Genomic DNA, 72089 nt, shown 5'->3' on the forward strand with positions numbered 1-72089 from the left:
CCCTGAGGAGTCCTCTGCTCAAGGAAGGCTTTCGCATTGCAGAGGAAGAAAGCACCTGAATTAAAATAACTCAGTGCTAAATTGGCCAGTTCTCTCTGCTTAGTTTTGAAGAGTTCCTGTTCCTCCCCCTCACTACCTGCAGTTCTTGTCCTCCTTAGAGGGTTTTATAGGAGGAAGACAAATAAAGGGAGAAAAAGCTATGGCAATAGTCTACCATGCTGTCATCCACCTCCTAATGGGTGTATTGGGATTAATCCTTTTGCCTAACAAAGGGCAGAAGAGACAACTCCTATCTGGCTCAGGACTGGAAACACTCAAAACTGCTGGTGCAAACTCACGCTACAGCCAAGAGTGTTTGGTTCCTGTACAAATGCCGTCACTACCCCAGGCAATGAGAGCTTCAGGACCAATCTTTTCATCCAGGGAGCTCTGCTCTGTCATGGCAGCCAGAGCCTGGCAAAAGGAAGGATCTCTTGAGTCAGATTAGACAACATCAAAATTTTGCAGCAGTTATTTTGAGCCCTGATGTTCTCACAGTTAAAAGCTGTGGGTCCAGAAAGTATAGCATACTGAAAGGTGGCATCACCTTTCTTGTGACTCTGACAATCTTATTTCAAAGCAGTGCTAGGAAACTCCATGTAGTTTCAAAGCAAACAATTAAGTTGAGGATTACAGTAATTGTTTTCAAGTGTTCAGTTCCACATACTGCACACTGTAAAGACACTATTCGCTCTCAACAAAGGGCACTTGACTTTTAGTTCATTCTCCCTTTAGCACTCCTCTTACAGTGATATTGGATACAAAGCCATTTTCTTTCATAAGGCAATACATGGCAGAATCTAGGATGTAATTTAAGGGGCTCTATTCATATCATAAATTACAAGAAGCCTGCTGAAGCAGTTTATGAATGGCAGTAAAAACCTGAAACTGAATTACATCATTAGAATCATGCACCACATACATGTATTATTATTTATAATAAAGCCCGAAGTATCCCTGTATTTTATAGACAAGAAAGATACCCTAGGACCTTGTGCTAAATAAGAACAGAACTCCCACAGCCTTCTGCTAGCAGATGTGCTCCAATAATGGAATAGAAAACTGATGTTTATGAAGTTACTTCATAAAGGAAAAAAACCAACCCAGGTCCCTAAGCTTTGGAAAGCACGATGCAACTGCAATGCTTTCTATAAGATCAGTTCCTCATGTCACTCTCTGAGTAACACCTTAGCTCCACATACCAGCAGATTGAATTTGAGGAGGGCACTGAGGATCTCAATTATTTCGGTACATAGAATCTGAGTCCATATTTCAGAGTATTCACATAAATCTGATTTGTGGCAATAGCTGTCAGTTAGATCACTGTCTCTGCTTTTAAATTCTCTGCCTAGTACCAGCAACTAGCACAAGCACTTTAATAGTACAGTTAAGCAAAGACAGAAAGAATAAGGAAGTTATAGTCTCACAGAAACTGTCTGTGAATGGTCCCAAATCACTTGCTCTCCATTCACTTAAGGATTTAGTTCCCCAAAACAAAGCAAAGCATGCCCTATATTCAGACTCTAGACATCCGCTTCAGGAAATGGGCTTTGAAAAGGCCAATTAGGCACATATTTGCAAATATTTTTGTGTGAAATCTACTCTCTTTGCCTTTCTACACTGCCAAAATAGGATATAAGGCTGATAAGTGCAGTAATAACCATATCTTTATTGGCCTATGAAAAGGATAATTTTGGAAGCTCAAGCATAAGCTCCCTTGTTTAGAATAAAGTCATCAGGAAAGCTAACTTGGTTTCACAAGTAAGGTTATCAGGAGCAAGCCACATGCAGCCTCCTGGCAACACTGAAAGTGCTTGGAGACAACAGCCATCTAGTTGTTGGGAGGCCTAAAGACCTAAGGGAACCAAACATCTATTTATTACTGGATTTCAGTACCCTGAGCATCAAACCGAAGTTAGTTCTTCTGAAACTGCAAGGCTTAAAGGGCACGTAAAGTTTATTTTATTCCCACATTAACTAAGTAATAGAGTCAAGATATGTAGAAAACTATTTCTGGCCTTTTAAATAATCACATACTTACTTGTCATCAGTAATGCACTGGCAGTGCCAGTGAGCATAACCAGCCTGTTGAGCCACCAATTGGTCTGCTAGGTTCAGCTGAGGCTGCAGCTGGTTTCTGATAAGCAGGAGGAGCTGATGCTCCTCACACATGCGCCAGCCTCTGGAAGAGGAAGAGCAGTAAGGAAGGAAGAGAAGAATATCTGTGGTTTATGCTCCAGAATATGGCATACTTTAAAAACTAAGACAATTATATGAGGGAGGTGGGTGAGGAGAGGTACTCATGACTTACCCCCCTGGAAGCTGAAAATGTCTTGAAATTAGCTCCTTTTCCTGCAGGAAAGGACAGGGTCTGCCAGAGCCCAGTCTAGTACCCACTACTTTTGCCCTTGAGCAGAGATTTTCCTTTGGATGTGCCAGACCCTATTGGTGACATTTTGAGACGAAAGTGTATGTTCTTTTGTTGTCCATGCTCCTTAAACTCAGTTCTCTCAGACTTTGCTTTCTCTTGCCAAAAGGATGCTCTACCCAGTGCAAAATAGCAAGTCAAATTTAGCATAATTCAGAGTGTAAATTCCCAAGTGAAGACAACGCCCCTTGAGTGTTTATTGCAGAAGTCACTTCTGCTGTCCACACTTATGGCTGACCATGCTTACTTTGCAGGAAGACTAAATTGCTTTGTGTCAGTTTGTTTTTATAGCAAGCTGGCTGTTTATGTTAGCTGTGCTGCAGTAGAAACAGTTTTCCAGTAGAAATGATGGAATGCTATTTCTGCAGTGACTTGGTATTCACTTTACATTCCAAATGGCCTTGTAGCCATGCAGAACTTTTTCTTGGTGAGGTTCTTCCCCTAATGATGAGTAAAGGTATCCATGCCACAGACCAACTAATTGATAGAAGACATTATATAAAGAAATTTTAATGATACCATATTTAAACAAACAAACAAACAAAACACAACATATTTCCTGGGAGAGTATGTAAAGCACTTAGCTAACAGATTTTTTTTCCAAAATCTGTGTATTAAACAAACAAATTGGAATAATTTGGTAACTGAAGGCAAGTCCATTACAAGTAAATACAATGTACAAATGCATGTTTATGTAAAATACTTTAAAAAAAAACAAAACAAAGCTTTTGTTAATCACCATGTACTAAATTAATGTACTAACAGGGTTTAAAGTAATGAGATTGCTTGGCCTGAACTGAGCTTTGGCTGCACTCTTCTTTAAATCCCCTCAGGATCTGTGTGAGGAAGCAGAGGAGGTCAAGCACATTGCCAAATCCTTGCTTGCTAGCGCAGGCAACTGGGTTGTGTAATGTCAGTTTTGTACTTGAAGATTTTGAACCTGTTAGGAGTTATAAAGAGAGCACGCTCTGGATTTGAGGCAGGAAGAGTAGGAGACCTCATCCATCTCTGAGGAAGAAATCCATGTGGAAAGTGTGACTGCGGATAAGTGGAGAGGCTTTGTTATTTTGACTGCTGGTGGTGGGACAGGGTGCAGAAAACAGTGACTGCCATCACTGACATCTGTGTTGCACTGGCACGTGGTCTTGGGACATACCTGGGGTACCATTGGGGGTGACACAGGGCACATAAATGTAGCATGCTTGAATTCCAGAGGCCTAAAAGAGAAGGTAGATTTCTAATTCAGGAAACATTTTTTTTTTTTTTTAATGCAAAAGCACTTTGGGGGAGCCATTACTTTTTGAATGTTTCCTCTTTTGAAAACACACCTGTCTAGGAATGTTTGTATTTTGAATATGCTAGCCGTGATCTTAGCTCTTTGAGTACATATACTTAGGTATAGGGATCTTATGTGGGGGAAAAATGCAGTTTGGAAAGTAACCAATATGACATATCTCAAAGACATTTGAAAAAAATGTAATTTCTTCTGATTTGGGGCATATCCCCTCCTTATACAAAGTGTTGCCTATCAAACTCATAAGCATATGAATTTCTTTGACTATACTATTGTTCAATCTGCCTGTTCATAACTCAGCTTCTTATTCCATTACAATGCTTGAATGATTCACATAGAGTGTTTCCAATCCACTTTTCCTATCTTGTGAAACTTTTTAACGAAATGTTAGCATTTGCAGGCACCAGATGTTTTGACATAAGGAGAAGCAATATGTAAATTTTAATCCATGCTAGGAACAATAGCCTGGAGGCACCTTTTTCTTATTACATGAATCATATACTTAACCACAATGTGGTGGATTATATCAAAATCATCACCACCCTGAATATAGAACACTTGTCTTGTGGTTGCCAATTAATGAAACTGATATATATTTATCTTGATGGGTACCGGTGATTTAACCAATAAGCCTTAGCATACTTCACTGCTGCAGCCTCCTTTATAATTAGACTTTTGGTCTGATTATTATCACAATTTCATACATTTTCCTCTGATCTCCCATTGGTTGACAGTGCAAATGATGCTGACATTAAATCTGTCTGCCGATTGCAAATATCACTACTTTTAATCAAGCAGTGTATCACATAGTGCTTATTTAAATCCCTGAAATAACTTTTGATTTTATTTTCTGATGCTGTTTATTTAATCATTAAGTGAGTCTGCAACAGGCTTAGCATTGCCTTTCTTCAAAGTGAACTGAGGGCCCTTAGTCCCTCACAAAGAAGCTGAGTACCTTTTATGATCAAATCCTAAGTGCATAATAAATATGTAAAAAAGCAAAGCTTCTTTCCATAGTTAATCACTGAACTTTAAATAATATTTATAATAAAATTCTGTTTTAATACTGATAGGGGTGTCTTAATGACTTCATGAAATAAAGAGCCTGGAGAACATCTTTGTTACGAATAGAAAGTTTATCTGATGTACACAAACAATGAGCAATATTTTACATGAAACAATGAACTATTACAAACCTATAGCTGAAAAATATGTATTACTACTCAACTACTTTTGAATTATTTCATGCACAGAAAGCACCAAATGTCTTCTAAAGAAAGCAGCACTTTTTATATTAGGAATTCAAAATTTAATCTGAATCCTTACTTATTTCATTAAGTAAGAGTATCTTTTAATGCCAAATGCTACCTAATTATCGGCTTTAGAAAATGTTTTACATCTCAAAATACAATATTCTGTTTATCCTAGATTGTCTGGGGAACATCTAGTACATTAAAAGGTTTTTGTACAGCATCTTAGTGATTTAACTGATATCATGCCTGCTAGCAATTTTGCAGCATTCTGAAAACACTTTCTATAAATCAAAGCCTTAGCAGCAGGAATAAGCAGATGGCAGGAGACCATATTAAAGAATGTATCAATTATTTTTATTAATGGGAGACTACTGGATCATGATGTATCATAATGGACTAAATGTTTAGCAGTTGTGAAGTGTTTTGCCTGTTAGGTATCTCAGATGTTCTTAGCGGATGTTATTATATTGTCTTGTGATGGCATTCTTTGAGGGATCGAATAGTGAAGTATCACAAGGGACATATAAAGAGATGTTTTAATTTCAGTCCTTTAATTGTATTCATATAATAGATATAAAATACTAGTATGTAGAAAATGTAATTTTAAAAAAGATTGCATGTACAATACATAATAAAGTACATTCTGTCTGCATACAATGACTTAGAAAACAAGATACTATATGGTTAGCAATGAAAAATAGCAATTATTATAAAAATATTCTACGGTCTCATAATAGCAATGTAAATGCATTTACTTATCTAAGAGACTTAACATAATTTTAAATTACAATAATTTTACATCCTCCATTCATATATACAGCCTTATTAAAGTCAAAAGATATTATAATAACAATGTTCTTATTAAGATTAAATGATTGAATTATAGTTATTTTACTATATAAAGCAACTGTGTTCCTGTTTGTTAAAACTGTTTGCACTTACTGTATCTTTTCACACTATTCACACCATGCACAATGAAATAATTTAGTTTTCTGTTCTTAGTATAGCATCTATATCCATTTCATGAATTAAACAGAATGTTAATACTTCAGCTCCCTTTCCTTTTGTATAAGTATCAGTCCGCTGTTTTGTGTATTCTGTAAGAGTATGTCCACCAGCTTTGAAACAGCTGCTACTGAAAACAAGCAAGAACTCCTCATTTAATACATCTTGACAAAAATAGCCTGTTCCCCTCACCCCCTGCCCTTCTTGAGGTCAGACTCTTGTTAAGTCTTTAAATTCTTGTCCAGGCCCAGAGCTACAGACATATATGCATCTCTTTCACGAGATTTCATTAAACAGATATCTGTAGGAAACAGCTAAAAAGTATGTTTTGCATGCACCACATTTCAATAAAGCCCTCATGGACAGCAAAGAAATTCTGCATGAGGAAGGATGTCAGGATTTGGCCCTGTAGCTGTGAAATCACTTTCCTCTGTGCAAACTGACAGGACTGTGCTTTGCTCTGCTCTGCTCTGCTTTCCTCTCACAGTCCTCTCACCTTAACAGCAGCCTCACCAAACCTCGGATGGGAGAGAGAGTGCTTACTCCAAGAAGTCTGGGATACGGTTACCAGCACACATATCTAAATACCTTTAATACCACCTATTCACACCTTGAATGTCATAGATTACTGTTTCTTACACCCTGTACTACCATTTAAAGGATGATGCTGTAATACAGGTTATAGTTTAAATACCAACTTATGATGACTTCCTACTGGAAAAATCATAATGTTAGTGAAACAACATTGCCATAATACACAGCCACAGGTATGAATACATTTAGTGTTTTGGGCAAGGGGGGTGGGGAGCTTTGTATGAATGAAGACAGCTTGAATATGTTTAGATGCAATACATGTTAATACAACATATTGCAAAAGGAGCATTCACTGTCTTCTGTTAAGTTTCTCATGCAGGAAAAAAAAAAGTCTGGTGCTTCAGACTGAAGCAATTGTCAGAAGAATGAAAATCGACTTTAAAAAATTTAGTGGATGTGCTATACTGTTTTTTTTAGAACAGTGCTTATAAAAGTGATGAAATTCAGGATGTTATTTAAAGTCAATATAGTTCAGAAGTATGGTCTAGCTCCCATGTAAAAGTTCAATGGGAAAATCATGTAATACATTCATATTTAATTTCTTTTTCTTCGTTATGAGCAATCCACACTGGTGTATTTAAAACTAATGTAGTAGAAACTGCAGTACAAGGACAAATGGCATTTGATATCAACCAAGTATCCCGTCTTTTCATCAGCTGAAATGGACAACATACATCCTACGGTAGACATAATGTGAGCATAAATGTTACTTTTAACTCATCATATCTTATATTCAAATGTCAATATTAAATAGTCCTTGTTAAAACTAAGCGGTTCCTCTTTTAATGACCTTAATTTACAGAAGCAGCCAATTAAAATGCTGATCAATCTTATGTTTAATTACCTTTGGTTAATACCCATTTGTTTTTCCATCCATTTCCTCCATGCTACTAAAGAAGAGAAAATTAGAAGAACCCTATTTGTTGTTATTATTTTTAACCGTGCAATGGAAGCGTACGGTAGCCTGTTCTGAGGGTCAGGTGTTGGCCTGTCTGGGAAGCAACATAATCATAACAAGAAGATCAGTACTGTTCTGTTCAGTTTACATCTGAGTAATTTGCACAGGCTTATAGAAATCCTTGATTTTCCTAAAAAACATATATTCTTGTGAAACTGCATACTCCGTCATCTTTCATAGCCATCCAGATGTAATTTCTTATCCCACTGCTAAATTGCCAGTTAAGAAACTATCATGACACCAGCATGGTTGGTCACGAACGGGCTGTGGCCTTAGCGTAACACAAGCCTCACAAGGACTGTAAGGAGGAGTTACCAATAACAGAAGAGACAAAAGGAAGAAATAATTGTTCTGTTTTTGGATAATATGCTTAAATACATTTAAAATGTTCATGAAAACAACAATCCACTTTAATCTCTTCTTGCTCTTTCCAGTCATGTGACACTTCAGGGGTGTGAGGCAGGCTCAGCGACAGCAAAATTAATGCACACTTTTGAAACATATTTTGAATTGTTAAAGAACTCCCTAATGTGATCTTTTGGCTTTGGTTGAGGAAGAGATGTGAAGAACCTGTGCCAGCTTATTTTCCCATGTCTTAATATTACAATTAGAATGAACGCACTTAATGTCCTCCAGGAACATGTATCACTCTCCAGAATTTCACTATGCATAGAAATTATATGCTTTCTATCTGCCTCCTAACTGCCAAGCCTTTACTGAGTCATCAAAACACGTTTTCTGAGCACCCCCTCCCAGCAAGCTAGTTACAGGAAGCAGTGCATCACATCAACACTCCTTCAGTTTGAAAAGTCTTCCTTTTCAGCTTTTCTGTAGTGAATCCAAAGTCAAATCTGAAATTAAATTCTCTTTGTCTCAAGTGTATGCAATGGGAATCTTGTAATTTCCTTCCATTTTCAAATGCATAAAAAGCATATGTATGGATAAAGTAGAGTCCCTTTGGATAAACCTTACCGTACTGCCAAAGGACACTGAAAGCATTGCCTAGAAGCACACTGCTGTGTCTCTGAATTCTGATCTCTTCCACACATAAAGGGACACAGTTTTAATATTCTTGGAATAAGCAGCTGACATAGCACTGCGACCAGCAGTGCTTGTTTTAAATTGTGTTAATTGTAACCCAAAGTATCTTTGTGGAGTCTTGTGCATCCATGCAGTCTTTCTGCTGAAATGTCATGTCCTTTGCTGTCTTAGTTCATTTTAGTCTCTGTCATTATGTTAGTTTCCATTTTACTTCTGTATTATTAAAACATATATTACAAGTCTGGGTTTTTTTCTACAAATGAAATTTTAAAAAAAATGGAATTCCATGGAAAGCTTAATAGATTTTCTGCTTTTAAAGAGAAGCCTACACAATTTAAATTTCATGCTCACTTCACTTGTGTGAAAGCATTGCCATCTGTTTCTTTCAGATTTTAAAACCTGTAAAATCTCTACAGTTCCCAGCTTAAATAGTCCCCTGTTGCTTCATGTTTTGCAGAATTTTTAGTTATATAGAAAAAAGAATTAAGCAAATTACTAAAACTCATGTTTATAGCAGAGAAAAGTGAACCCAGATTGAAGAGAGAGTTTGAATACACTTTTGTAACATGGGCAATCCTTTTGTGGCAACCATTTTCATAGTGCTGTAAAACGTCATGGAATGACAGTAAAAACGTTCCCAGTGAAGAAAGATTTGTGCAAATGTCATCTGTGAAGAGAGGGTATAAATTTGGAGCAAAGTGATATGAGTTCATGTCCATCTCATTTTCCTGTGAAGTAAGGGCTGATTTAAAACCCTTGTCATGTAGTAACTTATCTTCACAGTGGCTCTCATTTGTATATAAAATAAGCACAAACACCATGCTTAAGTACAACTCAGTCTTTTAGAGAAGTATGAGGACCTTTCTGATTTTATAAATCATCTCCATCATCTGTGCTAAAGCTGCTTCTCCTGCTGCTCTCTTTTGATGCAGCTGGGGATGTGGAGGACAAGAGTGGGTCTGTTCCAAATGGAGACACCGTATCATCCAGTAAAATTTCTTCTAGTCGTTGCTCTTCTTTTAAAGCTGCACTGAAGGATAAATCTGTGAAGTGTGAAAGCGGATCGGAAAAGGCTGTAGATCCATCACAAACATCAGAATTTTGCTCATGTGCTAGAGGCATTTGTTGAGAGTAGTCTACAGAGTTCTCCTCTGGATAAGACTGTTGCTTGATGACCTGTGCAGCTAAATCAACAGCACTGAGTGAAGATACGACTGGAAGGCCATGTGCACGTGCCTGGATCTCTAGTTCCTAATATTTCAAACAAAAACAATTAGAAAATTAATTTAAGACAAAACAGTGTCTTCAGAACTACTGCAATAAGTATACATATCATACAAACAATTTAATGATACTTTTGTTCCAGTTGTGAGGCTATTTTTAAAATATGAAATTGCTAATCTATGAAAATTTGCTACTAAAAGTGTTTTTATTTCTCCTCTGGTTGTTAAGCAACTGTCCTATGGGAATATTAAAGATAAGACAGCCTCTCTAAAACTATTGCATACTGAGCCCAATAAAGGTGACAGCAAAATGTTGCAACTTTCTAATTAGTTATTCACAGTCGTCCAGAGAAACAGGAGATACTTTACTTGATGATGCTTATTATATACACACATATATGTAAAACATCACATATAAGATGATTGATTTTATGTCTGTCTATCCATCTCATCTTCAAATGTGTCTATAATCAAATCTTGCATTTCAAGCCATGTAAGGCTATATTCTGCTGTTTCATGTCACAGGCAGATATAACATGGCACACTATACCCAAGAAAGTATAACATTTGAAATGATTACAGAGGGAAAATGAAAATATTGAAGGGAATTTTGTGTCCAGTATTGGTTTATTTATTGTATTTTTTGCTGCACGGACATACTTTTTTGCTTCCTTTTTTGTCTTTCTTTGGCTCTAATGCATAAGAAACCAGGACAATAAGGAACTTGTTTCTACAAACACTTTACTAACTTCATTAACTTTCCAGGTATTCATTTATATAAGGTCTAATTATCAAATGAATTTCCTAGAAATCTCAAAACTACTCCCTCCCCAATATACACTGCAATAAATAGGGAAAGTCAATTTATTCTTAATAAATACCATTTGGTGGAAAAGGATATAGGTTAATAAAATTTGATGAGGAATAAGTACTGAGAAAGCTTTGTAGTTCATGGCAACGCTCTTATACAAACCTGAATTCGGAGCAGAAGTCTTCTGTTAGCATGCTCTAATTTCTTTTGCCTGTGTTCTAATTCTCTGGCTCTCTGTTGTTCTTTTTGTAGCCACTTGATGTACTCCACTGATGCTTTTAAAATAGTTCCTTTGTTCCAGCGCATATCACTGCAGAATGTAGAGATAACCTTTTCACAATTGTGCATGTCAGCAGAATTCATAAGAACTTACAAAATCTTTTACATTAATATGAAATAATGATTTACATGACTATTATTCACTCTTAGATATTATTGCTTCTGAATGGAAATTTTAATAGAATAGTTAAGAAGCCCTTATATAGTAAAATTAATCCCAGAATGAAAATAAGTGTCAAAAGAAAGTAATAAAGTGACTTTTTGTGGGAGAGCTAAATGCAATATCATGATTCTACCATTACAGTTTTTATATTTTTAGTGAAAATTGCTTTTATTATTAACTCTAAGATTAAAATCTATGTGCAGTATTTCTGCATTAATGAACTAGGAAATATACATCACTGAGGACTTAAGCCTAAATTTTTAAAGATCATTTTGAATATACTACTCCTTTTACCTGACTTGCTAATGAGGTTGCTTTTATGCTTGTGGAGAAAAAAATGGTCTGTGCTGAATGTGACTCCTCATTGATGACAAATCACACTTGCATAACTATAATGTCTATGGAATGACAGAAATCCCGTTCAAAAATCTTGAAACAATATAAACCAAGTTAAAACCCACAGCTACATGCAGACCCTGACTCCATAGAAAAGCCTTGCAGAAAACAAAAAAAAGATTACACCTGTCCATCATTCAGGAAATCATGGTTTAATTCCACCTTACAAGCAGTCTTACTAACAACAATACACTTGTTCAAATGGATCTGTTTCAAGGACTTTCATGTACACATTTATTAACTTTCCATGTATTCCTTTATGTAAGGTCTTGGACTCCTTGGAACAAGGATGAAATCTGTTGAAAAAGTTTAATTTCTAATATAGTACTTTATGATGGAGGATGAGCCTGCTGTGTTAAATATACAGACAAAAGAGTTTATCCAAGCTATCCACTTCACTGCAAGATAGTTTAGATCGAGTGATACTAGTGATAAAACTTTATGGATCTGATAGCTTTAAAGATGCTCAGAAGAATATGCAAAATTATTTGTGATAAAACATCATAATGTTAAGCCACATCCTAGAATTTCAAACATTTGCTAGAGATTTGGGAGACCCAGCTTTTTGATCAGAGAAGGCTCAAATTTGCACCTCTGTCCTGTTTGGGCAGCACACTGGGACCTCCCCTTGTCTCAGTGATATAAGCCAGGAATGCACAGCTTTTGTGATTAAAAGGTGAGGAGGTCAGAGAGAAAATAATTATTGTCTCAGACCCTGTCTGCAAAGCCAAAACGTCAGAGGCTGCTTGCCAAAGTGGCCTCATGTAGACGTTCCCTGGTCAAAAACCATTAGAGATGAGGTGGGTCTGAGAACCAAGAGCAGAACCTGTCTCCCTCATGACAGCTGCATCATCTCTTGGCAGTCTCTCTGCCTTCTCCCTCTCCCTGTGCTTCTTGCCCAGGTGAGAGGACAGAGCATTTTCCTGACAGCATTCCATGAATTCCCTTCTAGGAGAGGACTTTGTCCTCACATGTGCGATACCTATATTCAAACTGTAAAGGTTAAGGAAGTTTTTAGTACACATGATGTTTATTTTCTGGACAGATCTTTGCCATCACATTATAATCTTGATTTTTTCAGACATCTTTGGAAAGTTAGGTATAATAATGAAAGGTCCATATTTACTCTTTCATTGCAGTGGAGTATGAAGGCAGTGAGGTGCCTGTCTACAACAGTAGTCCCAAACAAATGGGAGCAGCTTAATTTCAGAGAACAACAACATTTCAAACTGGGAATCTCCACTGCCGTCTCAGATATGATCTATATGTGCTATATATAGCTCAGAATTGCAGTAGGATTTTGTTTGATTTCAAGTGAAAATGACTGATTTAGGACATTTATATGGCAACTTTGAAAAGTGCTACAGTAAGAAGAATACCTTTAACATAAACTTCTGAGAAACACTGCTTAGGCAAGGGGGTCAGCTCCTCCTAGCATGTAATTAAGACAAAACTAAGCAAGTTTTGGACTGATTTTCTGAACATAAAAATATATCACTATGAAATTAAAAATTAAGCCATAGCTGGCAAAATGGAAATAATTAAGACATATAACAGCAGGAGAAAAATATGCATATATCTCCTATTTGGCAAATATTTAATAGTTATTTCACAAAAAAAAAGTCATGTCAGTTACAAAATGTTATGAATTCAAAATCAAATTCAAACAAAGATTTTTTGTTAATTGTTCTCATTTACATATGAATAAGCCATATATTCATGAATTTGTATTCATGAATACTCATTCTGTATTTGGAATCTTTTTGTGATGGAATTCATTCATGTTATACATAATTGACAAACTTTCTGATATGGCTTACTTTTAGATCCTGTTACAATGATATTTTTATTCTTTACATGTATGGTAATGGCTTGTTTTTCTCACAGGTTCAAATTAGTCTCCACTGGAGGGCTAATTCATGGATTCAAATTGCCACAGAGATGGATCTCGGCAGCTTCTGCATGAGATATATATGGATAGACATCTCTTGTAGTAATATTTACAAATTTGAGAAGCAATACTATCATGGAGCTCTAGGATGCTGTGGTTACTGTTATAATTTAAGAGACTTATTTTAGGTGTGGGCACATGTGCATATGCATGTATCCTGCATATTTTCTACATCTCTACTTATATATACATATACTGGTTGTTGTCTTATTAAATGAGGAATACTGAAGTTAAGTCTTTCAGTATCTGAAGGCAACACAGCAAAAGATCAGATGGTGACCTTAGAAGTCAACATCTTTTTCACTCTGTGTCTCTCATTTATACAAGGATCAAAAGAAAATACTGAAGATGTCTGTGATGGTTCTGCACTGCAGACACTCTCTATCCATTCTATTCCAGAGCACCTACAGCAGTCACTGAAGAGTGCTGTGGAGAAACAGAGGCTCTGTGCAGATGTGCAGGGTTGGAAGAGTAGCAGTATAACTACTGAGGATGAAGGCAAATAGGGGGAATAGAACAGGGGAGTTGCCTGTATAGCAATAGTCTGCAATGTATACAGCTCTGCTTAGCAAGGAGGCAGACAAGCAGATTCATCTGATGTGGGACGAAATAACTAACTCAGCATCTGAGGATGGATTAAATACAAGCACAGCAAGTGCAGAGGAAGAATTCAAAAATTCCCTGATCAACTGTTGGTTATTTCTCTGAAAATGCTGAATTCTAAATTGGATGTAGATAAAATTATCCAAAAAGTTTTAAAAGTGGCACGATGAAATCATGGGGTTTTATTTTTAAAGATTCATATTTTGTGCTTGCTCAGTATATAATAGAGACAAAATTTGAAATGACAAGGCATACAAACCCATTTGAGAACATTTAAAACCTGAGCAGCCCCTGGCAGTTGCTAGTCTTTTGACTGGAAACTGCATTATAAAACCAGACAAACAGTTGCCTTTATAACTGTTTTGAACCTACAAAGTTAGATATAGATCTCTCTCTTTGGAGACAGAAGGAATCCTTTTTTTCATTTTACTCTTCCACTGCCTATTAATTCCTTTCTTGGTTTGGCGGGGGGGGGGGGGGGGGGGGGAAGGGGTTTGTTTCTTTGCTTGGGGTTTTTTATGTGAGGCTCCATCCTGTAAATACTGAAACACATCAGAAACTCTGCATGAGAAACAATAATATGAGAGCAGTAAGTTTTGCAGGTCTAGTCATCAGCAATGATCTCTGCAAATGAAGACTGTATCTCTGTGTGTGCATGTGAAACAACATTTTTAAATGTTTAGCAACCTATGCATGTGAAATCTGGGTTAATTAGGAGAGGTCTACCACACATAACATGATTTGACATGGAAAAGGAGCAAATAAGTAAAAACCCCAAACACTGTGGTTTATTAGTCTCTGAACCCTAGCTCCTCCAAATTTCATCAGCTAAATCTCTCTACAAATCTCAAATGCCCAGACAAAAACACATAACTCTCACCTAGGAGAGTTTCTCATTTAGGGGAAAAGAAGCATAGCCATGAGACTGATCTTCAACTCATTTCCATTGAGTAACTTTGCTGAAGACAAAGGAACTTCACTGGTTTACACAAGTTGAACTCCAGTAGATACGAGCAGCTGATCATCTAAGACTAAAACTAAACAAAAACAGTTTGAGAAAGGGTGATAGTCACTGAGCTTTCCAGCCACAGAGCAGTTACTGATAACAAATACATTTGTGAAGTTGAAGCGACGTTTGTAGACCATTTCTTTCCCTATTCTTGAGAAGTTAGCTATAAGCTAAGCTTGAAGGACTTTATACTTGTTCTGATGACCTGCACAATAACAAAGTGATTTTCTGGAAAGAGGCATCAAGTTTCCTCTTTTATATACAAGCTTTTCCTCTGCAAGAAATATGGCTTGTGCTGGCCACTAACAGATCTGTCCACAAAAAACAGAGAGAAGGTCAGGCACTGGCAGATGCAGAGAGCAGAGAAGAGAGAGTGAGAGCAACCCACTACTTCTGCCCAAATCCTCAGTGGTTCTCTTAACATCCCCGTTCTGTACAATGATTGGAAATCTTAAAGGAAATATTTTTTCTTCTTAGTATTTCTGACAATTCTAGTCATAAGACAGTTCTTGTGTAGGCATTTCCAGACTCCATCACAACGTGAAGTCCAGTTAACCACTTAAAAGGTGGATTCTGAAAGGCTGAACACAAAGGAACAATGAATGGAAAGGTAGATACATTTAAAGGAGCAGGTTATACGCTTTTCAGCAAAATATGACTGCGTATTTTAAGTCCTTTTTTTATTCTATTTTTGAATTATTCTGTATAGCTGTTTTGCATTTCTGAATCATCTACCACTTGGATATCTAAGCATTGAAAATTAAACAAAAGAGTCAAAGTTCTTTGCAACTTATACTTATCTCCATTTTCTAATGCTGATGAAGTGAACTTGAAACACCCATTCATTTAAGCAATGTAATCCATACTTTTCATCATTAAATTAAAAAAAAAAAAAAGTAAAAAAAAAAAAGTGAGAAGAATAGGGGTTTAAGCCAGTCAAAAGAAAGTCCCTGTGGAAGCTCTGCAGGAGCCAAACAAGTTCACTATATAACTAACAAAACAGAAGTGAAATAAAAACCCCACACACCACTTCTAAGAAATATAAATCATAAAAGGTTTCCAAATAGCATCAAAAATGTCCTTTTCTGTTCCTGAGTCTGAATGTAATCTTCTTGAAGCAAGCCATCTGGGACAGGCATGCTAACCACAATGGCTTAGTTATAGTAGTATTTGCTCTTCAATACAAAAGCTGATTTGCTTCACTGTCATTAGTCCAAGCATCAGTAAGGTTTCTCCTTTTACAGCTAAGTTCCCACTAAAAGAAGAATCTTCTAAAATCAATATATAAGGTGAAAATGCTATGTGTGGTAAAATGTTACAGATAAAGTATTGTAAGAGACGATACATCTCTTTCTTTCAAAGAAGAAGGGGGCAGATTGGGGGCACAGTAAGGTGTTATGAAGGAAAAAGCAAGAGCTGAAAGAGAGGGTAAGGACACTGAGTTATGATTTGGCAACACAGGACCATACCAGAAAGAAATAATAATATTGATCTACTCAGCCAACAAAACAACAAATTAATGTTCTTCAACCTACTAATATATATATTTTTTAAAAGTGTTTACACTTCTTTGGATTAATGTAACCTGACACCAAGATATGGAAAAGTTTGTTATGAACTACTTCTTCAAAAGCATCCTGCACCTTTTGATGCCTCTTTTTTTTTTTATAACACCAACTCAAAAGCTTCTAAATAAACCTATTTTGAAAAGGAGTACTGATTACCAGCCTTTTGAAGACAGCAGTCCTCAGAACATGAGACACTAAAGTTCACCTCTTGCTTTTGTAAACATGAGCCACTTTGGGGCTGTCACACAGATTATTTCAGTCATGGGTTTTCAAACTAAAACAAGAAAGGGCAGTGTTTTCAGGTTCTATAGCTGAAGCTTTTTCATCAATGACACCAACAAAATCCGGGGATAAAATCCATCATACACTTATTGAAACAAAGTTATAGGTCCAGATCATTCATTTTAAAAACTTAAGTGATTGCTGTAGGTATTAATGTTTTGAATAAGTTCACAACCTAAACCTGAATCCAGACCAAAGCCTGTAACAGACACACCTCTGTAGGCAATCATAAATCACAACTGGAATTTATGCCTCATGTCCATTTCTAATTGCAGTATAACTTGCTTTCAGTATTGCTTTATAGCTGCAAACCAACAGTGCCATCCACTGTTTTTCTGAGAAATCTTTCAATCATTTGCCCAAATGGTCTTGAATACTGAAAAATGCACCAGCAAAATTAAAAGTCTTCTACCACTCTGTGTTTGCAATGGATCACATGTGGCCAAAAATTTATTTAGGTACTTAAAGCCCTTTTTATTTTAGCTCAGCAGCAATACCTAATTCTATATTGATAACAAGAACATGCCCATTTATCTAAGCTTGGGTGGATGCTGTAGAAGGAGCCAAATTCGGGAGTTCTCTAAAATGGATTTGTTATGTTAACTTTCTCTCTGATGATTTCACTCCAGTGGCTTGTTATTCCAACCTTGCACTTACGTAAGTCTCACACAGCTTTATATTGTTGTAGAAATCCTTAACACAATCAGAAGTTTCTTAGTCCCAAGAAAAAGAAAAAAAACACACAAAGGTTGAAATATCAATAGATGTTTTCATTTGAAGTATCATGCAAGTCTGCATTGACATGCAAATGATAAAGACAAAATCTGTATAACCAATTTTATTCGAGTTAGAGTCATGCTAGTGCATGGTTTTAAGATTTCCCTGAGTAACATGAGAAATATAAGGCTAAAGATCAGCATTAAATATCACGTTGAATTGTTATTGCTAATCCTGCAATAGGCTTTTTTTCATATTGATGACATATATAAGCTTTAATGGAATGCAGGTATCACTTAAGCAATATGCATTTTGTATTACTGTAAGTATAAGCATTACTATAAAATTACAATATTATAGCAATTATAGCAATTATAATTTTTATCCTCGCATTTTAGGAATGGTGTTTTCCCTGCGCTGAGTGGAGGACTTCTGAAAAATGCTCAATCTACAGACTCAAGCTGATTTTTTTTTGCTTAGGCAAAGGGCATACAGTGACAACATGCATTTTGTTTTACCCCACTAGAGGGCCCATGTCAAGGACTGAAAGCATCACTCCTTCCTTCGGCAGAGACACCACACAATTGCTCCCGGGAACAGAGAGATGGACTCTCTGTTATTTGGCTTATCTTATTTTTTCCCTATTTTTGGTTTTGTTTAGATTTTGTTTTTTCGGGTTTGTTGTTGTTGGTTTTTTTCCTGGTGTGAGAAACACCCTGGAACTACTTTCATTTTTTTATCCTTTCATATAAGTTTTCCCAACAGGCCCCAGAAATCTTGTCAGATTGCTTTAACAGCCTGATCTGAGCCAGTGACCCAGCATGGAAGATTTTGATTCCCATTACTTAGTCCTAAAGTCAGTGTATGCAACTGTCTTTTCCCCATTCTTCCTATTTCCCCTCCTTCCTTCCTTTCCCATCCACCACCCCTATATTTAAACTATAAACATTATTATAGGAAAAGCTGTTGAACTCACGGATCATTAGACTTGGGGATGAGTGTGCCAAGCTCCTTGATTCGGTAATTAATATTATACCTTCTTCTCCTCTCAACTGTTAAAAAGAAACAGTTACTATTTTTATGGTGAAATATTCTTGGAGAAATTGAACATAAAACATTTTAATTAGATAAAAACAAGTCAGTCGATGTACAGAAAAATTCTTCCTTAAATAGAAGTTCCAACATGATCTCTTACCTTCCTCTGACTTACTCACAGGACAAACTCCAGGAATAGTACTATCTTTTTATTTCACCCTACCTAAAGTTTTCTCCCCTATTTACAGCTAGACTCCTAGAGAATGAAATAGTCACATATTGTCTAAACATGAACTAACACTTCTTTTTTTTCCTGATGTTTAGACATCCTTTTTCACTGTTTCCACACAAGGGAGTTTCATCTTAGTGGAATTTGCAGATGACTTCAACAGTACTCATTTTCAATATTTAGACACCGAACTATGAATTCCACTATGTTCTAAGCCTAAAGTACAGGAAACTATTCCTCTAGAACTGCAATGTCTAATATGTGTGCATGGATGCACTGTTCTTCATAAAGGAAAGAGAAGCCCAGCCTACAGCAGCTGGGGGGCTTGTGTATCAGAGCAAAGTCAGAGCACTGCGAGTCCTGCCCTGATCTCCTTTGGTGACATACAATTTCCCCAAGTGTAGGTGCTTAACTCAGTCTCTAGAGATTGTCTGATATCCTCTGCAAATATTTTTGCTTCCCATCACCTAGAGAGATACAGCCTCTCACTTGGGTGCTTCAGCAAATAAGGTGTGAAGACTGGATTTTCACTGTTGTTTTTTTTCATCATCTGCCTCCTTCCTTGTCTGTTTTGCGCTGTAATTCTTAGAGACAACATAGAGTGTGCAGGTTACATGTACAACTTTAGAATAAAAACTAGTAGCAGGAGATGATACATAAAGAAGTTAATCACAATAAGCAAGTATTTTGAAAGTCTAAAGTTGCAAAAATTAATTTCAAGGAAGGAATCTCTGTGGTTGGCTGCGTTTGCAGACAGAGTTCAATTTGATTACCCTGTAAGTTGCTGATCTAGAAGAAGAGCAGAGACAAGGTAGCTAATGTATTTTATTTTTGTATTCCTCATACATTCCATTTAATTAGGTGGAAGATGAACATATACTCACTGAGATTATGGTTATCCTTTTTTTGTCTCTCCTTTGCCATTGCTCGTGTATCTGCTTCTGACAGAAAATAACATTTATTAAAACAGTCCTGAAGCTGCACTTCCAGTATTTTCACATTTTCAAAATGGCCTCTTGTCACAAAGATCAGCTTTCTAGTCTTTTTACTTCATTACTCTTTTTATTATTATACAAGATCATAAGCTAATCTATATTCTACCAGTAGTAAATTTTGAGTAAGTCTGGCAGGTTAAGGATTTTCTACTGCACATTTTTTATTTAAGAATATAGAAATGACATGGTGGGGTATTTTTTTCCAATTTACTGTATTTTTCATCAGGGTAAAACTTACAAAACACTAATGTGAATATGAATTTGTATATCCCATAATGCAAGAGTTAATCAGATTTGTAAGATATTGAACAAACTTACTGTTTCCACTGAGCGACACTAATAAACTGTACATGGTTGTTAGCATTCTTTGGATTAATTGAATGTAACTTTTAAAGTTGTTAATCCATTAATATAGATTTACCTTGAATAGCTTTATTGTAAGGTTTTAAAAGAACCATTTGTTCTACCCTGGAACAAATTTAATGGATGATAATTTATTTATACCATTGATCAGGAGCCAAATATGGAAGAATCCACTATGTTTCCCAAAATAATTAGGTTTATTAGAAGCATGAAGTTCATAACAATCAGGGAACAAACATGTTTTCTGAATTGCTAAAGAGAGCAGAATAAATCGTTTCTCTTCGGTCTTTGTTATTTTCCTTAAACGAAAATACAAACTGCAAAATTCTCAGGAATTCAGTTATGAACATATATTTCGTAGGTAAGATTTATTCAGCTTTTAAGAGACACGCCATCTCTTCTGCGATTATAAAATACTAAAATCTCAGAGCTCTTTTACCTGTGAGTTCCCTTTTTACTGGTAGATTAGCTGGGCAAGCATTTGTGAGACCCATATTAGCTGGTGCCATTCCCTGGTCACTGTTATATATATCCAAAATGCTGCTAGATAGCTTGAGGAGTAAGGGGAGGAAAGAAAAAAATATTACAATAAGTTAAGAACTTGAAAGATTTAAAAAACATAAATACACAGAGCAAACTTCTTTGAATATGAGTCGTGTTATTTAGAAGGAGCTGTGTATATGTGTCAAAAGGGAAAGTTTATCTTTATGTAGTATTAAGTAAAATTGAAAACGAAGGGTCACAGTCTGCCACTGTTACATAAGCAGCTTTCTAAGTGCCATTTCTGTGGGTTTCAGATACAGAGGGATGGCAGGATATGGCCCCTAGTGTCTATCTTTCGATTACTTCTGTACCTTATTTTCCAATAACAGGATTAGCACAAATGCACTTCAAACATTAATTAGGATGAAAGTGAAAATAACCTTGCTGGTTTTGACCTACTCACCAATGAATTTTTAACCACAACACTAAACTCTGAATTGCTACTTCACAGTGCCTGGTTTAGCAGTACGAAGATTCAGTGACCCAGTTAGTTGTAATAGTTAAAATCAGAGTGGACAGAGTATCAAAGAAACTGCTTTAAAGAAAGAAATCGTGCTGTTGTTAGGATAGACCAGATAACCTAATAGTTTTATGATCCATAATATGTAAGATCATGTATACCATTACCTTCCCAAATGTAATATAACATTATTTAAATAAACCTATAGAATGTTCTTAAAGGGAAGTAGGGCTGAAGTATGTGTCAATTGATTCCAGATAATTACCCAAATATTACTTTTACTTGAATAATTTTACATATCTGAAATAACTGTAAAATTCATAAAAGTTCAGTAAAAAACAACAGTTCAGGCTTTGCACAGTTTCTATGACCATATAAACAAACTTTCAGCATTGACCATTGTCTTATATATTTCTGTATTTTCATGTGCAAACAGCTGTATAAAGGAGTCCAAATGAAGATTCACACAAAAAAATTTTGCATTCTTATTGCCTTCTAAGGCAATAAAAGCAACACATCTTTTTCATTTTATCATGCACATAATGTTTGTGCTGAAAAATTTTCTTTTGCAGCCACCACACAAGGGCAGAGAAAGTGAGTTTGGTGACACCTGGCCAAGAAAAAATAAAAAGGAAGAAAAAGTGATAAAAATTGTGGATAAGAATACTGATATGAAACAGCATTTTCTTTAAGAAAATTGTTTTTCGTAGACAAGAAAACATGTTTTTACAGATATGCTCTGCGCCCATGGATCCTGAAATACCTTGGAATTTTTCAGACAGGTCGCTGAAACACCACCCATAGTTCTGCTGGGAATCAGCTTTTTTCAGACTCTGATTATAATTTTACTAAATTATCTGAGAACCCAGATTGTTTTAAATTCTCCCAGTTGTATAAACTACAATGAACTGAAGCAATCATGATTCTTTTTTTAATGCATACAAGTAACATTAATTTTTAAGGTAGAGGTTTATTACCTAAGAGAGCTGTCAATTCTTAAATACCTTTAGAAATCACAACACCAAGTCAGTTTTGAAAACCTGCTTACATATTTGATCTCTCAATGAAAATACTTTTAAAAAGAATGTTTGGAATTCAGTTGAGTATTACTCAAGAACAAGCTATGTTTAATATGTAGGATTTGAATTCTAAGCGCATTCTCACATTAAGCACCTTAGTTTCATTCCAGAGTGGTAAACTGACAAGTAATACTGAATTCACTGCAGCTTTACCTTTGCATTTTCTTTCTTCCAAGCATAGTACAACTACAAGACTGAACTCATATGAGCTCTAGACACATATTTAATTATTTCCTACATTCATGCAAATGAATGGGGCTTATTGAAACGACATGAAAACAGGATAATATAAAAAATGGAGAGTCAATGTGATCCTGCACTTATTCCAGTGGACTTTGGGTAAGGTTGTAATATGGATTAGGCTACTGGTTTTGTGAAATGCCAGGAAATGTCAACCACTGAGAATAATATATCCTACTAAATAATCTAATGAATGTAAAATGCATATCTGCCATATTTTACATATTTTACTCAGCTGTGTACATGATTTTAATAACTTGCATGAAACTGGTGGCAATCTCTTTAATGTATAAGAATTTCAATGCCAATAATGAAAAAAAACTTCAAAATTTTGAACCACCGTTTGACAAGCACAAGATACATCAACGATTACCTCTAATTTTCAAGCAGTAATTCATTCACAGAACATCCACAGAATGGTTAGAGTTGAAAAGGACCTTAAGATCATCTAGTTCCAACCCAAATGCGATGGGCAGGGACACCTCACACTGGACCCTGTCACTCAAGACGCTGTCCAGCCTGGCCTTGAACATTGCCAAGGATGGAGAATTTACCACTTATTTGGGCAACCTGTTCCAGTGCCTCACCACCCTCACAGCACAGAGCTTCTTCCTTATATCTAACTTGAAATTCAACTTTTTCCTTGAAATATTGTTAGATTTCTATCGTCTATTAATGAAGGTGTGAATTCAAATGATAAGGCCCAAATCCAGGAGAAAAGGTCATGAATTAGCTGGCAATGAAAAAATAATACCAACACATCTGAAAGTTCAGAAGTGTATAAGGGCTCGAAGGAGGGTGAGTAAACTCAACTTAAAACCACAATAGACATTTCAGCTGAATTTCTTACATAGCTGATGAATTTACTTCTGTCTAACTCATATGCGATTGTCTGGAGTGATAAGATTTCATAAGCCTCCTTCCATCGCAAAACTGCTGTGGCAGTGTTATCCAGAGCTGCAAGAAAGAGTCTGTCCGTGGTCTATGTCTGACTGCGCTAATACTTCCGTTGAGCATCAAAAATCATGAAATATTTTCCTAAAAGTCCTATATCATTTTTCTTTCACACAGATGTCTCCAGCATTTTTTCCGCTGATCATTTGGCAATTTTTATCAGTCATTAGGAAAGCAGAGTCATAACTCCATGTGGAGATGGTGAAAATGAAACCCAAATCCAAGTCATTAATCTACTGATGTCTACAATCCTACAACCTCACTAATTAAAATATTCACATAAGTGTTAATCCAGAAGGGATAGGCAAGAAAGGAGAGGCAGTGAGGAACCCCGTTATGTGAGGGAGTGTTTTGATTGTCTAGAGCTTAATAGTGGTGACTGTAGTGTTGAGTATTTATGAATGAGAATAACGGAGAAGGCCAACAAGGCAGATATTATGATCGGAATCTGTTACAGACCACGTAATCAGGATGAAAAAGCAGACAAAATATTCCATAAGCAGCTGAAAGAAGTCTCCTGGAGTGTGTGGAAGATAACTTCCTGACAGAGCTATTGATGGAGTCAACTAAGGAAGGACCTGTTATTTATGAACAGAGAAGGAATTGTGAGTGCTGTGGAGTTTGGAGGCTGTCTTGGGCACAGTGATCATGAGATGATAGCTTTTTCAACTCTTGGAGAAGTAAGGAAGAGGGTCAGCAGAACTGTTATCTTGAACTTCTGGAGGGCAGATTTTGGCCTGTTTAGGAGACTGGTTGACAGAGTCCCTTGGGAGGCAATGTTGAAGGGCAGAGGAGCCCAGGATTCTAATCACTAAGAGGATCAAAACCAGCATCATTCTGTCATGCCATTAAGGAGAAATTTGATCTAATGTTAACTGTCCTAAATTATTCTCCAGAACTTGGACATCAGAGAATAACCCTATGCAACAGCTCTGTCACAGACTGACTGCAAAATTCTCGCTCATGTCCCTATCTTGAAAGCATTAATTTCTTAAGTGTCAGAATCACAGGTATGACTAGTAGAACTGGTTTTAATAATCCATAGTTAAGATACTTTTGGGGAATAAAGAATGGTTTGACTCTCCTTAAGCCTTTCATCATCTCAGTCAGAGTGCTAAAGGATTGGAAAACAGAATAAACAAATTTACTCAGCTAGCCATAAAAAGGACACACACACAAAAAGATTCTATTATTGATACCTTTATCCCTTCCAGGTCTAGGTTTGCTGTCTCCCTTCAGCATTTGTCTGCATGATTCTGTTCAAAGAAGTTGTGCTGATCAAGTACTTTCTTCTGTGTATTTAGCAGAAATCTCAGGTATATTGTAGTGGCCACTATGATGGATAAGTGGCTTCCTTATGGGTAGAGCGGACCCACTGGTGATCTCCATTTGACACACTGTCCTCATTCTCAGTTAGCCAGCATAGCATTTTCACACTTACAGTAGGGCAAAGTGGGTATAAAGCACCAATAAATTAGACTACCTTGACAGCCACTTCTTTCCTACAGCTATGGTGACACATTGAAATACCTGCTGTGAATTAGAGCACAAGGAATAACTGTCAATGTCAGGATTCAGGATCAGAAGAAGAAATAGGAGGTGATTAATCTGACCTGTCTTGGACTCTTAGGGTGAAGTGAAGTCAATCACCTGCATCTTCTTAACTCTAAAGAAAGACTGGTGTGACTGTTGCAGCGTTTCTCCTGTATGTACCTCCTCATGACACCTCACTGTGCTCTGAATGTGAAAATTTGCAAATACACTCTTATTTTAAAAATCACATAAGAACAAAGCAAACCAGACTGGATTGTTCTTGGAAAATATTCACATTTCTGATTATGGGAGAGTTTTAAAAATAAAAAAGATATCAAAGTACTTTGTAGAAACTGAATTTGCCCTGCATTGATGTCAAGGATGGAAGATCCCAAGGAATTTCCTTGCTAGTGTTACTGAACACTGAGAACAATCTTAAAATAAAAATTGTCCAATTTTGATACAACATTAGGACAGATACTTTTTTTGTCTGTTATAGCAGGAAGCTTTTTTAGAAATACAGACATCTGGGAAATAAATAATTCTGAAAGTATAAAATTAAACTATATAGCATAATATATTATATAAAGGGTGTATCAAAGTTCATCTAGTTGTTTGGACATGGCATATAGACCATAATGCAATGTATTTCTTACAATGTCATGTAAGCAGGGATAGTTTTTGCAGCATTCAGGCTTCAAATAGCTTCCAGTTCTACATTACAAGATAAATAAGTACACTGACATAATCTTACAAAAGTCTGATGCAATAGTACCAAAAGTACAATTTATTTGCAGTTTGTGATTATATCATATGTGTACAATGATGATATTGCAAGTACACAGAACTGTCATACCTGATGAACCCCAAAGCATATTAAAACTCCAGATGATTGCACTATGTCAAAAGCATGTTCTTGCTTTCAATTTAGAGATATGGAAATATTTAGGTATGAAAAGTTCCAGGAAACAATCTATTTATCCTGCAGGTGTCATGAGCTGTATTAGTTCACACCTGTGTTGTTCTGAGAAGTCCTGGTAAGTCACATAATTTCCAGCCTTTCCGTTCATGATACTCATATTTATGTATGTGTGTCTGAGAATGTAGATGCAACTGGCTCAGAAGGGGTGAGGGCACACATATTAAAAATAGCAGTATAAAATTAGCCTTTTTTTTTTTCTAGTTCTAAAATACAGCTAGCTTTGGACAAAAGATTAACAACCTTTAACAGTGAATGGTTAAATGGGAATAACCAGTGACAATGTGGTACAGGAAGAGAATAATACCATATCTAATTAAAACTGCAAGGAGAATTAAAGAAAGCAGACTGTAATTAACAAAGTTAGCATTTGGCAAGGACACTGGGGTTAACGTCCCTTCTTTTGTATAAACTGTCATGGGATCTTCAATGCCTGTGTGCAGAGACTGGAACATGAGAATTTTCATTCATGGGGCTCAGTCCGGAAAGATGCTCAACTTAGAACTTAGGCCAATTATAAATGACAACTTCAGCTGAAGTACCTGAGCAAGTACCTGGCTTGAGATCAGCAGCATCTCACAAGAGCCTGTGCCCGTGTGCTTGCTGGCAGTTTCCAAGACAAGTACTATAAAGGTCTCATACAGAGAAGCTTATTATATTCAGTACTTGGGTCTGAACTGCTATGCAGGCAGCATTGTTCAGAAAATATTAAGGGTTTGTTACCTGCATGGATGTTTAGCAATGGACAGCTGTGATCACATAGCGTGGCAGCTATTGGTAAATATGTAATTTCAAGGAACACTTAAACCAAACAGCATTTCTATATCTTCCAGGAATGAAAGGGAAAGATTCTTAATATGGTAATAAAATATTTGGATACAGGTTATCTGTGCCTGTTCACCTTTAGTTCCTAGACATCTCTACGTCACAATAGTGTCACTTACATGATCACATACTATATTTTGCCATTTTGGCTAATCTTCTCATGCCATGTTTGTCTTATAGTAACATTCAAGTCTGTAAGGATCATGGCTTTATCCCTGTCAATGTTGCACAGCCAGAAAATAACACCCTACCCCTCTTCCTAAGTCAGCTAGATTTTATTTAATTTAAAAATTTTGCTGAACATGGAAATATGCCCAGTCTGGAAAACAGTTCTTCAATATTGTGTTCATTTAACATGTCATCGCATAATCCACTTCATAAACCAATCGTGCTCTGTCTAAAATCAGTTAGATTTCACATCTCCAATATTTTTATTTGGAGTATGTTCCAAAAGTGGAACAATTGCAACTTATTGTTAAAAAACTTTCTTTTTATTGCCATTCCCAGACAAATTTTATTTTATATAGCTCGTTGTTTAATATCCCCATGTGATTATTTTGAGTGACCATAGCTAGCTTAAGGCCTTGGTTTGCAAGTTGAACTGGCAATGCCTCTTTAGCCAGACTTCCCATGCTATGATGTGTCCTAATGGGCCTTTCTAACTTTCCTGCTTCGAGGTAGTTTTACTGAAGAGTGGACACCTTTATTTGTCTACAGCATTCTAAAAGTTTCGTATCCAGTAAATTCCGTAGTGTATATTTCCTTCTGTCTCTTGGAAATCTCTCTCTTGATGGATCCTAAGATGATATTTCTCTCCTTTTTGTAGTCCCATCATTTTGACGGCTTATAGTCATCCTCTGAGCAACTAATGTAACCAGATCTTTCTCTGTCATTTCCAGTTAATGAGCTCTCAGCTTACTGCAGACATTCCTGTTATTACTATTTAAATGAATGACCTTGCACTCAGTACTATTACATTCCTTCCATTTATACTATTCTGTCATCACATTCATCCTTCCTCTATGGTATCCTCCTTTGTATTGGCAATAGTTTCTACTTTTGCTACCTCTGTAAATTTCATGAGCATAAACGTTTTTTGTTGGGTTTTCTTTTGTATCAAGGTCACTAATGAAAATGTTAAACAAACTGAGGCTGATTGATTCTTGGAGCATTTCATTAATAACTTCTCTTTTAACAAAATCTTTATCATCTCTTTAGCTTACCCCTTAACCTGAAAAAGAGCCTTCTTCAGATCTTTCTATGTAATCTGCATTGCATTTTACTAATACACATTCATAAAAGAAGGCTACAACCAACAAACCCTGGATATGCAGGACTAGCTCAAAAGACTAATTCCAGTAGCAAACAGCTCTCCATACATCCAAAAGGATATCATTCATTATGGAATTGATGGAGGGTATGTACTTTTTTAAAGATCAGACACCTGGCATGTTCTAGTTGCCTAAAATGGTTAAACCCTAGACCAGCAAGAGGTTTTTACCAAAGGCATCTGGACTGTCCTGACAGATCAAAATAATTCATCAGCTAGTCTGCTTTCCCTTGAGGGACCTGGGACAGGCAGCAGGATGGACTGTCATAGAATCATAGATTAGTTAGGGCTGGAAAGAACCTTAAGATCATCTAGTTCCAATTGCCCTGCCGTAGGCAGGGACACCTCACACTAAACCATGTCACCCAAGGCTCTGTCCAATCTGGCCTTTAACATTGTCAGGGATGGGGCAGCCACAACTTCATAGGGTAACCTGTTCCAGTGCCTCACCACCCTCAAGGTAAAGAACTCCTTCCTTATATCTAACCTGAACTTCCCCTGTTTAATTTTAAACCCATTACCCCTTTTCCTATCTGCTAGCTGTCTTGTTAGTGGAGGCTTATTTCCAGCTATCATTTGTCCCAGAGTCTTGTTTCCTCACAGTCACATTCACAAACCTTAGTGTTTGTATTCACAAACCTCAGTGATCAGAAGGATCAAGACACGCCCCTCCCTGAAAATACACAGGTCAGGACCAGGTTGATGCTAGCAGAGATTTACATTCTGCCCAGGTCAGAAAAGCCAATGAAGAAGGCAAGTGGGAAGCAAACTGCAGGAATAGTCCAGCTAACAGAAACTTCCTTTGCTACCATCTTTTCCAGGGTTAGTAACTGCAAACATGCAACTCACCAAGGCGTCTACATGCTTATATTTCCTGCAGTAATAGAAGTAAGGCATATATCCAGAGCAGTTTTGCAGAACAGACAGTTCTGAGAATCACTTGCACTATTACACATGATCAGATTGCCTGGACTGCACCTACAGACTTGGCAAACTGAAATGGCAGGGAAGCATAGCACATGCTGCTCTATTTATCACAAGAAGAAACTATGTAGTTACCTAACTTGAAAGGTTGAGCACTCTATCTGCAAGAGAAAATTTGTTTCAGTGCTTTGTAAAAATTAGTACTTGTTCAGACTGCATCTGGAATGAAGTGTTCTCGTGTGAATTTTTAAACAATACTTTATCCTTTCTCACTCGTAAATATATCCCACTTAAATCATGTTCTCATGAGCCTAACTGATAGTATCACTTCCAACAACAGTTTTGTAAAATTAGGGTGCTTTTCCTTCTTAGCCACAAAAAGTGTTAGCACCCATCCATTTCAATATAGTTCTTGCTTATTTGTTTTAGTTAAAAATTCAAAGCAGGGGTTTTACAAAGTTTTCACACTATTATTGCACAGATTTCCAAAGGTAGAAAACTAAACTTGTAACTGTGTCCACAGTTCCTTTTAAAAATCAAATACAGAACATAGAAACCACATACTTCATTTCTTGTCATTCCTTTCCTGCTTGTTCATGACAGGCTAAAAAAAAACCACTTCTTTTAGTCTCTGAAGTTTGCAAATTAACTTCAAAACGGGAACCAAATCTGGCCAAATAGTAATTTCATCAATAAGTGTATGATATCCCAGTCACTGTAAATCCATTTTCTAAACAGTAATATCTGATATGCTGGGTGTTTCTATTTTTTGACAATGGGAAAACAGGCATAATTCTTGTATCTTCAATGTGTGCTTCAATAAACTGGTGACTTTTCATCTAATTCAAAGGTATTGCAGACAGGATCTTGTGGCTCAATACTAGTCGTACTCAGAAGACAGGTTCAATCTCTGGCTTTGCTTTGCAACTTGCTTGAAGAAAGTTAAACGTAAGTGATGATATCCTTTTTCTTTGTAAGTGTGTGTTTACACTGTCAACTGCCAAAAACGTTGTAGCATACTGGTTTTAGAGAACAGGAATAACCCATTCACAGCTAAATGTTTTAGGTCCTTTTCTAGTTGCAATACAAAATGCTTCTATTTGAAAATAAGTGTTCTATAGTAATAACCAATACCCAAATGTTCCAGTTCCTTTTTTTATTATCTAAAGAGAGCGGCAGAAAAGCAAATGCTTCCCTTTTCAGACTTGTTTTCCTTTGAAAAAATTGTATCTCTTTCTATATTTATCTTTAACATGGTTCATAACTACGCATTCCTCAACCAAAGACTTAATGTTCAAATATATTATATTACATATTATATATTATGCATGAAAATGGTTCATTTTTTATCTTCAAATAATGATCATCAAGCTGGTTCATTATTCATCAGAGAAAAATGAACTCTGTTCATATTCCCAGTAAAAGTACATTCCTGCCCTGATCATATACACAGAATTCCATTGTCCAGATAAATGTCTGATCAAATATGACCAAGCAAAGGAATTTTCTGGAGAATCAGCCTTTTGCAGGCCAGTTCTGTTCCTTCAGTTGTCTTCTCTTAATTGTGTATTTTAACTGTTCTTGGCTTTGCTGGCTACAACACTAACAACAGGCACAAACCAGAAGTGATGCTGTGATACTGTCATCCAGCTTGCAGATGGAAATCAAACATCACAAGAGTACTGCCCTACTAACCTTCAGGGTCTGAAACCCAAAGATGACAATTAAACCACAGCTCTGATAGCTGTTTTACTAAGATTATTTCACTAGTAGCACCAGCTAATGCACTAATTTGTGGTTCCATCCAACTTCTATTTCTCTGGCTACCATATGTAAATGCATATATCAAATCATTCAAATTCTTCCTGTAAAAACAATGAACAAACATCAGCAAAAAAAAACACAAGAAAAATCAAAAATAGAGGCTGAGGGGCAAATGAAAACCAGGGGGATTTGCAAGATTAGAATATGGGTCATTTTCTGTGAAATATAGATGATAACATCTCTATTACCAGTATTTATATCATATCTTCATACATTTCACATATCACCTAAGCATCTGAATACGCTGTAGTGTACTGATTTCTGTGATGTACTGTGTTCAGGTAGATTAACTTGCACCATGCAGAGTTTCATTTTGGTTGGAATTCCTTCTCTAATGATTGATTTTAGATATATTCCCAAGTGTTTATTTCTAGTGTAAATATAAATGCATAGTTAACTACTCCATAAACTATGTACACATATAACGAAGGTCATAAATGGCCTTGGTTAATGGAGAAGGAGGGGTTAAAAAAAAAAAAAAAAGTCTTTTTATTTTTCAGGAGGTTTTTTTTTTTTTCTCAAAACGGTCATTAAGAAATCTTTGTATTTTCTGCAAGTTAGCTTTATGTCGGAGTAAGAATCTTGACTGTGCCTGGAGAATGATGTAAGTGCCACTGTTGTTGCCCTGAGCAAAGAAGTCTTCTATTTACCCTATGTAAATGCCATTGATAGAAATTAATCAAGTTTAGCTCCAGAAGCAACCATAACCTGTACTCTACAGACCCCAAGGAGTTTAATGTAGCCTTCTTTATTATCTGTCATCTACTAAGGACTTCAGGTCTTGTATTGCGTTATTGTATGCAGACAACAGGAGACATGAAGTAAAGGCTGTGCAGCAGGGCTTTATGTTAAGACTGTCTGATGGCCACAAACAGCAGGAATGTGCTTGCAGATCCTGCTGCACAGGGACTTAGAATTAACGAGAAGTACATATTAGGAGAATTAGAAACTTCTTTTATGTATCTTTTTCTCTTATCTCTATTCAATGTGTGTTAAGCTCTAAGATAAAGACCTTGTTTGCAAGAGGTGCTTACATACAAACAACTGTAAAGTAATACTTCCATTTAGGTCTATTTACTTTTCTAAAAGGGAAAACTGAAGTGGAATAAGGAACTTTTCCTTCATTTCATAGTTAAGAAAAAATTTACTCCAGTTGCTTGAAGCTTGAATCTTAGGCTCCCTTCAGCCACAGAGGTTTAACCCCAAAACAGAGAAAAGTCATAAGACATAGTGATTTTGCAGTGTTAGAGACAGAGCTGAGCTAGTTGAGCATTTTGCACAGCTTTTGAGTGCTGCAGCAATGTAAAAGTGGACCACAGTTATTCTGACCCAAAGTATTGTATTCTCTATGCTGTAAAGACCTTTTCTACAGAAGGAGGTAAATCACAAACACACCCAATCTATTTGGAGTACTTAGAGCACACAAGATAGCTGTACTCTGCCCCTTTCATCCTCAAACTATTGTATTGTGCGAAATACTGAAAACAAACACTCATCTGACATCTGCATGACATTCAAAACAGCAGTGGCAGTGATAGCAAAAGACACCTCCAGCTGCAGAAAACAAGCCTGAGAAGTTCTCAGTTTGTGCATTTCATTTTTAGTTCTCTGTAACTAGAAGACACAATCTCCTATCTAGCACCTTTATACTATTGAAGAAAGACAAAGAAAATTTTTGCTCACCAGTTTTATTTTTGAGGAGTCTATTATTTCCTCAATAGCTACCGACTGTTCCTTCTCCTTCATTTTTCTTTTTCATTAAACTTAGAAAGGATATCAGGGAGTGCTAGGCAGAAGTTATATACTTAGGTGAACTTTGATTCTTCGTTGGACTTTAAGACTAATCTAGTGTAGAATGTGATTGACAAAGCATTTTCACTGATGTTGTGCAGTCTTTTCCAGTTACCCAACCTAAGCAAATGAGGTTGTTAATGTTTACTCTAGCCGTTTCTCTAAAATGGTTTTGAACTTTAGCAGATTTTATAAACTTTAAAGCTTGCCAAATGACATCGGTATTCACTAAATAAAAAATACTCATGTTTATGCAGTAGTGGGCTACCCAGATCAGCAGTGCTATATCCACCTCTAATAGAAACCTGGTTTTACTTCATGACTGAATAATTACAGCAATTATTGAACAAAATACATTGAAGGATACCTACTTAAATTTCTTTTTTCTGTATGATTTCTGGGAATGGGTCAGACAGCAGTTTTTGTCATGCACCAGATACTAATCATCAGTATTTGACAAATAATTAATACAAATGCAAATTATTAATCCCATGATGAGAAACTGTGACCTCAAAGACCTTGTAATAGCAGTGAGACTTCACAGGCAGAGTGCACTGTGCTTTTATCAATAAACAGCTTCTCCATAAAATCAAATTTGGAGTTAACAGGTTTAATCAGGACTTTATACCAGCTGTAGTTAACAAAATCAAATCATGAAATTTAGAGAAGGAAAGCATCTACCCTGTCCCGTCCTGATCTAACCTCACATTCATTCCTGTACAACACAAGATTTCTCCAAATGCCAAAGGAGCTCAGCAAATACAAGTGAGCCACAGGGCAAGTGAGGATTTTCTCCATAAGCTGTTTTCCTGAAAGAGTGACAGAAGTGGAGCAATCCCAACTGACAAGACTCCAAAGCAGACTGGAAGCAGACCATAGCTCCCAATTTAATGAAATAGGGAGCTATGAATGAAAAAAATGAAGTAATGAAAATGCAGCAGTGACGCCTCACAGGATCCTTTAACAGGTGACTTACTGAAGGCAATGCCTTCACACAGCACTGCTTTACCCACTCTGCCACCATTCCTCATGCCTGGCTGCAACCCCAGCTCAGCCCTGCTGCCTAAAGGCTAGAATAAAACCCCACCTTTCAGCATGCCCAGGTGCTTTTGCTTCTTCTCCCTGTTAGCAATGTAATTCTTCTTTTCCCAGGATATAAATACTACGTACATCAAGTCAGATTCAAAGGAGGACTGAAGAAATTTGGTTAGCTCCACAGATAGGAGAAGTTCTCAACAACAGATTCATTGCCTGTGGCAGCTCTGAGTCTCTGAGGTGATGTGAACTTCAAAACACCAATGATACCGCAATGATTTCAGTATGCAGTTTGAGCTGGAACCATTGGAGGAATTTATGGTTTCAAATTTTTAGGTATTTTTTACTCTTAAAGGAAAGAATCATTTTGGAAATTATTCTGGGGAATTTTTCTAAAATTAATTTGCTTTAACAGATATTTGCTCCAGCTTTGTCTAGGACTACCAAGGCTATTCTATTCCCTGAGTAAGAATTATTCATATATAAAAATAAAATCTGTGTTTTCTATTGGACAGAAGCCACTGCTTTCAGGAAACATTCCCATTGTCAAGCTCATTGAATGGGATAATCAAATCAAATATTTCTCAAATATAACAAATAAATCAACATAGAAACATTCTTTCCTGAGCTCTGTTTAGGGCTTCACACATTAAAAACTCAGTGAAAAGGTTCTCCTTGGAGAAGCTTTCCATTTTCTCCCAAGCAATCTGGAAGGAAATGCTCCATTTTGTTTAGTCATTCCGTATGAAGACAGGCTGAGGAAGTTGGGGCTGTTCAGCCTGGAGAAGAGAAGGCTGTGTGGAGACCTCATAGCAGCCTTCCAGTACCTGAAGGGGGCCTATAGGGATGCTGGGGAGGGTCTCTTCGTCAGGGACTGTAGTGACAGGACAAGCGGTAACGGGTTAAAACTTAAACAGGGGAAGTTTAAATTGGATATAAGGAGGAAATTCTTTCCTGTTAGGGTGGTGAGACACTGGAATGGGTTGCCCAGGGAGGTTGTGAGTGCTCCATCCCTGGCGGTGTTCAAGGCCAGGTTGGATGAAGCCTTGTGTGGGATGGTTTAGTGTGAGGTGTCCCTGCCCATGGCAGGGGGGTTGGAACTAGATGATCTTGAGGTCCTTTCCAACCCTAACTATTCTATGATTCTATCTAGTATTCCAGCAACAGTGAGCCCAACTGACTCACCAGTTGTACCACTGTTGGTGACCTGAAGTCCAGTTTTATGGTAGTGCTCTGCCACAAGCACCACCAGCCGTCTAATTGCTACAGAGCAATCTCCCCAGGCTTCTTCAAGAATACTTCGGAAAGCTCTTGTTTTCTGGTGAACTAGGGAAAAGAAAAAGCCCCCAAAAACTTAGGATCCTTGGAAATGTTCACAAAATTAGATCATTTTCTTTCTGGTCCTGCCCAGCATGGTTCCAGAGAAGCCCCTGCCCTTGCAGAACATTAATATCTTCTCATGTTATTCTCATTCCAAGCCAGTCAATCTCCTAATCCTTTTGATGTTTCAGTGGACTGCATGTCAAGTAGAGGACATTATCCCAGCAGCTGTACAGTGATTATCTGGGTTACCACAGTTATTTCTGAATGAATGTACTGGTAAAATGCCAAAAGTTTTCATAGAGATCACTGTTGTTTTTGCAAAATTACTAGGTTTTCTGGTGACTCCTAGGGCTGTATACGTATATTAGCAAAACACACCGTTTAGTAACAAGTAAATGTTCAGTAGGTCACACACTGTCAAATCACATCCTGAAAACCACAGAGAACCTATTTTTGAATTCTGCTCTTTTCTGGCTCTCTTCACTGTGACTAATGCTTTCCATATCTGCCTTAACACAACATTTCTTAAAATTTCCTTTTTCAGATACTAAAAAGAACGTAGACCATAGCTTTTTAGAACTTGCTTTTAACTTTTAATGATGGCGTCATATATGCTTTACATTAACAGACCTGTACATCTATATTTCCTATGTTTTGAACATTGGGAAGTTAATAAACTTTAAATTCACTACAGAATGTTGAATAGACTGTTAGGATCTTGAGTAAGAATGAAAATCTGATAAAAATTAAAAATATTTACTTTTCAAATGTCTGTCACATACATGACATTAACTCACTTCTAAAACTCACTCATGTCGTCTTTGTTTCATTTTTTTAATTATTTCTAAGAGTTCAGGAAGAAACCTGACCTCATATATGATAATATAGAAAAAAAAACATTGCTGTCTGTTAGTAAACAGTTTTATAAAACTAAATTATTATAACAAGGAAAAGTGACTTTAAATTGGTGTAATCTTCAAGAAGGCTTTTTTATTAATCTTGCCTTTTCCATGGTGAACAAACTGTTGTCATCAAATGATAGCTCATAAGAATATTTACGATTTTATTTCAGCTACATTTTTCTGGACGAAGATATAACTGGGATTATAAACATTTTCAGAAGAATTAAGACATCTTGTATATAGGGAGGACCAACTCATATTTTAACTGAACTTCTAAAAAATTATTATAAAAAGTAGGTTTCTACTACTAGAGTGCTGTTAAAAGCAATAGAAACACAGCCAGATACCTCCCTACTTTGAGCAATTTTAAAATTGCCAATCCATAGCCAGAAAGTTTTATGAAATTATGAATTTGGGTCTAAACACAATAAAAGCCAGGTAATCTACTCTTCAGAGGCTGTAATTATTTTAATGAGAGATGGAGGAATGTTCTGGCTTTCACTTCTCTGTTTCTACCAATACATGACTGTAATTCATTAATACAGGGTCAGACAATGAACCTCTGAGCAATTATTCACATGAGTGGTCTCACAGAATTCAATGTCTTCATTTAATGTGCCGTTAAAATGGTATATGGATGCATCTAGCTAAAGAAAACATTAATTCACTGCAAGACACAACAGGTAACAGTGCAAAGTCCCTTACTTCGGCCACTATCTATTGAGAAAAGAAAATGTCTTCATGAGTTTGGTTTGTTGAAGAAAAGATTTTGCTGAAAAAAGCACCCAAACCTTGTACCACGTTCTGAAAGAGAAGGGAATCAGATTTTTTGCAGAGTTTGTTTGTTTGTTTGTTTTGCACAGATTTTTTGCACTTTGGCAAATCCAAGACAATGCCGAGGAGAGAAAAATCAGTGGAGAAGTGTGAAGAGAATGCAAACACTGAATCAGCCAGGTACACAAGCAGCTCAGTCTCACTTGTAATTTCGGTCTCACTATGCTGACGGTAACCATCATAGCCTTGTGCAGAAGTATTTAAGAGGTATTATGAGTCTTTGTTTGGGTACAGCACAAACCCAGTTCCTCTTCTCTCTCATTCCTGATAATGTTTCCTCATCTAACACTGTTGCAACATGCACATTTTTAACTCAAATAAAGAAAATGTCATTACACTTAGTGTGATAATGAAAAACTGGATCTAAAAAGCTTATTTTCTACCTGCCTCTCTATCTTTCTCTATAGCACAGATTATGATCAAAATTTTACAGGCAGATTGAGGATGTTGCCTGAAAGATGCCATAAAGCTGTGAGTCATGACCTAAATGCTAAACATTACCTCCTTATGCCCATTTCTTTCATATATTTTTGAATACGTATTGCCAAAAGAGAAGACAGAAGAGGCAAAGACACTTCTTGATTGTTTCCACACTGGTGCAGTTCGCATGATTTTTTGAAGGCTGGCTTTAGTTTGCATAATATTGCTCAGAGAGAGTTGGAAATACGCACCCTGTCTTACCTAACAGCCTGGTGATTTCCTCAGCACAAACAAAAATATAAACATCTGGCCCACAGGCATTGCAGGAGGGTCAAATCTTTGCAAATAAGATACCAGCTAGGCCTAAAAGTCCTTGCATATTTCCTTGCTTGTCAAGAATAGGCTATTCAATACGTTTCAGAGAGATATGTCCTTCACGGCTGAAGATAAAGGCTAATGAGGCTGGAATTAGCATAGATTAACATCATCCAGTTTTAAAGGGTGTTGAGGGAGTATGAGTCCAATCCAAAACCCAGAATTCATGCCTCTCATCACCATCCCACAGTAGCCCACCTGAAAGGATCCTCCCCTGCCTCATGTTAATTCGAGCCAAAATATTAATTCACTCCCCAGGGACCATTTCTTTGCTATGTTCTGTACTGAGATACATATAAATCAGTCCGACTGTATTAGTTCTGTAACTGACATGCAAATGCCGGGCATTCATGGGATTATTAATTATCATTAATACTAGACTGTGTAGTGGGCAACACAAAGGTGTAGAGATCTTATCTCCTAAGGTACTTTTGTAGCCAGTGATGTTCTGTAGTCAGAAAAAGATGTTCCTCCAGAGGGTGATTAAGAGCAAGCATCTGACTCTGTATTCTGAAATTAATTTTGTAGGCTGGCAAAGCCTTTGAAAATCCTTCTGCCTTCACCAGAGTGAAGTTTGCCTTTATCAGTAACCATTTTAAGCCCCGAGTACAAAATTTGTGGAAAAATAGTTCCGATGATAAATAAGGGTTGAGAGGACTAAAATCATCCCTTTTATAAAGTTCATTACAGTGTTATTTTCACAAACAATAAGCTCAATGTGTTGAGTCCAGAAAAGGTCCATTCTTCCTCTGTAAATGTGTAACATATATGGAAATGTAAGTAATCTTTGTAATAATTATGTAATGTCTTTTTGTAATGACAGAGGATTAACAATTTGTTATTGCTATAAAGCATTGAATCTGAAAAGTTACATTTCTCTTCTTTGTCCCTGAAATTGTTCACCTAAGTGCGATTTGCCTTTATGAAATCAAGAAATAGAGCCCACCCTTGCTTCAGCGTAGGGCACTGGAAAAACTACTGTACTGTAAGAACTATTACATGGGGAAGCTTTGATTTTTTTTAGGTAAGGTAGAAAGATGTTTAAGCAAGAATTTAAACAACCTTCTAGGGTTCAGAGGCTTCTCTTACCCATAGTCCTGAATGGGAATTAGTACTTCCAATGGGTTATGCACCACACCTGGAACTGTGCTAGAAACCCAAATGCTAATCAGATCACTTAAAACAGTTGTGTCCCACCACACTTGAACCCTTTCCTGTAATATTTCTTGAAGACAAGCAACCGAAGAGAAAGGAGGAAAGTCCACTGACAATACTGCTTTAGCTTCTGAAGTGTGGCATGTGCTTAAATCACTCAATGCAATTCTCTGTCATAAATAGCAAGAGGAAATTTCACTGAATACTTACAGTTCTTTGCATTAGTAGAGGAGTTTCAGAACAACCTATCCCTTCATCATTAAAACTTGATTCCATATTGATTATGTCTTCAATCACCTCTTCCATCTGATAAAATAAAATGTTAAGACCAATCATTACAAATAGTAATGGAAAAAATGTTACTTTGAAAATGAAGAATAATTAATCTTGATTATTTATTACATCAGTATACTGAATTTCAGTAGTTTATATCTTAAAATTCAAATATTTCAGGTACTTTTACACAATATTCACATTTTCTACTTCTTGTGGAAACAGTTCTTGTGGTTTAGCAAATCACTTCTTTCCTCCCAAACACCAGCCCATTCCCCCTTTTTAAGCCTTTATTACAACACCGGGATCAGATGACAAGGAGGGCATTGCTAAGTTGTAGCTGTGATATGTCACCTTCATCAAATGTGTCAAACCCACAGGGTTTGTTGCACTGGTGCAGGAAGGCTGAAAGGAACCTGTGGTTCTGCAACAGCATGAGTCACCCAAGATGTGGTGTTACACACCTCTCTCAAGATTCAGCAGGCAGAGGTTTGTGTTGGTTTGGCAATACACTGGATACTTCTCCAGGGAGCCTTCTGGTCCCACTTTTGTTCTAAGCTGAATCAAAAACTACTGAAGCAGATAGAACGGGTGGGATGAAACAGTGAATAATTTGCAGACACGTAGGTTTGGACAAGGTACAGCATGAGTTTTCAGTGATAATTTTAGTCTGGTTTCATTCATGGAGTAACTTTGGGAAACAACCCTCTATGAATGTGTCACTGTTAATTCTACCATGTGCAGGAGCAGTTGGCTTGTGCTCTGAGGCTTTTCAAGAGGGTCCTATGCAATGAAAGACTTTTCAACACAGGCTCTTATGCCACATGGCCCAGCACAGCTTATGCATGCACTCCTCTCCCTCTCTAAAAACAAGACATGTGCTGTCCTAGCAATTGTGCCCAGACTTACCCAGCAGAGTGTTGTCAGGACTAAAAAGGTGCCAAGAAATTCCCAGCAATTAGACAGTGTGAATTACTACAGTTCACTGCACTAACTTGTGTGTTGGCTCTACATTATTTACTAATATAACTGTAGCCTACACTGAGCCAGAGGACACATCTGCCCTAGGAAATGACAGTGTGTCAGATATTTCCTGAGGCTCTGGGATGGGATTATTCAAATCATTGGTAAAATGCCTGTGCGGATTTTGGCCAGTGCCAACTATAACTCTCCCAGTCATCACCAGGCACAGTTCAGGAGGATGGTTTACAAGCAGCCGTCTTGCTCTCCAGGTGATAGAATGGTACAAGGGCAGGCACCAGTTATTCCTGGCATGATTTCCAAAATCAGCCTCAGAATGGTTCCAGCACGGTGCACAGAGCTGATCACAGAGGCCTCCGCAAAGGCCATCTATTATAATAATCTGTGCAGACTAGTGCCTTCAGTAATCCATAAACCTGACATAAAATGTCAGTTGTCAATGCAGAAGGAATGGAGGAGCCCCAGATGAGCTCTCCAGGAAATATCAGGTTTATTTTTTCCAGTTCCCTCATGCTTAGCTGCATAACATCCAAATGTTCAAGTGAGTCACAGTGTATTTGCAAGATTTTTCTGTTCTGTTAAAGCCCAAGGTGTGATACAGCATAACCATTTCTCATTTCTATGAATTGAGGAATTCCCCTTTTACCTAATAAGCAGTCTCTTTTGAAATCTATTGAAGTATTAAAGGCCATAATGATCTACATCTCACACTGACTGAGAATCTGACATCGTATAATAGCTCTATCTCTATTAAAATCAATGGTGGTACTAAAGTTAGCATATCTATGTCAAGTTACCCAAGGTAACCCATATATAAATGTATCAGCTAACTGAAAAATGAATGAGTGATTCTTTCAGTTACATGTTTAAGGTAATTAGCATTTAACTTTGTTCTGCAGCTAGGATAATACTTTCAGACAGAAATAACTCTCATTTGAAAAAAAAAAAAAAAAGAAAGTTTTGCATTGCAAAGTACATATTCAAAAAATGTACAGCAATATATGACACATAGATAAAAAGATGCAATAGTACATTTTAACTGGCAGAAATTCAGAAGCCTGATCATGTAAAAAGCTATTAACAGGGATTCAGGGGAATCATTCGTGTAATCCAAAAGGATTAAGGGAACATGTGCTGCAACCAAAGGCCTTATGAAAGTAAAGAAACTCAGCCCTATCCCTGGCAGTGTTCAAGACCAGGTTGGATGGGGCTTTGAGCAACCTGGTCTACTGAAAGTTGTCCCTGCCCATGATAGGAGGGGTGAAAGTAGATGGTCTTTAAGGTTGCTCCCAATCCAAACCATTTCATGATTCCACTATCTCTTGCCCACTGCCAATGCAAGGTGGTCATGTAACGTTTTTGTAGAAGAACCCAAAACCCATTTCCCCATTCCTTTCACCAGCCCTGCCCTACCGCATTTTCATGTTCTCCTCCAAGGGCCAGCAGCTTGGTAACAGGGCTTTCTGGTGTGCCAATGTCACTGATGGGAGGCATGTGTCCGTTTCTTAAAATGGAGGTCACTCCCACAGGCTGGATTGTGTGGGAGTGTGACAGGGAGAGCGTCTGGCTGGACAGCTTGGTATCGAGGGTTAGGTACTGCTTCACCTGGTGCCTCTGGCTTTGCTGTATGTGGTACCTAGACTGATTTTCCAAGTGTGTTTGTACCTGGGAAGAAACGGAAATTGCTGAAGTTTCAAGTTACTGGTGCCAGTATTTGCCTGTATGATCACTTAAACATCAAAACAATAGATTCAGCTTTAATAACGTTTGAATTATTATTAACCTTTAATCTTTATTTTTCAGGTTTGCAGCTCACGCATTTCTTATATGTGTGTTGTTTACCCCTAACACAGGTGAACAAACCTTCTGAATAATTATCAAGGAAAAACAGAATTAGAAAAGATAAACAATCCTGAGGAAAGACCAGAAGCATGCTACAAATTTTTCTCTTCTTGTTATAGAATGATCTCTGTTAAAATTACTGATCATTATAATCAATCTACAGGCATATATGTACTCAAACATTAATATCACTGTGTAGTAACTCTTTTTTACTTCAAACAGTAAACAAAGGCATAAAGAAAAGCATAATCCAACCAATTTAAGTAATAGCAGCAGCAGCAGACATTCAGTCATACCTAAATCCGCATTTGGCTCACCTTGTAATAAGTACAGTCAGTCAAATGAGGCATTGCTGTACTTTTGGAATAAGCCCCCAAACAATAAAATAAAGAGTCCAAGCTGTAGTCTTGGATGACTGTTCACTATTATCAAACCGCAAAGTCTTCTTGAAGTGCCTCTTGAGGACAGATCACTTTTTGAGTTGGTAGGACTTTATAAACTGAGTGGTCATGCCAAAATGGCTAATTGAGTACGACTCCGGCTATCCTTTGAATACAGACATTGACAGTTGCTACTTCAAACAGCTCCCGTTTCAGATCAATGTCACATTCCTGCAATTTAACTACCAGAGGAGCACTGCATACACAAACCTTACTGTCATTTCAGCCCTGTGGCTTTCTCCTCTTCCTATGGCATGACTGGTCACAAATTTCTCACAATAAATATTTCTCAAGTGGCCTCTGTATAAGCATGATTAATATTAGTTAAATAATAGCAAGACTCGTCTTGCCGGCCTTTTTCTCAAAAAAAAAAAAAAAAAAAAAATCAGTAATTTATACAAACTTCTTTTTAATTCCCCTAACATACATAAGCAGAGATAAATAGCCCATAAAAGGGGCTTGCATTTAAATTAGCTATATTTTTTTACAATATTGCGGTACCTACTTTATTTTTAATCATGTTATGGTGGCATGTCTAGGATTATTTTAATTATGTTTCTTTAAACTAATTTTCTAGTCATACAAAAAAGATTAAGTCATGCAGTAATGAATATAATATTAATTACTTTGATGTAAGCCTTAAAGTTATTAAATAATATTACATTAAAATATTGATATAAAAATCTTAAAGACACTGTTTAGATTTTTCAATTTTATGTTAGAAAGATCTGCATCCTATGTAAGGTTTTAAAACTACATGTGCATTTAGGACTTACTTAAATCACGATATTGCTTGTCTTAACTGAGATCTTTGTGGTAGTTTTAGAAAGTGATTAACGTACTGTTAATTTAAGCCTTGATTTATCATGTGTAAAGATATATGTTAAACTGTCCCAAATCATTCATATACTTATGCATCTATTTACTCCTTCAGACTTAAGCTCATCTTGAAAGTTAGAAACTCAAGCAGTTCTTTAATTAGAATTCAAACATAAAATCTACTGCATGCCAGTTTAACCTGACTATTGATATTGGGCAAAATGCAATGTGCTAAGGGAAAGAAAGTAGGTCCCATTTTATGGCCAGAGGAGGGATTTGCTTGCACCGTTGTTTTCTGCTGCTGTTTCAGAGCCACTCTGTGCTTCTGAACTACAGACACTCTGTGCTTGTGTTCTCCTCCAGGGTTACTGAATGAATCCAAGCAAAGTGAACAGTTCTCTTAGAAACTCTACATGCCTACCTGAAGCATGAAATCCGGAATACCATGTCTTCAAATTAAATGGGAAACATGAGAAATCTGCTGTGTCCAAAGTCTATACAACCTTAGTTTAAAATTTTGTTTTAATGAATTTTAGTAAGGAAGTGGGTTCTGCCACAGAAGGTTTCTGAAGAGTCAGTGGTTTGCTTCCTGCTTTCTCTGCACTTCAGAATGGTAGTGGCAGATGGAAATCTCTGTGCAGCCTGATTTTCTAGTAAACCACTGAAAGACCATCCCACCAGGCAAAGGGAGAATCTGTGAAAGGTAATCAGCTAACTGCTAAGTAAAAAATCAATTTGAACAGGAGTGATATTTTTCAATGATATTCTTTATCCTGTCAGTACTGTCCTGAACCTCCACAAACAGGAAAAGAATCTTGTACTTTACTGATGGGATCTCTTGCTATGATTTCGCAAACCCTTCCACCCCTTTACGGTGGCAGTTGCAGTCATTACAAAGCAGAACCACTGACGTTATCTATGGCTTGATTTTCAAAAAGTACCTAAATTGCAATCCCTGATCCTTTTTATATATCTAAATAAGCCTTAGAAGTCAATACTAATAATAAATAAAGCACTTTTGAAAGTCAAACCACTTTGTAAAGACAAAGCAGAGCTGGAATCCTTTTTTTAATAGTCATTCTGATAGTGTATAATAAATGGGGGGCAGGGAAAGACTTGCTATGCTAAAGGAATACTAAGATCGCAAGTCAAACTCTCAAAAATTAGAAATTACTGTTAAAACTGTTCATGTAACAGGTGAAATAATAGCAGAAATTAATTAATTAATTAATTAAAAACTTAGTAATTCTAGAAACCAGATAGTGCAGTGTTAAATACCAAGCACAATTGGTTTAGCTTCCACTTGAATGCTGGATTACTTCTATTATCTTATCCCAGTAGTATTAAACTAAGTTTCAGTTTAGGTTTTCAGAAAATTTTAGCTGGAATAAACTCTTATAAATAACTATTGCCATAGTTACAAACATTAAACATTGACTTGATTTTCAGCTTCTTTTTAATGGTATAAAAAGAGTGGATAGACACTGGCACAGGTTGCCCAGAGATTGTGGAATATCCATTTCAAAACTTGACTGAACAACACCCTGAGCATCTGGGGAAGGAAAAGAAATCTAGAGATAACTAGGAAGAGAAATTAAAAGCATCCTTATTTTGCCCAGTAATCCCAGTTTTGTTTCCTCCAGCAGGCTCCTCTTTTGAGGAGCTCTCATAATCTGTAAGAAAATTTTGTTAGAGACTATGTGAAGTTTTAAGATGAAGGCCTCTGTAACTCTCCAATCTGAGGCCTCCTATATATAAAATAATTAAAGTTTCTTTGAACCAAGAACCTGCAATGTTGATGCTGACACACCTTTTACTGCCACAACGCTCTGAATATAGAGTTGCATTCTGGTTTTTTCCTCTCTCAGGGCCAGTGAACTAAAACACATTTATTCATGTGTTTAAAGCACAACATCTGTAAAGGAAGACCCTGACATAGTTTTCAGGGTAGAGCATCCAAGAAGCAGGAGCCTCTGTGGAACCTGGTTTCTCATCTCTGACTCAGATTCAGCTGTGTGACTTGACAAAGCATATCTCAGAAGCCTTCTTTCTACTAAATATCTCCATGGCTTTCTTTTTGTTTGTTGGTTTGGTTTGGGTTTAGTGGGTTTTTCTGGGGGAGGAGAGGGTTGTGAGGTTCTGGGAAATAGGCACCCAGTGATCACCCGACAATCCAGACGCTGACTCAGCCCAGGACTTAGTGTTGTCCTACTGGCCCATCTGCTCTAGCTCTCAATATAGTCACTGACCTGACCCCTCCTGCCATGTACTCCTGAAGTTATATAGGCTCTTTTGACAGTTGTGTGTTTAGGATGTAACAAGGTGACAAATTTGCACAGATTAAAGGCTGGTTCTCCTCCCAGGCATTCTTTTGCAGTGGCTGTGGTCTTGTACTTTAAATGTTAATTATTTCAGATTATTTGAGGAGTGAATGAAAGTATAAAGTTCAACAGTAAATGCATTATCCATTCCCTCCTAGCACTGCTTTTGTCTATTATCTGGCTTTCTTAATAATGGTGAAATTAAAGCCTATTCAGAACCAGAAGCATCAAGTACGCAGGAAGCCAAAAGTATCCAGCCCAAACTCAAACATTATAATTCCACCAGAACAAAACTAGAATAAAACTAATCTGTCCTTTGAGATGGATTTTGTAATCCAAAAGTATACTAATGCACATGTAACTGACTGTACCTTTTTCTATTCTATAACTCACTGACAAGTCGGTTGTGCAAACAAGAGCAGCCTTTCAGAATTACAGATGCATACTCAAACTTCTTCAATTGCTTTTTCTAATTTGAGCACACATCATCCTGTTACAAAACTATGGTAGAGTTGTGTAACATCTTTTCCCACATTCACACTCATTTTACTTTCATTTCTAATATATTGCACAATGGCATAACTAGACCTTCAGTAGTTTATTTACACAAACTCTTTTGCTTCCACATTTGCTGATGAGATTTATATATTTCTTTTCTGTTAGTAAAAGAATATCTAGCATTCCAGAAGTATGAAAGAAGGCATACTTAGGCGAAGCATGAACAATGTCAATGATATTCCAGCAAGCAGCAGTGCTACATCTTGTATTTTTATTACACTAAGAGCAAGTAGGTGATACCTGTACTCCCAAGCTGCTTAGCCGAGCATCAGCCTTGGCAGAAATAATCAGAAAACTAAAAAGATATTCAATTAATTAATTATTAAGAGGTAGGAATATAATTAATGCTAGTCATCATAGTTCTGTGCAAAATAAGCCTTGTCAAACAAATCTGCTTCTGCTCTTTGATGAGATTCCAAGTTAGGTTGTCAAAGTTAATGATGTAGGTATAATAGACTTCAACTTTTGTGTGCCTTTTTACTTAGTATCATTCAATATTCTAATTAAAAATATAACACTACACAATATCAACAAAGCATGTTTTAACTGGATTAATAATTGGCTAACAAACATGCATAAAAAAGTAGTCAGCAAAAAAAAGTATTCAGCAAAGGCTCAGCATCAAAAAGAGGAGCTCTTCAGTCTTGTACTACTCAATATTTCCATCGGTGATTTGAGACTAATGAAAAATTAAACTAAAAAGGATAAATATGTTTTAGAGTAGTGATACCACTGAAATAAGATGTGTTCTTATTCAGCCAAATACGCATCTCCATATGCTGTAGAAAGAAATACAGGATGCAGCACTGGAGAAGACTGAATGGAAAAAGCACTAGATGATTCTGTAAAGAATTTGTAACAAACTATCAACTCAGCAGGAGTGTCCAGGTGATGCTATATCAAGAAAGAGAAAATAGCATAAAGAAAGTAATGAATAGGAGCCTGGCTTTACTCTGCTTGTATTTATGGCTCAAGAGAGATCAATAATGGAATCCTAAAAATATTTCTACCCTAAACATTCTTAAAACACTATTGAAAGATTTGAAAGGACGCAGAAAAGAGCTATGGAAGTAATTGAAGACCAAGGAAAGGGTGTTTCAGTGGAAGTCTGAAGAAACACAGCTATATTCTTCTTGTCAAATTGAAAACTGTGAAATTTCTATGAGATGCTGAATGTAGCAGGGTCTTTCAGCTAGCACAGAAAGCGTGGTGAGAGCCACTGGCCAAAGGATAATGTTAGACAAGCTCACATCGGAAATGATGTGAATAAACAGTGAAATACTGAAAAGGAAATGGTCTAACTGCTGTTTTCTTCACACTAAGGGTCGATGACTTCCTGAAAGAGATGTAAGAGAGCCAAATCCAAAATACACTTTTATCACACTCATTCTTGGACTCAAAGCAGAGTACCAGAATAAAAAATAAATGGAATACAAAGCCTGTGATTTCAGAGGAATTTGAATTAGCAGCCTAATAACACTTTCTGTGTTTCAATTTTATGGATTTTTGGATCTGAAAACTGACTATTATAATTGCAACTTTTTTGTTGATGAAAATTCACTCCATATTTAATAAATATTTAAATCTCTGCTATAAAAAAATGTGCTTAAATATGGTCATAGTATACTGGACAAACTCAATAGACTTCATTACAGTTTGCCATTTATATGTGCCAATTTGTTCCAGTGTTTTCAGTAACTTTTGAAGTAAAATTTCTCACTCTGATGGCATCACATTGTTCATCATTAGTCCTGAACAAAACACATCTTTGAAACTGTTTGAGTTATGGGGCTTCATGTTCTTTTCAGCCACTGTACCAGAAAATAAGCATCTAATTATGAACATTTTAATTATTAAAATGTTCTGTAAGTTCCAAAAAAGTCTATTTCCATTTTAAGATAAGAAACACAGTCACAATACAGATTATTTTAGCTCTATTTCTCAGGACTTTCAAATAGACTTTAAGGGTTAGGAAAAAAAGCATTTTTACTGATGAATTAATCCTTTTTAACTTCTATTACAAATGAACGGTTATTTGTTTGTCCTGCTTTTTCTATGAAACTCTGAGAAAAGCATATTTGTGAAATTATTTAATAATAAAATTAAATTTCAATTTAATTTAGCAATTATATACTTCTGTTCTATCTTTAAAACTATCACCAAATAATGTAGCTATTCACTTTAATGTTTAGGTTATGAAAGAGTGTGTGATTATGTCAATTAATTACTTAAACTAAAAACAGTAATTAATTTTTAAATGCGAATGTTTTCCTTATTGGAACTTTGATCTGACTAGATGAGACCTTCTCCATTAATATGCATGAAGAAAGAATACAAAGCAAAAGACATCCAGTCTGGCAACTCACAGCTGTGTTTAGTAGATGCCTTACAGTAGCTTTCAAGTTAAGAAAAAATTCTCATGTGACTCTAACGCACTATTTTTCATCTTATTTAACCTTTGACATTATATTCATCAGGAACTTGTGAATGTTCTTTCAAGGGTGAAGAGACTGAAGAAGAAATATTTTAAAGTCCTTTGACAGAGGCCATGTCTTCAACAATGACTGCTGCTTCTGTATTTTGATATCTCAGTGTCTAAAAATAGCTGATAATTGTCAAGTGTGGGGTAGGATGGGAGCAATTGGAAATTCTCCATCACACTGCCAAACATTATGAAAAGCAAGAGGAATGTGGGAGCAGAAAAATGCAGAACAGACTTTGCAGAAACCAGTGCTGGGTGAGGAAACTTTCTCTGCACAGATTAGGCAGCAGAACAGAGTCTCCCACAGGGAGAAAAAGGCAGCAGAGCTCTCAGGGCTGTGGCTGTCAGAGGCTAGATCTTACAGCTAGCCATTTCCTGTCAATTCCCCATGCAGACACAGGAATTTTGATAGCATTTCCCCATTGTGGCATTCTCTAACAGTCGCTGAACACTGATGGAGCTCAGTCCTTTCAGGTATTCCTCTGTGCTAACCTCCTTGTGCAATCAGAAATGAGTTGGGGGAAGCCAACTACCTGCACTGAACAGCTACAGAGACGTTATCAAAAGCAAGCACTTCTATTTGTGCCGCTATACCTGAGACACTCTTGGCTTCTTAATTGAACTCCTGCAGTTAAGATACACACAGCTCTGATGGCTCCTTATCCATCACCAGCTTGACTTCTGAAGAAAGGATCCCTAAGGTCTTAAGGCCAGCTTGTCATGTTTTAAAATAACAATGAGTCTCAATGACTTTGTGGTCTTCACTGGCAGGAAAGACTCAAGTTTTAAACATTGCACTATAAAAACAGCCTATAAAGTTAAGCAAAGCAAACTACGGGAAGTATTTTCACAAAAACTATCCCTTTGATTTAAGTTCAAGTTTAAGCTGAAAATCTAAACTGAATAAAACCAACCACTACAGTTAATAGCCATACAAGCATAAGAATGGACCACAATCAAATTATGAAACCCTAGCTAATATCCTGACTTTGACTCCACAGTGACCCTGTCCACTCTCTCACTGATTCATGACATCTCTGAATACAATAAATCTTTAATGTTCCAGTTCCTCTTTATTGTTAGTGTTATTACAGGACAGTGAATGTGACTCTTGCATCTGAAGAATGGAAAGAAACTTTTCTGTATGGCTAGCTATGCTTAAAGAGCTAGGTCCTGATAGATTTACTTAGCTACTTGTCTCTATCTCCAGAAGTTATTCAAATTAGGTCAGTTAATAAGATGCTATTAAATGCAGAAGAGGGTATCACAAACATATTCAAGGAAAATCAGTTTTGAGTATGGCAAGCACAATAATCTGGGGTTTAGTTAAAAATCTTCTGCTAATGAACTTCTGTCAGTACAGTTTGTTCAGTCCTTGTAGAAGAAAAAAAACCTGCAGCATTAAAAGTTCCTCTGTACTTGTCAACTGCAACAACTAGCACAGATTCATACAAATTACAGTTATAGCAGCATGGGAAATCCATAACTAGAATTATGTATTTCATTCAGAGATTCAAGACTTTCTAACAAATATCATGCATCAGAAAGAACTCTACTACAAAATATAGAATTCATATAATACAGGCTGTTACAGGGATTAGGAATGCTTTGCAGACATGCTACAGGTATTGGGAATAATGAAAATGCTTGCAGCCATGAAAGTTTTTATTTTAATCTCAGCATTTTTAACTATTCAAGTCAGATGAAAGTGCTTAGAAGAGACAAAAGATGACTGCAATATGAAGATCCATATAGTCTATTTTGTTATCCATAGGTAAAGTTTGGAATATAGATTGAACATTGGAGAGAAACAATAAGTAGTGTTCTACTTTTATGTGTGGATGAGAAAAGTCAAGTGGGTGAAAGCCAGAATGAACGAACCAAAAGAAGAAAGAACACTCATGTGATGGCTACTTTAGTAAAGCCCTGAACAGTTTCAAAAATATTCTGGTTTGTTCTTCAATTTCTAATTGTTTCATATGACAATATAATTTTATCACTTGTATCTCACTTTGAGGGTTAAGAGAACTCGGAGAGGTCAGCCTTAAAAAACATGAAGAGGAAGAGTGAAGTAAAAAGTTTCTCATTGCTTCCTACACATTTTTTTCTGGTTTCCCAGGTGAGCAGGCAGTGTATAATTTGAGATGCAATGATGATGGTAATATTCCTCCTGTTCAGTTCCAGACAACAAAATAACCCTGGAAGCTAGATCCAAGAAGTATATTTTCCTTGTATGTAAGGATATGGACATCAAATAGTCCGTGGAAAAAAGTACTGGTGCTAAAATTATAAAAGGGGAAAATAGTACTTTAGCGTTTAAGTATACTGATATTTCTGAGGGAGGCGTATGTCTTTTTTGTCCTCACTTCTTCATTCCATTGGACAAGTAGCATTTGCACACAAGTAATATTTATAACATGCTTTCCAATAACTTTTTCATGTTTTGGCATCACAAGCTAAAGAAGAAAAAGACCTGAATATAGTAAGCCAATGAGCCTATCTCTGGTGTGCTATTCTTCTTCAGAAATAGAGTTCAAAAGGTTTAGCAATTTTGGATAAAAACGATAGTTTTGCTTATTTCTATACGAAAGATTTGTGACTCTATGCCAAGGGGACTACATCAAAAAAAGTGAAACCCATTGGTTGAAAAGCTCAATCGGTTTGTTTAAAGAGGTAACAATCTCACCACCAGACGACAGCACTGCTTTTCCTAACCTCTTTTTTGTGCGTTTCAATCCTCCCTTATTTTGGAATCTGTACCGAGGTATGCACCCCCCAGCCCATACACTGCAAGAACAGAGGAAACAAAGACGGTGGCATAAGGTGGTTTGGTGAGGTAGTCACATCAGGGAGGCTAATCTGTTGGACAAGTTATTTTAAGTCTGTGAAGGGTTATAGCTTCTGTAAAGACACATACAAAAACAGATTCAGCCTAAGAAATGTGCTTTCTATTGCTTTCCTCAGTCTCAGAATGATAAAGAGGGCAAGGGGGAAAGATTTCAAAGTAGGCATCTCAGGTTCAGCTTCACAACGCGATTTTTGTGAAATCAAGGCAGCAACATCATTTTGAGCCAGCTTAGGATCTGGCCACAAAGTATGCTTTCATACAAGGGGAGCAGATTGGGTTCACTGACAGCAGTAGGTGACGTTTCCATCAGAAACAAGAATGGCACATCGAGGATAGCTATATGAGAAAAAAGTAACAAAAAATATTTCACATCAGTTGTTAAGAGCAGTTTTTGAAAGTCACCATAGCAATTTTGTGCTCAAATATTTTTCAATGGCTGTAAGCAGCAGTAAGTCTGACCATGTTCTTGCTTTGGGATGCTGTTGGCATGCTATTCATGGGGTTAGTAAATGTTACCTTCAGTAAAACACACACAACAAATCAGTATATTCTTTTGGCAATACATTTCCACTTTTGCTTTGAGCGTAGTAAAAGTGGATTCCCAGTGCAATAATTATGTGCCCTTTGAAATATTTCAATAATTTCATAAGATTCATATTTCTTACTATTCTCACAAATAGGGGTTAAACAGATAGCATAGCTGTTAGTGAAAAAAAAAACCAAACCACCTTATAGTACCAAAAATTATAATGAATATAATTTTTTACTTAAAGTTGTGTATTTTATTTTGAGGAGTCTTTTCTGAATTATAGTTTTGCATGTTTGAGTCTGAAAAGATATTTTTCAGCCTAGCACTGACAAATATCTGCTAAAGAGGAGAAGGGAAGCTGAGAATTCTTTCAGAGAGCACTTATAGAGTGCAAGGCTCCAAACAGTTATGTTTTGCCATACTCTGCAATTAACTGGAAATCTCACAAAAACAGCATATTTGGAACTTTCAGTACTGAAATGAGCAAGCAGTCTTGCCTTTTGATGTGTATTCAAATGAATTTTATTTCACAACATGTCACATTCGGCAGTAACAAAATAAGTTTTAAAAAAAATACCATTTCTAATGTACAACAGGTCAAAATTCAGTTCCTTTTATAATTACTTAAATTCTGAAATCAGCCTTTAAAAACCTTTAGAACAGGAACTGCTGTAAAACCGCCATAAATAGAACCAAAAGGCAGCCTAGCAGAAGCAAGTGCATGTCCTTCAGTGATAGAGTTGTGCTTTCCAGCATTTCCATTTCAATTCAGGTACAACAAACATTGTGCACTCAGTAAACACTACAGAAAAGGACCTGGAAGAGTGATATTAGGGCAAGGCCAAACTACTCAACAGTTTTCAGCAAATATACACTAAATAAAAACATATTAATTAACAAACTATGACTGATTCTAGTGGGATTAATGAAGAGAAACTCCCATTTATCTTAAATGAGAGTTCTGGGTGAATATGGAATTAAAGATTACTACTAGTAAGTCATTAGTACGAGCATTAATTATAAGCTGCATTGTACAGAGCAAGTCTTTCAAAAACAATGGTCCTAATGTGGAAAGGAATGTGCAAGTTAAAAATAAGCAAGGTTAGAATTGCCTAGAAAAATGCTTGTCACACCTATATATCTATGTGAAATTTGCCTGCCTTCAAAATTAATTTTTTAGTTAAAAGTAAGAATATTCAATAACAATAACTGTATTTTAAAGTCTTCAGTGTGTTGCCACAGAACTTTCAGCAGGAAAACATGTCACAGTGTTTGTACCTCAACAAAGCTGTGGGCTGTGAATATTAACTCTAAGATTTTGTAAGTGAGTTTGTTACCTTTAATAAATTTATTTCATTATCTAGTGAGTTAATTAGTATTTACGAGCATAATCAGTAGGCCATGTTACAGAAAGAAGGCAAATGGTAGCCTTTTGGGTCTGTCTTAAGAAGATGAGAGATAAAACTGTAATTCTGTCACATATGCAAAATAAAACAAAAAACCGACTAGCCTGATTTTCATCACACAGTTTAATTCAGTAATATTCATTTGCCAGTATAGCTACCTACCGGCAGTGGCTGGATATGTATGAGTTTGATCACCTCTACATAACAGCATCGTCCCAGAGCCCACATACCTGAACACAAGAGGGCAAATGAGAAAAGACTAGTACAAATCTGGCCATGAATTATATATGTAGCTGTTTGTGTATATCCAATTGGTTTGAGGGAGAGAATGGAGAAGTGGCTCATAAGCATATTTCCTTAACTCTGGCTGGAATTTCAGTTAAAGAAGAAGAAATGATACAGCACTTTTAAGGAAGGAAACTTCATATTTGTGTCTTAAATGCAATATTAACTGAAGAATAGATGCTGAAAGAAATCAATAACATAGCAGTATGGCCATATTTTCAGTTTCCTACAATAATTTTTTCTGTCATCACTCTTGCCATTCAAATGGCCACAAAGCACAGAGACAGAATTCTTCCTGTCACGGTCTTTTATTATTATAATCTACAGTGAGCTAGCTTCAACATCAAACACTAGGGTTATTCTCAACCCAGTTCACAGTCCCAGTTCATTCAGTGCTGTTTCAAAGTTGTTTAACAACAGAATTTACTGAGAATTTCTTGCGCTCATCACCTTTTCCTTAGCTGTATGCAGAGCGTATATATAAGACAGTTATACAGTTATACTCTGGTAACATCCTTTTTTTGAGCAGGCAAGTCCAGACTTTATCCTTACGTTGGTGGCTTTCAGTACCATCCCACTGAATTAATGGATGCATAAATGCTTGCCAAAGTGGGGAAGGCTTTCTTACAAAAAACTGACAGAAAGAACAGCATAGGTAAAAGTGGCATCAGAATGTAGCTGTGCTGGTCTCTGAGCTGTTCATTTGCCTTGTCCCTCCTTCTTTGAGCGCAGCTGCATTAGTGTACAGCTCACTGTTTCAGTCAGAAAGGTCTCTAAAATGGGCAATAATATTCGTCATTAAAGATTATGAAATCTCACTACTGGAAATGCAGAATTCCTGCTGTCCCTCTCCACAGCTGGATCTCCAACAGATGAATTTAGGTTATACATTAATCCATGAGTCTCCAGCCTAACTAAATTGAACCTGCAGTTTCAGTTCCTGAAGCAAGATTTACATGCCAGCTACTGAAATTTCATTTTCACTTCCAAAGGTACACTTTACATTATTATAGATTTACTCTCTTCAAAAACATTTATAATGCAGTTGAGTTGAAATTTACATTCGACGAGGTAAGTAAAAATGTCCTTTCCAATTATATTACCAACTCCCTTTACACCTTCACAAAGGTTTCTTTAAAGCTTGAATAAGAAACTAAGCATAGCGGTATCAATGGAGAATATGCAAGTCACCTGAAGTCTGCAGATGGCATTATCCTCCTATTTGCTACAAAGTTTTGAGGTAATGTTCAGAGTAGTTGGGAGAGCAGGAAATACATACTCAAGATGAATAGGTGGAAAATGGGAACTAGCTTTAATATGATTATGAAAGAAGAAAACACTATGATTAAGAAAAATTAGAAAAGTTAGATCAAATGGCTAGATCAGGCTGACAATGCAAGTAGAAAAAAATAGAGCTCGATAAAAAGCTGTCAGAAGACTAAGCATTGCAAAGAACATTAAGTTCAGTTTCTACTTAGAAGGTATTTTGAGTATCCCTCTATTCCTAGCCACAATATGTGAAAGAAAAACCAAAGAACTTCACCAAGAAAATAGGTGGAAAAAAACTGTGAAGGAAAAGAAAGGTGAGTCTGTCATTATAAGGAAAACTAAACAACCTTAAAAAAGGAAAACCAAGATAAGACAATTAGATTAGCTGAGTAGACAAAACAATAACAACCAGACAAAGCTGGAACATAATAATAAGCAAAAAATTTAGACTATATTCCAGTTTTCTAGGGGATAGTTTACTTAGGCAACAAATCTAAAACTGGCCCTGGCAGTATGCAGCACAAAGTAGTGCTGCCATAATAAACATAAACATGGAAATGTCCTGAGTGGTTATAGAGAAGAAATGCTTAACTATTAAACAAAACAAAGGAATAGAATGTGTTCAACATGAAAACAAGCTCGGATGCAGAAAATCCTGGTTAGCTCACTTTCTGTATTTGCACAGAACAAAGGGTCCTGGTTGTTACATCTGAAGCTGGAGTACATCAGCCAGGATATCTTTGCTCATGTGGGCTGGGAATCATACAAAAGACTACCAGCAAATCAAGAAACAGCAATACTCCCAGCAGGGGTTTTGATAATTTAATGGATCCAAAGTAGATCTGGTTGTTTTGTTGCTAGTGTTTTCTTCAAGACAGTAAATTCTGAACCACACAGTGAATAGGCAGGCAAATAACTTAAAACTTTAACTGTTTCACTGAAGCAAAACCCAGTCTATCCTCCCTCATAGACAAGAAGGCAACATCAGCAGTAGAGTTGCAAGGTTTCAAGGATGTATACAGAAAACTATTTGAAATAGATTTTATGTCAAAATGTGCAAGGGTTGTATCCACTGTGCAAAATCTGCCATGGGTAGGAGGGGAAAGGCTTGTCATGGAAAAGCAGCCATGGGCAACAGCTGATTTTGATTGATAACCATACTTCAAATACTGAGAAGTGAAGGACCTGGGATGTTTTTTGGTTTCAGTATTCAGAGGATTCAGTGAAAGCTACAGAAAACTTCATACTAAACATTTATTTTCTCAATCCCAGTATACAGATCTCAATTTCAGTGTATAGAATGTGTAATAGTTCTAGGATTTAGAAGATATTTTAGAATAAGGGATGAACGTGGATATTAGCTTCCTAAACGTACCTTTAAAACTCACCATCTGGGAGGTCTGATATAAGACACTTCTCAAGAATCACTTGATTCCTTGCAATTTTCTGTTCCTCTAGAACTTTTCATGGTTGCATAGTTTTTGATTCCACAGTTAAACTATTTTTATTTAACCTACCAATTTCCAAATCCCAAATTTTCCTTTCGTTAAGTAGGAGCTTACTGTGTGTCTACTTACTTCCATCTCATGAAGGGGGGGCAGGGTGAAAGTGGGAGGACTGTTTGGTTTTGTTTGATCTCTGCTTATTGGTACAAGAATGTCTTTACCTTTGCTAACGCCTTTCTAGGCCCTGATCCTGCAACTACCTACAGTTTTCTCATTTTATCTTATAAAGGGCTTTCACTGATTTCAGGGAAATATTTACATGAGCAACTGCTTTTAGGACTGAAGCTTTAAGCAACATTTGTCAAGGGCATCCTGCAATGAAAAAAGTCCTTAAGAAGTGAACCGTAGTTTGGTTATGTGACAAAGAAGTAATATTTTATGCCTATTTACATTGCTGAGAATTGATAATAAAATTTTCATTAGCCTAAGGATGTGTATGTCTTGGAAGAAACAAGATGACAAGCTGGCATTTCTTGGCTTAACATTCTTTAATCACCAGACCATGTTGTGGCTCCCGTACACTGGGTTCTTCCTGAATACAGCAAAACAGTCATGACATTCATAGGAAGATCACTCTTTCCACAAAGCTTGCCAGTAATTTTAATTACAGTGGATTGGCACTCAGAAGTTGTGTGTATTCAATCCCTGCCCTTGCTACACTTTTCCTATATGGCCTTGAGCAAAGTATTTAGCCTATTTTTCTTGATAAATGTGAATAATCTTTATTTATCAATATTATTCATTTTCATTCTGGATAATATGGGGCAAGGATTATTTCAATCCGATTAGGACCATGGCACTACCTTTCATTGAGAACTTTTGTTAAAACAACTCTTCTTCTATGTTACTCTTCTTTTACTACTACTACTAGTAATCATCATCTTCATCATCCCTTACTTATTCCCAGTAAAAAACAGACTACACAATTTTACCTTTCAAGATAAGCAAAACAGCTTTGAAGCTAAATATAAAAACTCAGTCTTTTCTCTTGTATGATAACCAATTAATCCCCGTTAGTAGACTGGTAGAATAAACATACAAGTATTTTCTTACCAGTCTAAGATTTATTGTCCCAGAGTTCCTATAACCGCATATTAGAAAATGAATTGTTGCATCACAAGAATATTCTCTGCAGCCTAGGTTGTTTGTTTCTTTTTTAAACTAGTGAAGTATGTTTGCTTTAATATATTTACAATGAGAACACACAGGCTATTTTTTTATCTATAAGGGCTTAACAAGAATATAGAGAAGTCTGGTTATACCTTCTCATTTTGTCCTTTTATTGATAGAACTTGATGTTTCTATCTTTAACTAGAAACGTCTTGCCTGCTCATGTTTATGCAAAACAGATTTTTTGGAAGAGAAGAAAAAGAACAGGTGCTGTAACATCAGAAGGAAACATCAAAGACTAGTGGCAACATCTTAAGGCTTTTATCAAAGTAGTGAGGGAATGCATTAAAGCAACAATATATGTAGCTTACAAATGATGGGACTATCAAATTCAACGGTATGTCTGATGAACATAGAGGACACGCTTTTACATGCATTCTTTGTTTTAAAAGAAAGACTGAAACAGCAGGCTTGTTTTCAAAACTATGAGAGAGATACTAAAAAAAAATAAATCAAAATTCAGACTCAGGTCTTTAGGTTGTGTCAGTCAATGCAGCTGCATTGGAGTCAAAGCAGCAGAGCCCACTTACAGCTGATGGACAAGTTGCATTTTAAAGTCAGTGTCTTCAACATCAAAAATATATATATGTATTTTGGGCTTTTTATTCCTCTCCGCTTTTGTACCTACATGAAAATTGAGGAGCAGAGTACTGGGATCTAGCCTAATGAATAAGAAGTGTAGATAGTTCAAGTAGCTCAGAAAAAAGTCTGTTATGAAGTGGTGATCAACGTCCACAAAATATCTTTCTGAAAAAGTACTTCAAGAACCTCTAAGTTGACTTCACTTATTAGGAAAAGGTTATTTGTTGTTTCCTATTTAACCCTAAAACTTACATTTAAAAAGCTTTTTTATACAAGTAGCAGAACAACTACCTTGCAAAAAAGTCCACAGCTGAATGAATTATACACAGCCTTACCTCGACCCTGACCCCAACCCCTGTGTGGAGCACAGCTGCCTGTTCTGTTCAAATTTATGGCTTTTGCAGCCTGCCGTAGGAAAACATACAGACTATGAATCTACCAGAAGACATGGCTCCTCTCCCAGTCCCAGCTAACCCCAGACCCAGAAAATGAGGCTTGCGATCCCAGCAAGTCCACCAACTGCTCCCAATATTTCACTAGTGCTCACTACCATTAACATGCAAAAGGCTTCATATGCTGGAGGACAAGAACTATTCACCAGTTTTACAACTAAAATAATTAGGAGTTCATATAAAGCTAGTTCAGCTACAGCTGGGATTAGAATTTAGGCCTGTGTATATTTTAAAATGTATGTGTATATATATTTAAAAAACCTAGTCTCAGCCACAATGTCACACAGAACTCAGAAGTAACCCTGCCCCTTATAGCAGCATGACAATGTACAGAGACGGATAGGAACAATTAATGTCCATAATATGAGATCTGGTCATTTAGTTCCTGCAAATAGTACATGTAAAAAATGTTCTGGGCCTAGATCATGCAAATTTTTTCCTGCTGGCAGCCATTACGTTTTCTGGAACAACTAAACCCTGGTCAAGAACAAGGAAGAAAGAACAAATGTTCACCACCACTATGTTCCCTCTGCACATCCCCTTCATCCCTCAGTGATGCACTGTGTGATGCTCTGTATAGGGTGACGTAGGGGTGCTAAGCTTTCTATTTGCAGCTCTTACAACATATTGTGTTGATCTGCAGGCTGTACGTTCAAAGGCAGCTACTAATTCATGTGAAAGTGAAAAGCGATGGATAAAAATTAGCATTGGAACTTGGAAATAATGGATAGAATCACAAGCCTCAACAGTTTTATTGCAAAGCACAGAATTTAGGGAAAAATGTGATGATTCATCTTTACTGTGTCATTTTTATTTGCTTTTGAATACAGGCATTCTCCTTTTCATTATAGGATGTGACAGAATGTAGGGTGTATTTGAGGCTGACAGCAGTGCCAGTATGGCCAGAGAGCAGAAGACTTTCAGGTCAGGAGGCCAAAATTCAGAAAGTAGTTATTATTCTTGAAAGCATAACTCTGAAGCGCATGTGAAAACCAAGACATCTGCCTATATGCCTCAGGTCCCCAGACTGATTAATGCTCACTACAGTGACATTTATGGATTTTTCTTTCTAATAGCTCTTCCATGAGCCAAATACATGATGATTTTTGCACATCCTAACTCTTTCATCATAAGCTCTCCACCCATTTACACTAAAAAATGTCACCAGGCCAAAGCTGTCCATTAAAGCTTATTGTTATTTATTTATTGCATTATAGCAGCGCAAAGAAGTAGTAGTGGAGCAGAAGCAAGGAATGAAATGGGGTTCCAGCCCATAATCACCGCTTATATCTACCTGCCTTCATCTTGGCAGCCCAGCACCTGCAACCTGCTTGATCCATGTAGCTGCACTGCCTGGATACTCAATAGCCATGCCATTCGTAAGAGCCTGTGGTATACCAGAAACCCCTCACACTGTACATTTCACAAGGTCAGAACAAAATTTCAGGCTCTGCCCGCTCTGCAAGTTGCTCAGGAGGCACAATCAGCCAATAGTTATAACCCCCAGCATTACAGTGTGGCAGATTTCTCTCTTTTTGAACATGACTGGAAATTTTTGAGCTCCTGGAGTGCAACTCTGATTTTGGAATAAACTCTGAAAGTCTAGTTTCTGTAACACTGGTAAAAATCCAATATATATAAATACCTCTTTGTTAAAACTGAGTCAAAAGGACTGAGAAATTTGACAAACACCCATTTCTGTCTATCTATTGGAGTGCTTCATTAGGATCTCACAGATTTATGAAAGAAGTAATAACAAATACAGCTCTGAACTAACAAGAAAGGGAGCAGGAATGACAGACTGGGAATACGCATTCAGTGCCTGTTAATTGCCTTTCTGTATGGTCCCCTGTGCTTGTGGGAAGCCATGTTTTAGAAACATTCATGGAGATATCCAGCAGGGAGCATGATACTCCGTTCTGTAGGCTTACTCCTACACCTGCAACAGCTAATGAAATAATGTCAACTTTTTATGAATATCTAGAATCTTTTGATAATAAAAAAGAAGGCATTATAATAGCCAGCATTATGTAGGCTGGCACCAACTGTTCAACTTTTCAAAATATAAAAGTAGTTGTGTGTGTGAATTGTTTTGCTCATGAAAGTGAAACAGCTGTAGGAAGAATGTGGGCAGATACAGCAAACACTTGCTTACCACCTGGAACACCAGTTATCCAATTACCAGGGCTTACCTCTACAACCTTATGCAGCATTTGCACAATAGGACTACATGGCTAAAGGACTAGTTAATATATGCAGCCAATTGTTCAAAAATACAGCACGTTTGTAGACCTGAATCTCTCATTGTAGGAATTCTGAAACAGCAGCAGTCAGTAAGATCAAGAACAACAAAAAATAATAATATTGTTCATTTATGGGCTAATTTAGATCCAGAATGTTATGTAAAGTTTTACATTCCCACAAGTATATCAATAGGGATAGGGTTTCTAAAAGTACCTAGGAGGTACGGTAAACATACAAAGGCACAATGACTCCTAATTCAGTGTGGCTCCTACCTCAAAACTATCCATGCACTTGAGTTGCTGTGTTATTATATTACTCAAACTTATTAGCTTCAACATGTTTTTTTTATATCCTGAAATGAAAAAGGGATGAAAATCAGTGTGATGATTACTGATATTTCTACCTCAGCTTTCTCCTCAAACTGAGACAAAAGTCTGCCTTCTTTGTGTGCTTTAAATTATGAGCTTGGTTCCCTGCTCACTCTCACTATTATGAATATCCCATTTTCCACCATTGTGAATATCTGTTTTAATCCTGTCTTATTAATTAAATATATATAGAAACATCTCTAATCAGAATTTGGTTTCGCCATTTAACCTTGAGTTCCTATGTTTTTGGACAAACCAAGCTTAGTTTAGGCAGCTTAAGCTAACGTAACAATGAGAAAAAGTAGTCCAACTTATATACTTGCCTCAAACTGTGTCAATTTTCAGGTATTCAGGAAGGGGAAGAGAAATTACATGATCGTGAGAACAACCATACAGACAATCCAAATAACGATGGGATTCACTAAGCTGAAAGTCAGCGACTAGCAATTTCAAGTTGAAAGTTAATGTCATGGTTTAAACTCAGTCAGCCATACAGCCCTTCCGGGTAACTCTCAGTTACATCCTGGTCATGACATGCTGTGGTACAGAATACCTCTTTGACTAGTTTGGGTCAGGTGTCCTGTCTCTGCTTCCTCCCATCTTCACCTCCTCCCTGGCAGAGCATGAGATTCAGAAAGTCCTATGGCCAGTCAAAACATTTGAGCAGTAACTAAAAACGTTGATGTTATCAGCGCTGTTCCCAGGAAGAAAGTCAAAAACACAGCTCTGCGCCAGCTACTAAGAAGGACAAAAATGACTGCTACTGCTGAACCCAGGACAGTTAGTGATGGTGAAATAGAAAGTTCTGAATAGGAGCTCTCTGAAGACATTTACTTCAGTGTTCCATAACATTCAATTATGAATAATCCTCACTTGCACAAAGTCTGCACATCTGTAGTGATGAATCCCACAGGCATATAAAGTTACGTTCAAAAATCTTAAGTAACAGCAATGTTTATACAATGTTTTAATTTCCTTGACTAATCTTCTTGCACCTGTTTGATGAAAAGGAGCAAAAAAGCAATGGTATTCCCAGCCTTTCAGTAGCTGCTGAATATGTACGTCTTTGAAGCTATCTTATTTAATTTCATTTAATAAAGTTGTTGATATTTTCCAAATATGAAATCTTGCTTGTCTTCACTGTCACACACTTTTGGCATAGGTCCCTAATGTAACTATGTAATATAATCTCTCTTCAGCTAAAATTTAAAATAAAATCTAATTGAAATTGTATTAATTCAGATAAATGTAGAATGTAGAAAATGTAGCGATGTAGAAAAAAATTATGAAGTTAATACAATCAACATGAAAGAAGATCTTTAAAATTAAAGTCCCATTAAAAAAATGAGATAAAAATGTTTGTGCATAAAAATAGTCAACTTTTAACAACATTCAACCAAACAGAAAATCAATTGTTTCAACCATTTTCTGGTATAAATAATTATGGTCATTCCAAAAATTGAATTTACAAGAATTAAATTTCATTGTGATATATGAGGTTACATTATTAAATGTAACAGGAAATGTACCGTTTGGTTCTGACCCTGTTAGATTCTTTTTAACCTTTTGTCATTTAAATATGATTTGAAGGAGGGGGAGATCCTCTTTCCTGTTACTGTGTTAAAGTCCATCTTTAAACCTTTCAGCATTTTGCAGAATTAACAGAAGCCAGGAGCATCAAAGTAAAAGATAAATACTATAAATTAAGTTTGATTAAAAAGTAGGAGTATTTTAACTTGCTATCATATTAGTAACCATGAAGATAAATTAAACTTCCTGATGCTGTTTATAATTGGTTGGACATCTTTTTTCAAGGACTTCATTAGAAAGCACAGAAGCTGCAGACCTAATCAAACATCTGTAGGCACTAAGGTAACACATGCATTCACTTTACCTTTCGAAGCCACAGGCATTTCCAAAATGACTGACTCCTCAAGGAAGAGGAGTAAAGATACTGGATAAAAATACTGGAAGATCCAGTATTTAGGTTCTGTTTTTCTCAGGGATTCTTTTAAGAAAGAGTGACTTACTTTCCAGCTGCTGAACAGCTCATGGGTGCTCTGAGCAGCAGCCCACCACCATCCACTCTGAGAGAGAGCAGAAAACACCACAGGGGCATTTGGCGCTCATGTGGCAAAGCTGTTCCCAATTGCCAGTGGCTCCCTAATTAAACAGACTAAAACAGCATCTCTTGCTGTGGCCAGCCTCACAGCTATCATTACCCACTTCAAGGCACCCCTCTTTGAATAGGGTCTCAAACACCCAGATACCAGCAGCAGGAATTACGTTACCCTAAAGAACCTGCAACATTTATAAAACTAGAACTTGAAAATTTCCTATGCTGCAATGGTAAGGCTTTGTTTTATCATTGTTAAATATATTAACGCTATTAAGCTGCAGATGCAGTCAATTCTGTGGTTTTGGACTTCTCTCATATGAGTAAAGTAAACAATGATCCTTATCTTTGTATGCTGGTCACAGTGGCTGTGATCATGACTTGCTATAACTCATTTTGTTAAATCTTGAGATATAGTAGCTATGTATCTGGATCTGTTTAATTAAAGTTTATATTGTATCATAATTTTTACAGCAAAAATTTGAGCTGTCTTTACCAAAGTTCTGCAAGAAAAATAGCCTAACATTAGCAATTAAAACTGAACAGAGGCCACTCTTAGTCTGAGTTGACAGTGGATTCTAAGAAAAAGTAGTCTGAGTCATGCCATTATTGCTCAAAGTCATTATATTTCACAGCCCTATTTTTAGACTTTTTTTTAAATAGATGTCAAGCCCAGAGACTGAAGAGTAGAGAAAGTTAAGATGAAAAAGAACATTCATGGTTTTCATTAGAAAACTCACATTAGAACAGAGAGGGAAAATCTACTTGATTCACAGGTTAAACTTTGTTTAAGTAAATATCTGGAATACTGATGTTTCTAAATTTTATCAGCATCTTTCTTTCATTTCATTCTACATATAATTCAATTCTCATCTTTTGAGTCTGCCACATCCCAGCCATGTTTCAGTTGGCTAGTGAATTGCCTGATTTTGAAACTGTTTTGGTTTTTTTCTGTTTTCCTTCCTTTTTTCCCAGTGTGGGACACATCTGATGTTGAAGACTATCAACATAGTCCGCTGACACCTTGTGTTTACGTTCACATAACGTCTATGATGCCGCTAAAGTGATTACATTTCTGAAAAAATACCCCAAAACTAGACAAGCATTTCATGCTTATCGGGTGTATTTATTACATTTAGCTAATAGAAATTTAGAAAAGAAAAACTAAAAAGTGATCCAAGAGGTATTTCCATATTTCCAACCCATAACACATATGCTACAAATTGTGAATTTCCACTTACAGCATTGTCATCATCAATTAGTAAAAATAAAGTTTCTCTTGTTTATTTGGCCATTTTCAAATCAGTACAAGTGAGAGCAGCTGCAATAAAGTCCACTGCTGAACTGTTTTGCAATGGAACTGTGTTTGGCTCACTGCATCTATTAAATGGGCTCTGAAACTGGCTGTAAAACAGATTGAACTTTGTTTGAGGGTCTGATTGTCTTGCAAAACTTTCAGCACTTCCTTTTTCAGATTAGGCTGTAAAGTATGAGAATGCTTCTCTCACCCTTCCTTCCCTGCTTCCCCACCCCACCCTCAGGCTTTCAGCTGTTGCTTAAGACTCTGACAACCAGGAAGTTCAGAGGAGCCTGACAAAATTACTGTTATACATTAGATTAAAATAGATCCAAGATATATGGTGAAGAACTTTGTCCCGGGACAGCAAAGGTGTATTCCCATGAAATGACCGAGGGACTGGGTCGCTTTGGCCGATTCCTGCCACCTCTCTGCTGCCCTTTTGGCTGCCTTTCCCAGATAAATGATGAATTCTTCAAGGCAAGCCCTATTTCTTGCCTGTCAGAATTCATCTTGCCCAAGTTTATACACTTCAAAGTTTGACATCTCTACCTGAGAAATCTCCAGGATGTGATTTGTTTGACTAGCTGTAGACTAAGTAGCTGAGAACTTCACACAGGTCTCTAGAGTTCTTTCCTCTGCTCCATTTGTTACAAAGGCAAGCTGACATTAGTAACTCAGGCTAAGACATCCAGCTTTTGGACACAGACATGAGAGCTGATGAAATCTCTCTAATGCAGCCTTTGCGGCCATTTAGATACTTAATGCAAGCCTAAGTAAATTTTTATCTGAATTTGGTTGGATTTGTTTTAGTTGAGCAGATTTATTTTTCATTTCAAAGTCACAATTCATTGAACACACAAACAGGGAAAAATTATTTTCAGCTGCAATATCTCATTTCATCCCCTAAAGCCTTTGCAGCACATCCAGCCATGCAGGGAGATGAAGAGGAGGACTCCATTTACACATTTATGTTCAGGTGGGCATCTGAACACCCTCTGAAGTAGGGAGGCTGTGAAGCATCATGTGAAACTTAGGAAAAAAAGTATTGCCTATAACAAGTGTAGCCTGAGAGTTGAGAAGCAACTTCTCCTTAGCCTACACTTAATTTTTTCCTGAAAGAAACATCAAACACACCTATATAGTCTCTGCTGAGGCGAAAAGTTAATAGATCTCAATGGGTACAGCCGTTTGATCAGCAAGGTTATTTTGTGCTTGGCTGTGCCTGGTTTTGCAAGTGCTCCTTTACTGAACCATGGTATAATTATTGCTTCTAGGAAAGAGTTTGTTCAGTTCCCAGCCTTGTGCTGCTTCCCCTGCTTGCTTGACTCAGCAGAATCTGTGCCCTTAGACCAAGGCCAGCTACATGCAGATGTGACCACATTACCCAGCCCAGATTACCTGTCTTCTAGATGGGCAACATACTGGTACAGTCTCAAGAAACCTCCAAAAATAACAGAATGACTGGTCCTCTGACCACTTGCTCACCACTTAGTGCTTCAGGGTGGCTTGCAGCACTCAAGTAAGACAACACTTCGATGCCTGTGTGCAAAAGGATCCTCATTCTTTCTCATTTGGTGCAGGCAAAACAACTGCTAGAGAAAATGTAGTCTTGTGCAGTGGCAGTACAACTCTATAAAGGTGAAGCAACTTTGAGTGATGGATTAAAACACAACACACCTGGGCAAATCACAGCCCAAAGATAACCTTGCTTTTTACTGACCTGGTTTAGAAACTTCCAGTTTACTTTTTGTTAAATGCATTTGTATTTACAAATATTTACACCCTCACATCTGCATTTATCCAACACAGTTACCCTGGAGTGGACTACATAAGTGCATCTTCAGTAAGCAAGTGTTATTTCCCAAGATTGATGGTCACATTTGTCTTCTCCCACTCAGCAAAAATGTTGGGCACTATTGAGATTGGGGAGCATTTAGTAGGTTTTCAAATCTAACCTTGTTACCATTTTCTCTTTTTTTTTTGCTGTTTCTTCTGTACAAATGCATGGTGGTTCCAGAATACAAGTTTTGGATGAAACTGGGGAGTTGTGTTCTGATTATATCTAAAACAGGTGGGTCGATGGTTCTGTGTTAGATCTTGTTTCTGTGCAATGACAACTGGCTTAGCCCAGATGTCAAACTTTCAGAACGACTCACAAAAGATAAACTAACTACAAGCAGCTTGTCCTGGGTTCAGCTTTATAATACACAGCATTATAGTACAATCTGGGATAAATAAGTATGGCTTTCTTTTCATTAACCCTGATTTAAAATTAGACATCTGAATTAGTACTCAGTCCTGTCAGTTGCCACAGTAGTACTAGAATACCTTTGTGTATTGCTCTCCAAAAGTCAGTTGCTCCCCTCAGCATTGCAGGAAGCATATTGACTTTGATGTGAAATTATACATTCAGGATATTCTTGTGAGAACCATGAAAGTGACTCAAGAATGCCAGTCCCCATTGATGTTATTGTAAACCATGCTTTTAAATCACTTTCAGGCTTTGAAATGTCATCTACATTTTTGACATTCAGATTTGAGAGATTTTTCCATGACCGTGAAGGCAAAAAGACCAAGTATGATTAAATTCTTTAGATACCAAATAGCAATTATAGGTTTGGAGGACAGAGGGACACTATTGTTTTTTTCCTTAACTCAGTTGGTTTTATTTTCCTTTCCCCTGGGGACAAATTGTGTACGTCAATCAAGTTTTTTTCTGGTGGAGAGTTTAATTGTGAATGAATATAGATACCTATACATGGACATAACATCTGTACATACATGATTGCTAAAGTACCCATAGTTCTTTCCATAATTTAATAATTAAATATAAAATGGATGAAGGGAAGGCGTAAGCTGCATAACTGGCAAATGGGGTATGATGTAAATATAATTTGAATACAGTCTTGCTGTATTTTTTTTTTGTCAACAAAACTTCCACTGAACTCAACAGAAGCTTTGTGTAAATAAGCAGTATACATAATGTTTTATGTAGTAAAACAAATTTAATTTCATATAGCGGGGAAATGAAATCTTTTTACCTCCTCAGAAAGCTGTTTATTAAGTTAATGGTCTAACTTAAAGCCGGGCAGCTATGCTGCTATATAAGTACAATAGTTTAATTGTAATGCAGTCCAAATTCAGATGGCATTGAAAATCTCTTTTTAACCAACCAGCTCCTGACACAAAAATACACTGCAAATTCGATAGCAGTTAAAACACGAGCATTAAAATCAGTTATTAGTGACTACACAGTTAAGCCCTGTTGCGTAGTTGCTGCTCTCACACGCTCCTGCTGGGAAGTGGGGTCCTGCCTTCCAAGCAGGGATGGGTGCTCCGGCTCTCCCCAGGGCTGCCACCACCACTGGAAGGTCCTGAACCCTCTCCTGTTGTCCCTGAGCCCAGGTGAGACCCTGACACCTAGTTGTCACCACTACTAAGGAGCAGAATAATCCCTGGAGGCAGGTCCTTGCCTGTCCCTGTACTTACCTTAGCTCCTTACTCATACTGAGGGTGGCAGACATGACTGGCTGGGTGGCGGTCAGTAATGATGAAGGAAGCAAGCACCCAGGGTTTTCACAGATCCTGCTTTCCTTCCCATGAAGGGTGGGGACAAGGTTCTCTTCTCTCCTCTTAAGGAACTACTAGAAGTGTGGTTCTATATTTGACTTTCGATGGCTGTTAAAGACCATTGCTCAGGGCAAAGTTTGTGTAACACCACTTTCCTCTCAGAAATGAAACCCGTTTTTTGGTAGTGAGGTGGAAATTTGAGCTATTACTTTAACAGCTTTAAAATTCTCTGAAATATATGAGAAAACCTTCCCCAAAAGCTATAGCATAATAAGATTCTGTGTACTGAGACAAAATTAATACGAGATGAGATGACACTTTCATCACAGCAGGGAGACTCGAGAAAAGAAGCCCTGAATATGGATCGAGGTTTAGGGTATTTAAAAGGGCAACTCAGGTGTATGCGATGTTGAAGACATGTTTATCTTAGACTGAGATTAAAAAGTTCTGTAATCAGGATAGGCTTTTTTAATGCAATAGTTTCCTCCAAATTATGAATAACTTGAAATCACACTAAGTCCCCTAAGCCTTTTTTAATTTCTTAAAGTGGTGCCTATATGTTAAAGCCTTCAGGGAGGCAATTTTGTCTCTTTTAAGCCCAGGTTTTATAACTGTTGCAAGTGCTATGGGCATATTTCAATCTTCATATCAAATATTTTCAAAGGTGGGAGTTACATCCCTGAGTCCTGTTTGGGAAACACCCTTTTTCTCTCACACTATATCAGTCTCTGTGTAAGGTCAGAGTAAAAGGTTCATCTAACCCTTCGTGAGAGGCAAGAATTAGGATCCACGAGCAATGACAGATGACCTACAGCTAGCATGGTATTTTCCTGTTTTAATTATTCTTCACTTGAAAGAAGCTAAAATATTTGTGCATTGCACAAAACCAAAACCAAAAGGGGCTGAAGTTCAAAAAGAAGCTCACAATTTTTAGTAATAATACTGAAAAAAAGAGTTAATGGTGCCTTTGATCTCACTAAGCAAGAAAGAGGTCCAGTATGTCAAAATGTTATACAGGGACAAAAAACATCAGACGGAGATAAAACACTTGGACTTTGTCCACCCCAGATGCTGAAACAGAGCTGCTTTCTCTTAAAACTGCTGCAGAAGTCATTGCTATTCTCACAGCATTGCAAAACTTAAAAAAAAAAAAATAAACCACAGACCTGCATTTGATCTCACCTGAGCTCTGCTCTAGACAGGGACAGGCCAGCTCCCCACAGGACACTTGGAAAGCTGAGATGGATTCAGGGCTCTGCATCCATTTGGACCTCCAGCCAGAGAAAATTCTAGCAAGTGATGTAAAAACATCATGGAATCAGGATGGCCAAGGGGATGGAAATTGAAAGCTTGGCCTTAGGGGAGAGGTGGACTAGTCACGCTCTTCCTGGCTGGCCAGTGACATGTTGCAGATACAATATCTAATACATTCTCCTGGAGTGTTCCCTGTTGTTTCTGGCTTCCACCTCACTGAATTCCATCAGAAATAGCTGATCAGAGCTATTTGTTCAGCATCCCTGTGCCCTCCAGCATCCTGCCACCCATTTCCATGAGTTCCAGAGGCAATTCCTTATTCTTTTTAAGAAATGCACTTTCTCCAAAGTACAAACATCGATAGCAGAGGTTAGCTCCCTCCCCTCCCCAAGCTACGGACATTTGCTTTTTCCACTGTTAGAGAAATCATTACGTTAAAATGTCATTATTGTAATATTTCCATGCCACATAAACCTTTCACCCAAGAATCTCAAAGGCTTTGCCCTTGTAAATATCATCATCTTTGAGAGGCTTGGTAATAAAGTTAGTATATGACACACTTTAGGAATAAAACTCAGAAACACAGATTGCACTCCTTCAGTCTGATTCTTGCTATTCTGTGCTTGTCCCTTTCTGGCAACTAAAAATTTTAGAAATATATGATTTTCTTTCCCAAACCCAATTAGCCCACTTTTTACTGATAGTCCTGTTAAGGCAGTATGCAGTGGATAACAGGCCAACTGAAACCACACCAAATGAAGATAAAAATGTATGTCTAAAAGGAGTCTGGATTTTGCCAAGTTTACAGCCTTTGAGATATTCAAGCACATAAAATCAGCCAAATGAAGACCCTATGCTTTACAAAGCATATGGTGTTTAGTCAAAGACACCTAAAGGTATGCTGAAATGCCTCTTTTTCAGGTAACAGTGATTTGAATGGAAGCTCAGCACTTCCCTGACTGAAGGCCAGCATGGATCCAACCCCTTGCTCCCTTCCTATGGGAACACTAGGCAGCGAGACCTCTTTTCAAAGGAGGTCAGCCTTTGAAACAGGAACTGACCTTCAGCAGCCAAGGCTCCCCTCTCCTTTGCAGCCTTTATGCACTTTTTACCAGAAAGCAATGCAATTGGGTATATTCTAATTCTCATCTGTTAAACGTCCTTAAAAGCCTGGAGTTGTTCCTGTTCTCACTAAAAGACAGGAACTGAGTGCATTTGAGAGACAAATCTGGCCTTCAGCTGCTCTTCCTCTGCCTTTCCCATATATGGTAATTCTGTTATCAAACCTAAACCATTCTTTTGTATATAAGGGTAATTTTGATCACCATGGGTAGAAAGTATGTGCTCCCTGTGTGTTTCTGGAAAAACTTCTTTGGAGTAATAAGATCCAAGCAACTGCCCAGGCATGTTCAGCTTGCAGCTGTTTCTCTGGAGAGGAGTGGGTGCCAGGGCGCACCTGCTTGCAAAAGAGAGAGAGCAGGGAATACCATTTCTACCTTTCTACCATTGTCACTTCCAGGAGAGAGGAGAAAAGCAAGGGGTACCTGCTGGAAAAGATGACCTTAAGGGGGTCCAGATCCCAAATTGCAGCCTGGGATCCAGATCTGTATCCAGCTGCTACAGTCAGAACTCCAACCCTAAATGAATATAGGCTTTCTTTCCCAGTCACATAAAGGGGAGCTGTTTAGATAAGCCCTACATCATAAATGCATTGTGATACCCAAAGTGAGAATACAGCTTTTCCCTGCAAAAGCAGCTGCTCTTTTGTGGAGGTTGAAAGGTGAGAAAATGGAAAAGTTTTACATTTCATTTAAAATTGAACCACAGAGCTTTCTAAATCAATATTAGTGCCCTCAAATCTCAGACCAAAAAATACCTGTCAAAGGAAGAGAATGACTGTTCTCACCATTCTAGCCATCAAAGTTATTTTGATCAAGTCTGAGTGTATTTTTAATAATGATTTTCCTTCTCCCCCAAAGTCTTCTTATTCACTTGAAGGTAAAATTATACAAAGAGAGGAGCAACTTTCTGAAAAAGTGTGAGAACCTCAGGGACCAATATTCTATAACTAGGGGTCTTGAATAATACGTGTGTCAGAAGGTGCGGTGCGTATGGCTCTTCAAAAACAAATAATTATTAAATCTTTATTTTAACAACATAAAGCAGTGGCAAGACTAAAATAAATCACAGTTTACTGTTTGCTTGCCACCTTTAACATTAATTACTGTGAAGATGATATATTTATGACACCCATGCCCCAATGTGAAAAGTTGGAAAGACTTCCTCAGTGCTATAAAAAGTCTCCATAAGTACTTGAATTCAAACTTAAAAGAACAACAATGCTGAAATTGTCTCAAAGCATTTCATATATTTTCTATGTCATGCTGAGATATACAATAAAAACCTCTACTACAACCAGCTGGAATCTGGGAAAGAAGAAAGAAAACATTCTGATTAACAGCTTTGTCACACTAGGCTTGTAGCACTGTTCCCAGTGCCAAGCAGCGTCCTACTATAAATATTTAAAAGTTTTAGCAAATTCTAAGAAGTGTTGCTTAGAATTTATAAAAAAACAACTATTCAACTTAGAATATATGCTAATAAACCTTTTCCAAAACCTGAATACATTTTTCCGTGGCACAGACAAAATTATAGATAAAGCATATGTTTTAATAGAGGGATCTACATGACAGAAGATAATAACAAAGCACAC

General features: G+C 37.0%; 1 protein-coding gene across 1 annotated transcript; it reads right to left on the reverse strand.

The window, feature by feature from the left end:
* Positions 1-4910: 4910 nt before the first annotated feature.
* Positions 4911-53429, reverse strand: TFEC (transcription factor EC). The gene is made up of 8 exons (XM_065698357.1): positions 53424-53429; positions 41430-41681; positions 38973-39068; positions 20676-20787; positions 19763-19819; positions 18591-18666; positions 10809-10956; positions 4911-9863 (listed from the first exon to the last, which is right to left on the reverse strand). Exons 2-8 carry the CDS (start codon positions 41508-41510, stop codon positions 9483-9485), a joined length of 951 nt encoding a protein of 316 aa, XP_065554429.1. The 5' UTR covers positions 41511-41681; positions 53424-53429; the 3' UTR covers positions 4911-9482.
* Positions 53430-72089: the final 18660 nt, after the last annotated feature.

The sequence above is a fragment of the Lathamus discolor genome, chromosome 1 (assembly GCF_037157495.1).
Source record: "Lathamus discolor isolate bLatDis1 chromosome 1, bLatDis1.hap1, whole genome shotgun sequence".
NCBI classification, from domain to species: domain Eukaryota; kingdom Metazoa; phylum Chordata; class Aves; order Psittaciformes; family Psittacidae; genus Lathamus; species Lathamus discolor.

Coding starts and splice junctions, on each gene's coding strand:
- TFEC (XM_065698357.1), bottom strand. CDS start 41,510: ATGCCTCCCATCAGTGACATTGGCACACCAGAAAGCCCTGTTACCAAG. Junction 19,820..20,675: donor AGTAAAAAGGGAACTCACAG/GTAAAAGAGCTC, acceptor ATTTTCTGTCAG/AAGCAGATACACGAGCAATG. Junction 18,667..19,762: donor AAAGGATAACCATAATCTCA/GTGAGTATATGT, acceptor TCTTTTTAACAG/TTGAGAGGAGAAGAAGGTAT.